At 40.0% G+C, this 72089-nt stretch overlaps 1 protein-coding gene, 2 long non-coding RNA genes and 1 pseudogene across 4 annotated transcripts; 1 reads left to right on the top strand and 3 right to left on the bottom strand.

Annotated features, from left to right (window-relative positions):
- Positions 1-26160: 26160 nt before the first annotated feature.
- LOC114308913 (endoglucanase 10-like) lies at positions 26161-36749 on the top strand (annotated as a pseudogene). Its single transcript, XR_014347545.1, has 4 exons — positions 26161-26515; positions 27245-27528; positions 28105-28118; positions 34344-36749. The product of XR_014347545.1 is annotated as an endoglucanase 10-like (transcript).
- LOC114308881 (uncharacterized) lies at positions 28421-39051 on the bottom strand. Its single transcript, XR_014347546.1, has 10 exons — positions 38882-39051; positions 33970-37058; positions 33700-33756; positions 32786-32863; positions 31652-31847; positions 31131-31273; positions 30991-31038; positions 30798-30867; positions 28836-29071; positions 28421-28711 (listed from the first exon to the last, which is right to left on the bottom strand). It is a non-coding gene; the product is annotated as an uncharacterized LOC114308881 (long non-coding RNA).
- A 4830-nt stretch (positions 39052-43881) lies between these two features.
- LOC114281200 (uncharacterized) lies at positions 43882-44778 on the bottom strand. The gene is made up of 2 exons (XR_003635821.2): positions 44435-44778; positions 43882-44256 (listed from the first exon to the last, which is right to left on the bottom strand). It is a non-coding gene; the product is annotated as an uncharacterized LOC114281200 (long non-coding RNA).
- A 473-nt stretch (positions 44779-45251) lies between these two features.
- LOC114304863 (hyperosmolality-gated Ca2+ permeable channel 2.5-like) lies at positions 45252-67421 on the bottom strand. The gene is made up of 4 exons (XM_082897393.1): positions 67164-67421; positions 46360-46658; positions 45856-46135; positions 45252-45467 (listed from the first exon to the last, which is right to left on the bottom strand). Exons 1-4 carry the CDS (start codon positions 67419-67421, stop codon positions 45402-45404), a joined length of 903 nt encoding a protein of 300 aa, XP_082753519.1. The 3' UTR covers positions 45252-45401.
- Positions 67422-72089: the final 4668 nt, after the last annotated feature.

Genomic DNA, 72089 nt, shown 5'->3' with positions numbered 1-72089 from the left:
TCACATGAAACAGATCTCGAAGATAACCCCTCAACATTGATACGTGGAATACATTGTGCATTTGCTCGAATCTCGGTGGCAAAGTGACTCGATAAGCAACTGGACCTAGCCTTTCGAGGATTTGAAACGGCCCAATGTAATGGGGCAACAATTTACCTTTCTTACCAAATCTTAGTTGGCCTTTCAATGAAATTATACAAATAAACACATTATCACCGACTTCATACTCAAGAGGTCTTCTTCGAACATCTGCATAACTCTTTTGTCAACTCTAGGCCGTTTTGAGCCTTTGTTGAATAATTTTAATCTTCTCAGAAGTGTCTTGCACAATTTCAGGCCCAAGTAAAGCCCTATCTCCGACCTTTGTCCAACAAATTGGCGATCTACACTTTCTACTGTACAAAGCTTCGTATGGTGCCATACCGATGCTGGAGTGGAAGTTGTTATTGTATGCAAACTCTGTTAGTGGCAATTAGTTCTCCCAACTCCCTTGGAAATCTAAAGCACACATTCATAGCATGTCTTCCAAGGTTTGTATGGTCCATTCTGATTGCCTGTCCATTTGTGGATGGAACATGATACTGAATCTCAATTATGTTCCCATAGCTCTTTGTAAACTCTTCTACAACCTAGACACAAATTTCGGATCTCTATCTAAGACAGTGGACATCGGAACTCCGTGTAAATGAACAATCTCATCAACATATATAGTAGCCAGTCTATAAACATCAAATGTAGTTTTAACAGGTAGGAAATGTGCAGACTTAGTCATTCTATCAACTACAACCCAAACAGAATTCATACCTCAAGGAGTTCAAGGTAGACCAACAACAAAGTCCATAGTCACATGCTCCCACTTCCATTCCGGACCGGAATAGGGAGAGGTTGAAGTAGACCGCCCTATTTCTAATGTTCAGCTTTAACTTGCTGACATTGAAGGCACTTGGATACATACTCTACAATTTCTTTCTTCATTTTGGGCCACCAATAGCTTTGCTTCAAATCCCGATACATTTTTTTATTACCCGAATGCATAGCAAATACTGACTTATGAGCTTCATCTAAAATTCTCTTCTTTAGTTTCGGAACATTTGGGACACACATTCGGTTTTGAAATCTCAACACTTCACCTTCGATGCTGAACTTTGCTTTTGGACTTGCCTCAAATTCATTAATCACTTTCTTGAGGGACTCATCCTCTTTTTGCCTTTGCTTAATTTCAGTAATTATTGTTGGTTCAGCTGAAATGGTGGCGATCAACCTGGTTTGTTTGTGTAACACAACTTGAATCTCAATTCTCTCAAAATCTAGCAAAATTTCTTTCTGTTCAGTAAGTAAACATGTTAATTTCCTCGTCAATTTTCTATTTTAGGCATCAGTAATTGCATTGGCTTTCCCGGGGTGATACTGAATCTGAAGATCAGTCTTTTATCAATTCTAGCCATCTTCTCTGTCACATATTTAACTCTTTCTGTGTAAAGAAGTACTTCAGACTTTTGTGATCCGTGTAGACTTCACATTTTGCCCCATACAAATAATGCCGCCAGATTTTTAAAGCAAATACAACTGCAGCCAATTCTAAGTCATGTGTTGGGTAGTTCTTTTCATGTGGCCTCAACTGTTGAGAGGCATAAGCAATTACTTGCCCATTCTGCATTAACACACAACCCAGACCCTTATAAGATGCATCACTGAAAATTACAAAGTTTTCCGTACCTATGGGTAATGTCAACACTGGTGCAGTGGTCAGTCTCGTTTTCAGTTCATGAAAGGCTGATTCTCTTTCGTCATTCCATTTAAACGGTTTCCCCTTGTGTATCCGTTGGGTAAGAGGCACAGCTATTTTCAAAAAGTTTTTTACAAACCTTCTGTAGTACCCAGCTAAGCCCATGAAACTGTGGACTTCTGTTACATTCGTCGGTGTAAGCCAATTCACAATTGCCTCTATCTTCTGTGGGTCCACTGAAATCTCCTTCTTGTTGATACAATGTCCTAAGAAAATAACTTCGTCCAACCAAAATTCATATTTCTTTAGTTTGGAAAATAATTTCTTTTCTCTAAGTGTTTGCAAGACGGTTCTCAAGTGGTGCTCATGTTCAAGTTTATTCTTTGAATATATCAAGATATTATCAATAAAAACCACAACAAAATCATCAAGGTAAGTCTTAAAATTTTGGTTCATTAGGTCCATAAATGCTGCAGAAGCATTAGTCACTCCAAATGGCATAACAAGAAATTCATAATGACCATACCTCGTTCTAAATGCGATTTTCTCAACATCTTCTGCCTTTACCTTCAACTGGTGATACCCGGATCTCAAATCAATTTGGGAAAACACTTGTGATCCCTGCAACTAGTCAAACAAGTCATCAATACGAGGTAAGGGATATTTATTCTTTATTGTCACCTTGTTCAATTCTCGATAGTCAATACACAAGCATAAGGTTTCGTCTTTCTTTTTCTCAAATAACATCGTTGCACCCCATGGTGAAGTACTAGGTCGAATAAACCTTTTGTCAAGTAGGTCTTGCAATTGTTCTTTCAATTCTTTCATTTCAGTAATAGCCATTCTGTAGGGAGTTTTGGAAATTGGTTGAGTGCCTGGCACAACTTCAATAGTAAACTCTATCTCCATGTCTACTAATTTCCCTAGCAATTCATTTGGAAACACATCTGGAAATTCGCTAACAATAGGGATACTACTCAATTCAACATTCACAATTTGTTCAGATAGCACACAACACAAGTAACCCTGGCACCCTTTCCTGATCAATTCACATGCTTTCATTGCCAATATCAAGTAAGGTGGAGGCACTACCGCATTTCCCACAAACACAATTTCTTCATGTTCCAGTGGTTTAAATACTACCCGTTTCGTTACACAATCAATGGTGGCACAATATTTAGTTAACCAATCCATGCCCAGAATTACATCAAAATGTCTAAAGTCCAAGGGTAATAAATCTACATACAGAATAGCATTCCCAATACGCATGTCACAAAATCGATATACAAATGTACACAACACAGATTCCCCAGATGGAGCAGATACACATAGCAAATATGGCAACGATTCTACAAGTCTACTCAGTCTAGATACAAATGCACAAGTTACGAAAGAGTGTGTTGATCCGGAGTCAATTAACACAAATGTATCCTGGTTGCATATAGAGATAGTACCTAAGACAACGGCTTCGGCGGTTCATGTATCGCCAAGAACAAGTGCAAAAACTCTCCTTTGCCTCATGGTATCTTCGGTGGTAGTAGGCCTCGTAGTATTTCCCAGTTTTGGGATTGATGTCGTTGAGCTAGCAGCTAACTTTCCACTGTTCTGATTATAATCTTTGGCCATATGCCTTGCTTTACCACATTTAAAGCAGGCTCCTGACACACGGTGACAAACTCCACAATGCCTTTTAGTACAAATATTGCACATTGGAGATGTATCTCGAGAAGAATTCGAAGTACTTGAGGAGCCCGTATTTTGCTTGTTTGAAAATTTCTTCTTCGAAAAGAAGCCTTGTCTTTTACTACCCTTCCAGTCAGTTGTTGATTTGGCCTGTATGCTATGTTACCTTCTGATATTATGGCCTGGTCCAGCACCCCAATATAGGTTTCCAGCTTGAGAACATTAACCTTCTCTAAGATATCATCTCGAAGCCCTCCTTCAAAATACCTCACTTTCTTGTAGTTGGTATCGACCACATGTGGTGCAAATCTGGCAAACTCAGTGAACTTGGCCTCATACTCAGCTACTACCATGCTGTTTTGTTTAAGTTCCATGAACTCCGACACCTTTCTGTTACAGACACATTATGGAAAATATTTGTCGTAGAAAATCTCCAAAAATCGTGCCCAACCAATATCCTTGTTGCTCTCACGCATTAACATCCACCATTTTCTTGCCTCATCTTCAAGAGTAAAAGTGGCTAGAAGTACCTTTTGTGTTTCTAAATAAGGAAACACTTCAAACAGTTTCTCTATGCCGAGGACCCATGCTTCAACCTTTAACGGATCCAATCCCCCATGAAACTGTGGCGGTTTCATTTTCTTAAACTCTTTGGTGAGAGCTATTATTCAGTCATCATTCTGAAGGTCTTGAACAGGTGGTACTGGAGGAGGAGGCGGAAGATGTGGTTGTTGCCACTATTGTTGCCACTGTTGTTGTTGGCTCAATGTTTTTGCCATTTCCTAAATCAATCTTTCCATCCTATCCATTCTGGTAGTAGAAGACTCCTCTATTTCATCACCTCTTGTTCTCACCGTCTGATTAGACTTGCATTATTCTTTATACAAAAAGGTTCACAAGTATGCATATACCAAAGAGCATACATATTCAAAATAATTCGCAATGCAAGTAAATCAAAACATATAGCACATAATCATTCATCTTGAAGCATTTAAGCATGTTCTTGATGCTTTCAAATTCATACTTATCGCATGAATGCATCCTAGATCTTTTCTAGATGCTTATTGCTCATTTGGATAAGTGTATGAGTTATTGACTCGTGCTCTGATACCACTCTGTCATGACCCGAACCCGCCCCTATGGGTTAAGGTCATAATCGGCCAGTAATCAAGAGATTACCTATGGCCTCAAACCTGATTAAAACATATTTCAACAAAGTTAAGGGGCCAAAATGGAAGCAAACTTAAAAATTTTGTCCATAGAGCTGTGCTTACATGGCACATCATAACATTTCACATATGTATATTAATAACCCACACAAAAAGAAAGACCATATATGATTTTGTCCATATAGGAACATTCTAGTCATAGTCAGCCAAACCAAAAGCTTATATACAAAGGTGGTGCAACATGTTCACCAAGATAACAAAAGAGTAAACCAAAAGAAACAAAGCAGTGTCTCGTGCGTGAGACATTCGGGCTGACTCCACAAAACTTGACTCCTCTCATGTCTTTCACTAGGACTAGGTTTGGACATCTCTTTGCTCACCTACACACACATAAATAAGAGTAAGAGATAGCCTAGTGAATAATATCAAAATAAAGGAGTACATAACTGAAATTTATAGCAATCATATCATACGACCTTAGGCCCATTCATAATTCGATCTAATATATCAAACGGCCTCAGGCCCAAATATATCAAACAGCCTCAGGCCCATTCCATTCTTATCAACCGGCCTTTGGCTCATTCATTCATATCAAACGGTCTCTGACCCAATCGTTCATGTCAAATGGCCTTTGGCCAAATCATTCATGTCAAACGGCCTCTGGTCCAATCATTCATATGAAACGGGCTCTGGCCCATTCATATATGTCAAATGGTCTTGGGCCCAATCATCTATATTAAATGGCCTCTGGCTCATTCATTCATGTCAAATGGCCTTTGGCCTAATCATTTATGTCAAACGGCCTTTGGCCCATTCATTCATTTCCATACTCGTATCCATGTGCGTGTCATACTCATGATAGTAATCATATTCGTATTCAATTAGTCTTGTGTAAAAGACTGTCATTCAAACTATTTGTGGCTTGCTTTTTTCGAACCCCCTTTCGGAAGCTCGAAAGAAGCCCTACAGTTCGGACTCTCGCGGTTCTGAATCTAATCTCACAAAGTGAAATGTGAAACTGATAAACACCAAAGAGTCCAATTCCAGAAAATCTTTTTGGAAAATCAATTTTAAATCAAATAATGCCAAAATTGGACTGTTTTGCCAGATACAGAGTAACCACCTAAATATTTTATTTTTGGAGAAATTTCAGAAACCCTGACTCGTGCCAAAGGCCACGTGTCCGTCATCACCAAAGTTGCCTCAGCTCGGGACTTAGGTATAAGAGGGGAAGGTCATGAATTGAGCACCCCCGCTCACCCGATCAAAGATCGGCCTCTACTAATCATGATATGATTTTTTTATATACATTATGTGCTCTTATTCCAGTTATTAGCTAACATTACTATGTGATGCGCACAAGCAATTATAGACAAGTTTGCTCAATTTGGAATAATTCAACTCATGTTTGTTTGTGAAAATGGTTTGAATTTTCCACCTCAAATGGGCTTAAAGATTGCGATTTTTCCACCAAACATAGTGAGCTTAAAACATGATTTGCCACTTAACAAAGTGGGCTTAAAACGCACATTTGTTGAATCATTCCAATTCAAACAACTAGCCTTCATCCACAGGTATTCAAGCAGTTTAGCATTTAAGCACATAGCCTCATGACAAGCATGCTAAACATGGCATCATTTACAATCATGCTATGCTAAAGCATAAAAATTCGCCTAGTACTCCAAGCTAGGAAAACATGAGTTAGTGAAATATGCATGATCCTAACTATACAAGATGTCTAATGCAACACATGCAATATGCAATTAATAGGCTCGACTACTAATATGGCATATGGATCAATTTGATAACTTGTGATTAAACACGTATTCAAATAAGATATTGAAATGGCAATGTAGTTTGAATGATGCGCCGAGCCTCGGTGCATGCAAGACAAGATGAATGGATACAAGCATAAGGCATGCTAATCGAAATATGCTCCTAATCTAACCATTGAAAGCGGTTAAATAAAAGGGAGAAAGACGTGGGGTTAGAAGACATACACACACGCACGCACACTTATTACAACATTACGCCCTTACAAAGGAGGGTCTGAATGAATAAGCTAACTAACTAGCTATGCTAATTAAGCTAACTAATTATTACAAACTGAATTAATTAACTACTCTAACTAATTAATTATTACAAACCGAAAACGAATAACTAGTCAAACTAACTAATTATTTATAACACTTAATTAGCCATAACTAATTAATTATAACACATATCTAAGCTAGATATTTAAGCGATAAGTAAACTTAAAATGCAAGGGAGGCTGATGCACGTGCTCAGTTTCCACCCGAAAAGCCGTTGTTCTGCTACTACTACAAGCCTCTGTTTGCACATATGATCACTTACAAAGCTGTCTACTTCCAGAACACCTCTGTTTCATCTTACCAACACATTGTGCAAAAATCACTGACGGCCTACAAGAGGGACAAGGGGCCGGTTGGCTACCAATGGTGGCCGGTCGGCTTCCATTAGTGGTCGGTCGGCCACTGGTGGTGGCTGTCGGCCACTGCTGGTTTACACTTCCATGCTGCAACAGAGAGCAAAACAGTTTATTCTCACAAGTTGTTTGTATTGTTTACCCTCCTTATCATCACACAAGCTCAAAGGAGAGAAACTCTTGACCCTCAAACCATCAATCAAGCAATTTCCATGCATGATGGCTAAGGGACCAAGTTTGTACAAGTTCAATAAATGCACAAATAAGACCAAAATGACCACCACCCTATCATGCATGATCAAGGGCAATGGTGACCTAGGAAAATGACACATTTCATCACTTTGAGTATGAAATGTTCCATTTTCCTTGTGTTCAAATTAACATCAGATTTGAACACAAGCAATGCAACACAAAGAATGCTTATCTTACACACTTTTACTTTCCAATTTTATTTACTCATTTTAATTACCAAACCATTCATTAACCAATTGTCCATTGGTGAGTGTCCTCTAATGGAAAGAGGGCTCAAACCACAAGTTTCTTTGGGCACGAAAGAGGCATTACACTGTTGGTAATGAACCCCTTAAGGGATTAAACCATTTGGTGTAGCACTTCCATTTCACACTTAGGCAAACAAGTGGTTTGAAACCACTTTCAAAGCAAAACCAAAAAGTGAAGAAATGAGGGAGATTGCAGAGATTATAGGTGCTGAAAATGAGTGATAAAAACACTAAAACATGCAACCAACTCACACCAATGCTAGTTAAAGCCTTATAACACTAAGCTAGTGAAGGAATTAACACAACAACCATGCCATACAAGGCTCAAATGAATTAACCAACCAAAAATAGAGGCAAAACAGCCCTAAATATAGTCTAAAACATGCTGGACTTGAGCCACAAAAAAGCTAAAACAATAAGCTAATAAATGAGGCTAACTAGGCATGCAAACAAGACACAAGGAGGGGAGGCTAACCCCTCCAATTTTTGAATTCAAAATAACGTTTTTGCCACTGAAAAACCTCTGAAATTCAGTGGTTAAAAGGCCCAAAAAGGTTGGTTTGAAAGTGATGAAAAATGGTACAAAAGCTTTACAAGCAAAGAAGCAAGAAGGGTGAACCACCCCTTAATTGAAAATAGCCACAAAAACAGAGTTTTTTACAGTTCAAAATCAGCCCAAAAATAGTTTGAAAAGATGGCAAAACAAGTGTACAAACACAAGCTTAAAGGACAAGTGTTATACCTCTTGAAGCAAGGACAATTCTAGGCACAAATGAGGCACTAAATCAAGCGAAGACCACCTTCTAGAGCTCCAAGAGGGTCCCAAGTAACCTCAGCCCAAAGATAAGCAACTTTGGTTAAGGGTTGATAGGCAAACTAGAAGTATATCTCTACTTGTATGCACAAAAGTTCAAGAGAGAGAGAAATCTAAATTGAGAGAATTGTAGAGAGAGAGGCTCCCAAAATTTTTTCAACCTTGAAAACAATTTAGAAGGTCCTCTATATATAGAAAAATGAGAGCTCAAGTCAAAAATATCAAAGAAGGGACAGCTGGAGCAGTGTGGAACAACTGGAGGAAAATATCTGCAGAAAAAAACGGCCTTTTCGACACCAGTGGCCAACCGGCAATCAGTGGTGGCCGACGGCCACCACTGATGGCCAAAAAAACTCACCTCTAGTCAACACATGGCTGACAAAGCCCATTCATGGCCGGAAAACTCCACCAGTGGCTGGCCAGAAAAACCTGCTCTCTAGGTCCAACTTCAAATGGGCATATCTCCTTCGTCTGGACTCCGTTGCAGTTCATTCTTAAGTCTGAATTGAAACACTGGAAGTAATCTTTCCAATGGTGGCAGCGTCACATCAAAATTCCAACTGTACAAGAAGATATTATTATTTTAGTGAAGACTGCTCAGTTTCGGTCCTAACCGGATTCATGCCTAACTTCTCCTCAGGTAGTTTTCTTCCCTCTCCTCCAATTTTCTTCAACTCCAAACCTCTAAACAAGATGTTTTAAAGATTTTTTTCAAAGAGTTCACATCTCTTTCTTTTATTTCCACTTTTTCCTTGCTCGGTTTACCAAAAAGCGCAATATTTAACGAAATGAGAGCTTCGGAACATCGTAGAAACTTTTTCAAAAATATTTTGAAAGAGAGAGTTTTAAGGTCTAAAAATCATTTTGGTCAAAATATTTTTGGTCCAAAATGAGGTGTAAGGTTGGGATTTGGAGCTCTCCTTGCCGAAGAAATTGAACCTTTGCATAACATAACTTTCATCACTAAATAATCAATCAATGGCGCCCAAGTCTGAAGGGCGGTCAAAAATGGGGTGTCTACACTATTCATCCATAATTCAAATTATTAACCCATAAGGCTCACATAGAAGTAACGTTGTGAAAAATAACGTACTTTAACATATCTTTATTAAGACATTACTCACATTGATTTGCCGGATGATTTGCCCTTCTGCTTGACCCTACTCATTCCGTAAACATAATGGGTCACAAGCGATTCAATCTGTTCTTAATTCATATATCCTTCTTAGGCTTCTTCCTTATCTTTTTAATTTCTGAAACAGGGCTCTCCACTGGAGCGGACCCCTTTAGTCTGCAAAAGTACTGGTTATCTCATTTTTGCGCTCGAGCGTGACTTTGGACACTCGAGCAGAGAGTCAGACATGTGACTGGACGCTCGAGCATAACTACTCTCGCTTGATCGGATATCAATGTCTAAAAAACTTCTGGGAGCTAACATTTTACGCTCGAGCGGCGCCTTCCCCGCTCAAGCGGACTCGACAAATTCTAGAATTTCCATAACTGAATTTGAAGCTCAATCTTGATGTTCAAAGGTCCAAAACTCATGTTTTTTATACAAAGGCACGGAAAGACATTGTACAACATAAGAATATAGGTAATTTGAAACCAATTGTCTAAAATTATGGTACATCTCTCAAATCATTTCAAATTCTTCTTGTCAATTTCTAAACTCAAATAGTTAAGCTCCTTATTTACATGAATCTTGCATGCATGTGAAATATTGACTTTAATTCCATTTCAAATGGTACAAATGCTGCTCAAAATCATGAAGCTACACAAAATTATGCATGCATGTGAAATTTGGTTCTCAATTCATCATGTTCAACATGATTCATGCTTGAATATGTAAAATCATCACAATTTTATACATGCATGTGCATATAGACTTCAAATTCATCATGATCAACTCAAATCTTGCTTGAATTCACTCAATTGCCAACTAAAACTTATGAGTTAAGGTCAATTACTCACCTAAGAGTTCAAATCTTCCAAATTCTAGCTAGCTCTTGAGCCTAGCCTTCCAAATCCCCAAGGTTTGAGACAATTTCACAAATTTTCTTCTTCCTCTCTCTCTAGAACCGGCCCCTCTCTCTCTCTCTCTCTCTAGAGTGTGATTTCAGCCAAGATGAGCTCAAAGGAAGGAATTGAGTGCATATAGGCCTATTTATAGGCTTGGCTAATCAAATTGATTAAGGCTCAGTAATAGTGCTCTAATTTAATCATTCTGAATCTAATTATTTTGATCCGAATCAGTTTTTCAATTAAATTTCACCGTAGACTCTAAGAATTATGCCAATCACAATGGTGTAGTCAATTTCAGTTTCTGTGGCCGATAAGGCCTTTAATTTTCAGTTTACAACAACAAATTGAACAGATTTTCCTACGGTGAATAGATATAAAGCCAAAACCACATATAATCATATAAATAGCACTTAAAATCATATTAAACACATAATCATAATTAATTAACTTAACACAAGATGGGGTTATCACAACTTCTTTCCTATCTTTTCTTACTATTTTTGGGCTATTTTTCAACTATTTTTATGGGCTGAAACTTGTGGTTAAAAGCTATCCAAGGTAGAGGGTGGACCACCTTTCGTTGTACCTTGTATTTCAAGCTTTTGACCTTGTGTTTCCCATCTCTTCATCAATTTTTTTGAGCTTTTTACCACTAAGTTTCAAAGTTTTTCTGAGGCTAAAAATGTGGTTTTGAAGTCCCAAAAATGGAGGGGTTAGCCTTCCCTCCTTGTGCTTGTTTACTAGTTTCATGTCCTTGTTATTTTAGCTAATTTTTTCAAGCTTTTCTCTTAAAATTTCAGTGTTTTTTTTTTGTGGACTATTTTAAGACTGCTTTAGGTTGTCCATTTCATGTATGCTTTGTACAGTATGTTTATAGTGTAATAGTCCTCATAGGTTTGGTGTTTTAGGCATTAGACACTAACCTATTTGAGTTGATAGCATTTGTTTCAAGCTTTTCATACTTTTGTTCACCTCTAATCACCTTTGCATTCTCTCTTTTTTCTTAGCTTTTTTTTTTATTGATTTGAGAGTTATTTCAAATAAGTGTTGTTTAAGTTTGAGAAAGAGAAATATGTGCTTAATGGTTTAATCTCTTCAGAGGTTCATTACCAAAGGCATGACCTCTCTCTCATGCCCAAAACAACCCTTTGTTTGACGCTTCTCTCCATTAGTGGACTTAATCTTCATTATTGGACTAAAATGACTAATCAATGGAAAGGTAATTAAAAGAGGTAATAAAATTAGACTAAGAGGTAACAAGATAATAAAATGGTTTGGGGTTCAATTGGACGTTAATTGAACCCATTGAGTTTTGAGCCATTTCATACTCTCTTGTGATGATAATGGTTCAAAATTTCAAGTCAACCACTTCCCTTGATCAATTTCATGATAAGGAGAGGTTTTTGTTGGTTATTTAGCTTCATTTATTAAGCTTTTGTCCCTTGATACATAAATCATCACACAACGAATTTGTGTTGATTGATGGTTTGTGAATCAAGCCTACCTCTCATTTGATCTGTTTAATGATAAGGAGAGGCAAGATAGACAAACATCCCCTCAGAATACTCTGTTTGTGCTCTATTTCATGTTTGTTGTAGTAGGGCAGTACCAAATATTAGTGGCTGGCCGGCCACATTACTATACGGCTGACCACTTCTTCTGGCTAGCCGGCCACCTTTTTTAGCTAGGTAGTGTCCTTTTTCTTGCAGAACAGAGCAAAGGCTGAGATGAAAAATTGTGCAATTTTCTGATTGCAAAACAACATCATTTTGGCAGCCAAACATGGGCATTTTTTGGGTGGCAAATCCGCATTTCATGCATGAGCAATTCCTCCTCGTGGCTCGTTAATTAGTATCTTGTAATTAATTAAGTGTAATTCCTTCGAACTTGTAATAGCTTAGTTAATTAATTATGTGTTGTAATTAATTAATTGGTTCTAACTTGTAAATAATTTGCTAGAATAGTTGATTCATTTATTTTGGTATTATAATAGTTAGTTAATTCAAAGTCATTAGCTAGGACATTTATTCAGACCCTCCTGCGCGAGGGAAAAATGTGTAATAATGTGTATGTCTTCCAATCCCCATCTCTTTCTCCCTTTTATTTACTTGCTTATGATGGATAGAATAGAACATCATGTTTCTTTTAGCATTTTCCATGATTTGCATCCATTTGTCTCGCATGCATAGGGTTCAGCTCATCATCCTAACTCACATTGTTATTTATTACTCCTTTGAAACGTGTTTAAACTGCATGCTATCAAATTGATTCACATGCCATATTAGTAGCCGAGCCTATTTAATTACATGTTGCATGTGTTGCATTAGTTAGGATCATGCATTTTTTCAAACTATTTTCTCTCTTTTGGCTCACCTCTGGCATTAGGGTAAGCATTTTTGTGCTTTAGCATATCGTATGTGTGATTGTTGCCATGACAAGCATGTTTTCCATAAGGCTTAGTGCTTACATGATACACCTATTTGGATGCCTGTGGATGAAGGCTAATTGCTTAACTTGGGATAGTTTGATCAAATGTATATATGAGGTCACTTTAGTGGTACATATTCAAAACAAATTCCACACAAACACAAAATCAAAGTGTTCCAAATTTTACAAATTAGTCTATACTTGTGTGCAACACATAGTAAGTTAGCATAATAATCGGAGAAAGAGCATATAATGTAAATAAGAATCACATCATGATTAGTAGAGGCCGATCTTTGATCGGGTGAGTGGGGTGCTCAATTCATGACCTTCCCCTCTAATACCTAAGTTCCTGAGCTAAGATACTTTTGGTGATGACGGATAACTAACCTTTGGCACAAGTCATGAGTTTCCTAAATTTCGTAAAAATATTTAGGTGACGACTCTGTAATCTGGCAATATAGTCCATTTTTGGCATTTTTTTTCAAAATCGATTTTCCAAAAGATTTGTTGGATTTGGACTCATTTGTGTTTATCTATTTCACATTGCACTTGTGAAATTAGATTCAAAACCACGTGAGTCTGAACTGTAGGGCTATTCGTATAAGAGAGAAGCACGAAAAGCACGCTACAGTTTCTGGCAACTCTGCTGGGAAAAGTAGAGAACTTGACTTGAAATTCATGATGTGAGTTTTTTACCTACATATATATGTTCTTTGCATTGTATCTGCATCGATGTTTTAAGTCACTGTGTTTTCCATCTGTTATTCTTGGACGGTTTGCCGGAGGCTTGCCTAAAAGCTTGCCAAAAGGTTGACCGGTCGTGGGCTCCACCATGTTGGAAACACAACCATTGGATCTGGACTACCGCTGTACCGCTTGATCCTCCTTTCACTTTTCGGTGTTAGGTGTGAGAGGTATATTAGGTAGTCTTGTTGAGGTACCCTCTTTGACCATTTGGCCTAGCTACATATAGTAAAGCCATAGTGACTGTTCCAAACTAGGACAGGATACTCACCCTTGTGTAGGATTGCGTAAAACTGCTTGATTGAAGTAATGAAACCGTAGTTCATGAAAAAACTAGGGCGTGGCTACCCTAGCCCCTCATAAGGGTGTTTTTGGCTCTCTTTTAACTGGTATGTCCTTTACAGTGAAACTGTACAAGGATGTGCATAATAGTGGTACAGTTGGTATCTGATTTGGGGTAGGATTCAGTGTAAAGTACAATTCTACAGCTTTGATCACGTTTGTGTTGATAACATCTCAACTGAGATGCCATGCGGTTTTTGATTACTGCTCTTTTGCTTTATTTCTTTTTCTAGGTAGTTTAAACCATAGCTTCAGAACGTTCAGATATCCCCCAAGTGCTCTGAACCAGCATCAGAAGACTTTGCAAAGTCAGGGATCTTGTTTGGGGATAGCCCGTGTTTACCTCACTATCACCGGTTACAAGACGAATGAGGATCAAACAACATTCACCAGTGCTGTTCTTACAACAATCACCTCTCAACTCACTTGTCTTCAGTCCAATATGGGAACGGTCATTTATTTCCAGTCCAGCCCAAGAACAGTCACCTATTTCGATGACACAGTATCCCCTGGGCAATGTGGAGGAATTAATACAACATCTGCAACAGATAGTTGAAACACTATAGCATGATGCGGCCCGTCAGGCCGAGGTTACGACCAGTCAGGCCGAGGTTATAACTAGGCTACAGCAACAGCAACCGCAGCTGGCTGTGGCCACTATATCCCATGTACCCACCGCGGCTATCCCTGTGCTCGGTCCCCCTGCTAATACTGCCATTGCTCAAGATCCACAAACCTAGGGTAATCCGATTTTTCCAGTCCCTACAGAACCCATCCTAACACAAGCTTCCAAAGCCCTGGTTAAAACCAACAATTTTGATCCCATACAACATCATTTTCAAACCCCACAATCATTTATTTCTCTTTTACAAAAAACCCCTCTTTCCATTTTACGCCCAAACCCTAGGTTTGTTCACATTACCCCAAATCCCACCATTGTTACACAACGACAAATAACTAAGTTAAAAACCATATTAAAGTGTAGAAAATCCCTACCTTAAGAAGAGAAGATCAAGCAAAACAAGTGGAACCCTCAACAACACTGAAACCAAGTTCCAATCGGATCAAAATGAAGCTCTTAGAATGCTCTAACTTTTTTTGAAAGACACTAGGGTAGAGAACCTAAAGGATCTAAGTCAAAATGTAGAGAGAGAGTGTGTTTTAGAGAGAGAAAGAGTCAAGATCTAGGTTTTTAGATAGTTTTAGAGAGAGAGAAGAATGAAAAAGTGATATAAAATGTCGTTTTCGCGATATGATATACGCACAATCCGCTCGAGTGTCAGACACAAAAATTTGATCCGCTCGAGCGCAAGAAGCCCGCTCGAGTGCAGAATACACACCTCCAGTAGTTTTGCAAACAACAGACAAATCGCTCCAGCGCAAGAAAGGCTGCTCAAGCGCCAGCCCGCTCGAGCGTAGGAAACGCTGCTCGGGTATGGAAAACACCCCTCCAGTACCTTTGCAGACATGCAATGTATTGAGAGTTTGCAAATCTCACTTGAGCGCAAAAAGGGCTACTTGAGCGGAGGACCAAAATTCTGGATAGCACAAGGTTTGAAAACCAAGCAACCAAACTATTCCAAACACTCTCAAAATACCCAAATAACCAAATTTAAGGAGGAATAAAGAGGAAAAGACAATGAGCAACATTCAGAAACCATAAACCCTAGTCCGGACTACCACAAGTGTCGGGTCAAAACTGGGATCGTTATAACCTTCTTGTCTTAAAGAATTTCGTCCTCGAAATTTCAAATTAAGCTCTAAAATACAATTAAAACTAATTACGACAACGATAATCATTCAATTCCATCACCATGACCTATTCACCGATCATCCATTCCTAGTTACAAGTTAAACAATATCTCAATACTGAATATACAATTCATACTTTCCCAAATCATGTGCAATGTTTAATCAAAATCCAAGTTCTTTTTCTGAAATTTATACGGCATATGCAATGCTCCCAAAAGCAATACAACACACACAATATTTCATATTCTTAAAACATATACAATGCTTCTATTGAACTCATGATTCGAAACTCCCATAACATAAACAATGTTCTCATAATTTAAGACATATACAATTTTATTACATTCATTAACATAATCAAAATCTCAATACATGCTCAGACATCAACAAACAAGTCCAAATATTTCTCTCGAACTTCCAATTCACGCTCCTAAGTCGCTTCCTCGACCCCATGATGTTTCCACAATACTTTTACCAGAGGAATTTTCTTGCCCAATACTCGGTCTCGGGTATCCAAGACTCTCACCAGTCTCTCCTAATACGAGGCATCCTCATCTACTTCTAAGTCGGTCCAATCCAACACGTGCGATGGATCCAGATTATACTTCCGAAGCATGCTAATATAGAACACATCATGGACCCCAAAAAACTGTGGCGGCAATGCCAAACAGTAAGCTACCTCTCCGATCTGCTCAAGGATTTCAAAAGACCCAATAAATCAAGGGGACAACTTCCCACTCTTTCCAAATCTCATCAAACCCCGCCTAGGTGATATCTTCAAAAAGACATGATCTCCCACCTCAAAAGATAAGGGTCTCCTCCTATGGTCGACGTAACTTTTCTGATGACTCTGAGCTGTAACCAACCTCTTACGGATATGTGCCACTTTCTCCGTCGTTTCCTAAACCAACTCCGGTCCCAACAAAGGTGCATCACCCACCTCAGCCCAACACACAAGGGACCTACACAGTCGACCATACAAGGCCTCAAATGGTGCCATGCCAATATTCAATTGGAAGCTATTGTTATAGGCAAACTCCACTAAGGGCAAATGCCTCTCCTACGACCCCTTGAGGTCAAGGACACATCCTCGAAGCATATCCCTCAGGATCTGAATAGTCCGCTTGGACTGTCCGTCAGTCTGAGGGTGAACACTGTGCTAAAAGTTAGTCTAGTGCCCAAGGCACTTTGCAAGTTTTGCAACAATCGAGCTGTGAAACGTGGATCTCTATATGAAACAATCATCACAGGGACCCCATGCAACCTCACTATGTCCCTTATGTACAAGTCGGCAAGATAATTTACCGAGTCACTTACGCACATAGGAATAAAATGCGCCGACTTAGTCAGCCGGTCAACTACCACCCAAATGGCATCACTATCCCGTTGAGTCCTTGGAAGACCCACAACAAAATCCATCGTGACATGCTCCCATTTTCACTCAGTTATAGGCAAGGGTTGCAACAAACCCGCTGGCCTCTGATGTTCAGCCTTCACTTGCTGACAAGTAAGGCACTTCGACCCAAACACTGCCACATCCTTTTTCATACCTCTCCACCAAAACTGGCGACTCAGGTCATGATACATCTTTGTGCCTCTCGGATACACCACATGGCGCGAATGGTGAAACTCTCAGAGTACTTCCTCTCAACAAGACTCCGGCATGACAAGACGGTCACGATATCTAACACTCAAGTCAGGATACACGCTTAAGCCCCGTTCTAATTTCCCATTGGAGATCTTCTCCCGGAGGGTTTCTACTTCAAGGTCACCCTTCTGTGCCTCTATCACTCGGTTCACAAGTGTAGGTTGGGCAACTACCATAAACAAAGCTGTAGATTCAATGGACTCGCTAAGATGCAAGTCAAACTCTCCAAGAGCAACCAACATTTCCCACTCCCGAATGGCAATACAAGCCACGCTACTAACAGATTTTTTACTTAAGGCATCGGCCACAACATTTGCCTTCCCTGGGTGATAGTGCAACTCGAAATCATAATCTTCTATGAACTCCATCCACCTCCTGCGCCTCAAATTCAAGTCTTTCTGTGTAAACATATACTTTAGGCTCTTGTGATCGGAGAACACCTCAAATTTCTCACCATACAGATAGTGCCTCCAAATTTTCAAGTCGAATATCACTGCTGCTAACTCTAGATCATGAGTAGGGTAGTTCCTCTCATGTGTCTTCAACTTCCGTGAGCCATAAGCTACTACTCTCCCCTCTTGCATCAAAACACAACCTAAACCTTCCCGTGAAGCGTCACAATAAATTGAATAACCCAAACCCCTCTCCAGAATGACCAAGATTGGAGCAGTGGTAGGTCTAACCTTAAGTTCTTGGAATGACTTTTCATAGGTTTCATTCCACACAAACTTAACTCCCTTCCTCGTCAGTCTAGTTAACAATGAAGCTAATCTAGAGAAATCCTTCACAACTCTCCAATAATTCTCGGCCAACCTCAGGAAACTACGGATCTCAAAAGCATTCTTAGGTTGTGCCCAATCTTGCACTGCATCTATCTTGGATGAATCAACAGTCACCCCTTCCCCGGATACCATATGGCCTAAAAACTTAACCTCTTTCAGCCAGAACTCACACTTTCCAAACTTAGCATACAGTTTGTGAGCTCTAAGTAATTCAAGCACTGCTCGCAAATGTTCCTCGTGTTCCTCCTCAGAGGGTGAATAAATCAAAAGGTCGTCCATAAAGACGACCACAAAATGATCTAGGAACTCATAGAAGATCTGATTCATCAAATCCATAAACACCATTGGAGCATTGGTTAGCCCAAAAGGCATCACTGGAAACTCATAATGGCCATACCGCGTACAGAATGTTGTCTTTGGGATATCCTCCTCCCTTACCTTCAACTGGTGATAACCCGATCTCAGGTCTAGCTTAGAGAAGCAACAAGAATCCTTCAACTGATCAAACATATCATCTATAAAAGGCATTAGGTACTTGTTCTTAACAGTTACCCTATTCAAGTTCCTATAATCGATACATAGTCGTAACGCTCCATCTTTCTTTTTAGCAAAGAGTGCTGATGCTCCCCAAGGTGAAGTACTAGGGTGGATAAAACCCTTATCTAACAGTTCTTAGAGTTGAATCTTCAGCTCACTCAACTCAGCAGGTGCAAACCTATATGGTGCCGCAGAAATCGATGTCGTGATAGGCACTAAATCAATAGATAATTCGATCTCTAGGTGAGGTGATAAACTAATAAGGTCCTCGGGAAAGACATTCGGGTCTTCACAAACCACCCTTGGCAAATCGACCCGTACTTCATCACACTCACTACTCAAGAAGCTAGCAAGAAGAAAACTGAATTCACTCTGCCCACGCGAATCATATACCGGTGATAAGACTCCATCCACCTGGTCCCCCAAGAAATAAAAGCAATCACCGCTTAAGGTACATACAGTAACCCTCTGACGGTAGCTATCTATAACAGCCTGGTATGACGACAACCAGTCCATACCCAAAAAAAATCAAAACTAGACATGTTAATCAATACAAATGCAAATGGAAGTCGACGACCGGCAACCTCTATGCCACAACCCCGTTTCAGAATAACGTCACCTCCAATAGGTGACTCTACACAAATAGGAGATGCTAACTGGGACAACTCCAACCCCAAAACCGTTGTAAATGCAGACGAGATAAAAGAATGGGATGCACCCGTATTAATCAACACATTAGCAACTGAATTGCAAAACAAAAAGGTACATCTCACTATAGACGGAGCCGGTACAAGATCTGGCGCGGTAACAGCATACACACGTCCTGTTGGCCTCTGGTCTACTTGCTCACACCTCAGAGCATAATCCTGTTGCACGGATTGAGCCAAAGAGGCTCCCTGAGTGGCCCTCAAGGCCTATACTGACTGTGTTGGCTGGTAACTCTGTGTCTGCCTCAAACCAGACACACTAGATGTCCTACCCAACTATGGGGGAAACCTCTTCAGGTGCCCCGCTTGCCGACACTGAAAACAAGTGGGCGGTTGCTTTCTCCCTTGACTCTGGCCCTAAAAACGAGCCGAAGACGGTGCAGACCGCTACCCTCCTCCTCTCTGTTGGCAAGCTGGAGACTTGTGGCCCAACTGTCCACATTTGAAACAAGTCACATCCTTCTAACCATCTCTCTCAGAACCCGAACTCGACACTCGAAAAGTGGACCTCGATTGAGCTCCTTGGGGCGGCTGAGGGTTGGAACTCCTTTGCCTTTTACCGTCCCCTAACTGTCTTGACTCCTCCTGGAGCCCCTCATCCTCTCATCCCCTGCCTACATGATAGTCTTAAGATGGGCTGTTGCCTCTACAAGGCGCCCATAATCTCTAATCATGGACCCGCCCACTCTGAATATGAGCCTAGTTCTTAACCGCTTCTCGAACTCTAGACAACGACGCTCTTTAGTAGCCGCAAGTTCTAGTGCAAACCTCGACAAGCTAGTGAATGTAGCCTCGAACTCAGCACTGGTGTGTTCAATTGCACCAACTTGGAAAACTGGTCTCTCAATTTCTCCCTAACAGTGGGAGGTAAAAACTTGTCATGGAATGTGACGCCCCTTATTTTATTACTCGGATAACAATACCAATATTCATTAATTAAGTCTATTTACAAATGATAATTCATCATTGATCAAGTGATGAATAAATAAATATACATGTTCCCTCTCATTATACAACAGTGTCATTTACATACAAATAAAAGAAATGTCCTGAGGCTTACAATAAATAAGAAGGCGTTGCCCTTTACAAAGCATAAAACTCAGCCAAAGAAACAATTAAAAAGCACTACGGCTCATCACCACTTTATAACCATGTCAAGATATAACTTGTTGTTTGATCCTCAGGTCCGAAAGCATTCCATGTACATATGTACAGGTAGGAAGTGAGCAAACCACTAACTCACCAAACAATCTCATATTACAACGTTAGAACATATGCTGGTCCAGCCATACAGTGATACCAAACAGATATATATAAAGTCATACCATGCCATAACCTTATGACTTTATTACCTGATTCCTTAAATTCAAGTTTAATTAATTAACCACACTTGTTAACTTAAATAAATTAACATACTTCAATATCAACAAGATATTCTTTTCAAAACCAATGCGAGCCACCGTTCGAATTCGAGGTTGATCCTACCGCGCTCAAAGTCAAGAAATTAGAGAAGCTATTCAAAAAAGCACAAAGAATCAACTCAATTCCAGACATAGAGGATGGGTACAGTGAGTCTGCGGTTACATTACCAGAGCAGTTTAAGATGCCACACATTGATCACTTTGATGGTTTCGGGGACCCGATGGTTCACTTACGGCTATTTTCAGATATCTTACAGCCATAGGTTTGACTAGATTGCAGAAGCTATCTCTCTTTGGTCGCACTATGTCGGGTATAGTGGCCATCTGGTACACTAAGTTGGAAGATTCAGTAAAGCAGAACTGGGATGAGTTAGCCGAGTCCTTCATTACTCAGTACTCTTACAACACGCAAATTGAGGTCACAACTTGTGATCTCGAGGCGACGCGTCAAGAGCCAAAGGAAGGTTTCTCCGAGTTTGCGACAAGATGGAGGGCTAAAGCATCAATGATGACCATTCGACCTTCAGAGAAAGATTAAATTATAATGGTTGTCCGGAATCTGCATGGCAAGTTGTTGCAAAAAATGATTGTTCTCCTTCTATTTACATTTAAAGAACTTCACGAGATGGGAGTTCAAATCGAGGATGCTATGAAGTAGGGGATTATTACAGCTGATAAGGAGCTGGCTAAGAGGCTGTTTGTTCGCAGTTCCAATGCTTCCAATGGTAGCTCAGCTGCGAGGCCATCGGACATAAGTGTTGTCACCACAACAAAAACTGCTGACCCCTTCGCCAACATAAGCCCACAAACATCATCCAACCCTACCCGACCTCAGGGTTGGACTTTTAACCAACTATACATAACCCTCTCCAAAGCCATGCAGGTGCTGGTCCAGAAAAGGGCACCTAAAACCCTTAGAACCTCTCCTACTTCCTGACCCTCTTCCACCCAAGCATAACCCCACAAAATACTGTGCTTTTCACCAGCAGTATGGTCATGACACCGACAAATGCTTCCACTTGCATCATGACATTCAGGATCTCATTGACAACAAGGTTATCACTCCACCGTAGAAACCAAATGTAACCACAAATCCGCTACCAGCCCATAATCAAGTCCTCCCACCTCGAAACCTTCACTTTATCCATACACTGGCCACCTCTTATGAACCCAGCGTATATATTAACCCTTCCCATCTACCAAAACCGATGTTGTTCATTTATGAGGGCACAGATTTGTGCATGATGGACACATCTAATCCACAACCTAAGCCCCACAATGTGGTGACAATACTGCTGTAAAGGAAGTTTTGGCCTCGGAGGGAGGTACTGGTCCGTCATTAGAGTGTCTCAGGGACCTATCTGAGAGGGCATATGATCCGAGTTGCTATATCGTGCCAAACATTCAAACCAGGCCCGAAGTGGTACTGCCCACCTCGATGGATATTAATGTGGTTAGGTAGGATATCCCGAGCCAAGGGTTGGACGACCTTGCATATCTTGAAGAACATCTAAACAACCTGTAGTTCTTCAATGAGCATGATCAAGGAGATGTACAAATCGGGTGGTTTGACCTGAACGGATCAACTGATAATACCGAATGACAGAGTGATGAGCCAAACAAGGAAGAAGAAACTCAGATCAAACCAAAGGGAAAGGAAGCAGAGGTAGTTGCAGTGATCGGGAAGGTTGATGAGAATGGAAAATTGCTAGAGGGCACATGTGCGAGAAATCTAACCCAAGAAATGGGTGTTGTGAAAGTCAAAGATACTGAGCAGGAAGCTACACTGATGCAGTTTGAGAGAGAAAAAATTGAAGACAACCTGAAAACTGCAACCGTGTGTCGCCCCGAATGGGACATTTATACTGTGAAGATGATTCATATGGAGCCAGATAATTGTTTATCGGCAGCCGATGGCGAGTGATGGGATGACAGTGATCTACATCTGGCCCATACCGATGAAGATTGAGGGGATTGCATCCCAGATAATGCATGGTATGCTGAGGAGATAGACCATTTTATCGGAAATGGACGGTACTTTAAGCCACCACACCTGGATCAAGCAGAGCAACCAGGAAAGGATAAGGAGGTCAAGAAACGGAAGGAGAAGCAACTGGAAAAGGAGCTAGTTCTGAAGCAGCTCAAGAAAATTCAAGCCGATATCTCTATCTAGGGGCTCCTTATGGCTTCACGGGTGCATCGACAGGCAGTATTTCCGGCAATAGATAAGGCTAAATTGTCCATTGATACTACGCCCGAGCAATTTGTGGGTCTAGTCTTCTTGAGTGGTGCCAAGCCAATGCTCACTTTCTTTGACAAAGAGTTACTGCTTGAAGGTCTAGGTGAGCCCGTCTGAGCAAGAGATTGAATTCTACATACTAGATATGCCGGCTACCTTTAACCTGCTGTTAGGGAGGCCTTGGTTACATAACGTGAAGGCTATCACCTCCACCTTTCATCAGATGTTGAAGTATCCTCATGAGGGAGGAGTAGCAATCGTTTTTGGGAATTCATGCATCCATCCACCTCCAGAGGTGACTATGCCAGTACTAGAGATCAATCATGGCGAGGAGGATGCATTCCTCTGGGGATTCACTCTGGTTAAAGCTCGAGTAGTGCAAACAATTCTGGCCTCGGACGAAGGCATGTATGTCAGTGCCCAATCCATCTACTTCATGAACAAACTGCGGCACATTCCGGGATTGGGGCTTGGACAGAGTGGGCAAAATGGTGTTACAGCACTGACAGAGGTGCCACACAAACTGCATGCCTTTGGATTGGGTTATGTACCCACCAAAGAGGGCTGGATAAGAAAAGGGAAGAAATGAAGGACAGAGCCAAGGCCAAGAGAGCTGGGAAGCATTATGAGCTCGTCCGCAGGCTAATCCAGGGGACGTTGAATGGCTGTTTTGTTTGAGAGTGAGAGGATTTCCCTTTTTGTGGCTTTCTTGAGCCTTGGGTAAATTCCTCGAAAAAGTGTGTCCCCGAATTTGAGATCTTCTTTGATCTTAAGTTGCAGGACAGTGATGAGGAAATGGCTAAATAAAGCATCAAAGCTAGCCAGAGCACGGAAGATGACTCAGACAACAGCGAGCCTAAAGTAGGGGCAGCACTGGCCAATCTTCTAATAGATCTCGCAACTAACCTGTGGAACTTGGGGGATAACTTTATTGTCTCCATGATCGGGGAAGAACTGGGTGTGGACCTAATCGGTGGTATTTTGGATGCATCGAGCACACCATGTCTTACTTGGCAACTAGAGAAAGGCTATCTCTCCAGTTCTAAATCGAGTGACGAGCTAGAATCTGATTCCACCAAGTTTGTGGAGTTAGAATTAGATTCAAATCAGTCTAAGGAGTCTGAGTCTGGCATTCCTGGGAGTGGTAACCCGGATGCCAAGGTCCTGTTGAGGTCCTCTTTTTCTTTCTTTTTTGAGTCGATTGTAACCGAAGAGCCGGAACTTATGAATGAAAATGCTACAGATTTTGTGTATTTCTCTATGCTGGTGATTTATTGCATTGACCAAAATTTTTAGAATTTTAATGAAAACAAAGAGGAAGAAATTCCTCTGGGTTTGAAAAGCTTGATTAATCAAGAGGAGGAGAGGCGTGCTAAGCCCTATATTGATTAAATCATTGCCATTAATATGGGTATTAAGAAGGATCCGCGATTTGTCCAGATCGGGTCCACGTTGTATTTAGAGGAATGCAAGCATTTAATTGCTTTATTAAAAGATTTCAAAGATGTTTTCGTGTGGTCTTATGAAGACATAATGTAGGACTCAATTCATTGATCTAGATGCTTCTTAACACATAAGCACTCATATGATAAATGACATTAAAGTGAAGATAATTTGTTTTGAAATGGAGACTTCTGGAAGTCCATGTAATTGGAAAATCATATTGGCAAGTGAAGACTACATCTCCAAAGAAATATTGTGTGCGACCTAACATAGGCATCATCAAACCAAAGTCAAAATGTGATTTCATGGGTATATGCATACACACTCCATTTTCTTTCTTTTTCAGAATTTTATTTTTGTGTTTCTGTTACACATGAAATTGTGAATAGAACCACCTTTTTGCTTAAGTTAAATACTTTTCCCGAGGCTTTGTTATGTAAAGTCATCATTAATGTGTTTCTAGAACACAGAAATCCATACTCAAATTAAGAATTTTGATTATGTAAAAGAGAACACAAAATCAACATGCAACTGATGGAAACTCTAGCTTCTCTCATCTATCAAACTCAACTAAAGTGAAAGAAATATTTAATGATATCAAACCCACACTGTTTTTGATAAACATATAAACAACAAGCATGCACTAATTAATCTTCCATTACTAACCAATATAAAAGAATATAGAAAATAAACTTACAATTGTAGAAAGCGTATAACTGAACCAGGTGCAACCCATAACAAATACTGAAAAATTGACACAATCAAGTAAAATATTTAAACATATATCAAAAAGAAGAATAAAAGCTACATCTTCCAAAAACCATTACAGAGAGTTTCTAGAACAAAATTAAGGATGAACTTACCCCCATGATTTTAAACAAAATATATACATTTGTTGTTTACAAAATATATACATTTGTTGTTTACAAAAAATAATAATAATAATCACAAGTAAAAGCACAATCGGTACCTCTTGAAGGGAGAAAGAGGGAGAGAGACATTTATAATCGGTACCTCTTGAAATAAATCCTTCAAAAATCCCAAACATTGGACTCATAATTGCAATACACACTCCATCAACCCACAAACCATTGAAACATCAATCAGTAAAAAAAAAAAAAAAAAACCCTAACCATCACATGTATATCAATGGAGAAGAGAAGAAAAGATAATTCTTTTACAAAATCAGGTATTATCGTAGTTGGTTGTCAATCTGATGTTCTCGTTAGCCAAGATTTCTCGCCATTTCCTTGCCGCCACAGATGTGTTTGTCCCGCTATTTCCTTGTTGCCAAACACACACACACACACATATATATAGGCAACAATTGAGGGCAATAGTGTATTCCAATCTCTTAGCCAGGAGATTGATTTTTCAATCCCAGCACATCTGAGGAAAAGATAATCTGGCTAGGGTGTAGGAGTAATACTCCAGGTGGAGTGGCAGTCCCACTCAATAAGAAAGCAAACAAACATGTTATTGTGAACCCCACTTCACTACTACTCCAATCCTACACTCTAATCAGCGAAACAAACGTGGCCTTAGTTCCTATCTACGGAGCTTCTAGTAGTCAGTGAAGATGAATGAGTACATCTCTCTCCTCTCAGTTTGTCTCCGCAGAAAACAGAGTTCATCATCATCTTCTTCTTCTTTGATCAGTTCCGATCTTCATCGCATTGTTCAGATCCAACTCTTCAATTCCATTCTCATTCTTTCTTGATTCAAATCACTGCTCTTTTTCTGCTATATTGCCCTATTAAGCCCCAAAACCCTGTTTCATTTCGATAAAATAGTAAAACATTGCTTTTGCAACTTGCTCTGTTGCTCTGGTTATTGAAAATTTGATCTGGGTTTGAGTTAGATCTTGAATTTTCACATTCTTTGTTGGTGAAATCAAATGGGGGAGCGTTCCAAGTCGAAAGGACTATGCGGGTGGTTCCTTGTCTTAGTTTTAGTGGCTTGCATTGTGATTGCAGTTGTTCTTACCGTGAAAAGAAGACTAACAAACACTCTCTGCCTCAGTTGGGTCCTGTTCCTGGGCCTCATGGTGTTGTTGATAGGAAATACGGCAATGCTCTCAATCTTGTAATGCAGTTCTTTGATGTCCAAAAATGTAATTTTTCTCATCCTCTTCTTCTCTCTCCACTATTTGTTCTGTTTCATAGATTCTACAATGTGGGTTTTGTTCCATTCCAGATCTAAATTCTGTACCTCAAATTTTTTTTTTTTTTTGATTTTTTTGGGTAAAATAGTTTCAAATTGTTTTGCCTTTGAACTCTTTATTAGAATATTGTAGACAGATTTTATGGATTTCAGCTTCTCTTTGTGTGGTTTTTTTGTTGTAATGTCTGTAGATACATCAATGTAGGTGTATAGTTCATAACTTGCCTTTTGGTTATTAATTAGCTATTCATGGTGATGACTCTATTTTTGTGTCATTTGATGCTTTTCTTAGTATTTATCTGTATCTACCAAGAGCCACACTAACTGACCTGGAATGAGTACTTGTTTAAGACTTTTTAAGTTAATATGAAGATGGTAGTTATTTATTTATTTATACTTAAGATTGGGGAGATGGTTGCCATTTCATTTTAAATGGGATATTTGTATGATGTTTTTTTTTGGTAAGAAAAAAGAACAAACTAAGACACTGCTCCTCAAGGGGAGCCGCAATGAGCTGAATCCCAAATCAGCAAAGGTCTAACCGACCGGGGAGTGTTCTGGACAAATTCTCTTCTATAGATTTTGATTGTGGTTGCAAATGTTATTTTAGACTTCTTGTTTTTTCAATTGTCTTGTATAGATTTTGATTGTGGGTACAAACGCAATTTTGATCTTGTAGCTGGTAAGTTGGTAAATAATAACATATCTTGGAGAGGGGATTCGGCAGTTGATGATGGCAGTGATGCAAAGTTGGATCTTTTAAAAGGAATGTATGACATAGGAGATCATATGAAGTTTGGATTTCCAATGGCTTTTACTGCCACAGTGTTGTCATGGGCAATCCTCGAATATGGGGATCAGATGCAAACAGTTAATCCGTTCAAACCTGCTCAAGAATCACTTAAGTGGATCACGGACTACCTTATTAATGCTCATGCTTCAGACAATGTGCTTTATATTCATGTCTCTCTAATCTTTGATTGCTATAAATTGCTCTTATCTATTTGTGAGCCTGCATGTGCACTTGTTTATGATCATCTTTTGTCCTTCTTCCTTATTACCTGTCACATTGCTACATTTTAAAGCATTTTCATGATTTTTGAAATATCTAGTGCAATATGTTGGCCATGATTAGGTGCAGTCAAGGTCAAATTTATTTGTCTATTTTTGGGAATGGCTATGTCAAATTTTCTGAAATGCTAACACGATAAGTAGTATTTTCATTTTGTTTTTCTTTAGAAGTATATGAAGAATCCTTGAAAGTATCTAGATATGTGTTTTAGCTTCTCTTGTGTCAAAATAGTAATAATTGAAATATGTTATCTTGGACATGAAATACTACAGTTTGAATACTTTTTTTCTTTTTTTGTGTGTGCTACAAATGGGCCATACTTAGTATATCCTGTTTGATAGAGTTTGCACAAGTGAATCAAATGGTCAAACATTGATGCATTTTGATTGTAAGAGTGAGTGCTATTTTTTTTGTTTTTGTTTTGTTTTTTTTTTCTTCTTCTAATCACTGTTTTATTTCTGGAATAGGTGTGTGATCCAGATATCACTACTAAAAAAAACATTTTTTGCGGCCGCTATAAACCGTCGCAAATAATAAAAAACAGTCGCAAAAGACTTTTTGCGACGGCAAAACAATGGTCGCAAATTATTTGTGACCACCTAAACTACTTATGGCGACCGCTATTTTGCCGTTGCAAAAAACAAAGAAAAACACTAATATGATCTTTAGCGACCATCTTGTTACCGTCGCAAAAAATAAAAATAAAAATAAAAATAAAAACAAATAAATAAATAAATAAATAAATAAATAAAAGTGTAGCGTTAAGCACTCTAGGAATAACAATGACAAGAATTCAAACAGTATAGCATTATAGTTTGATTGAACATTCTATTTGAGTCTCAAAATTTGAGTCATATGTAAAAGTTATTACAACTAAAAGCTTGGGAAAAGTTCTTTTATGAAAAAAATACAATTCAGAACTGGACAATCTTCTTATCAATTTTCTTACTCAGGTGTTTCTCCACTCTATCAATGAACTGGCATAACACCTTGTACTCCCCAGTGCAAGAAATGAAAGCAATATGACGAGGGGAAAAGCTCCTTCTCCACAATTGAAAAGGGTAAGCTTTTATACTGCATTGTCACATGATTCCCAACATAAAGAAATCATTTAGGATGTGAGCTTCAAAACAGTGATAAACCCCCACAACTACAGACCATTTGTCCAGAACAAGGTAACCAGAATTATATGGCATACCAAAATTAAGCTCAAGGTAATTTTGAAGTCTCCCTCATTAAGCTCAAGATAACCAGAATTATATGGTATACCAAACTTCTGGATATAATTTTTGACCAAGCCCTGCACACATATCTCCCACAGTTATGCAGAAACTCTGCACGAAGGAAAATCAGAATCTGAAAAAAGATTTCCCGGGGAGAAATGGAATGTCATTCTTCAGTTTCTTCAGTTTTGTCATTTTAGAAGAAGCAATCCTACAAAAATGTAGAGAATACTGTAAAATTTTGAAAAATGATGAGCAAAAATAAGACCAACAACATTGTTCATGCATCTATGGAATAAAAAATTAGAAGTCTGGACAAGAAGATATCTTTGGCACAAAAATGAAATACAGAAGGGAAAGAAAACATACAAATAAAAAATCTTAAACCAACTAACCAAACACAGTCCTTCACACAAATGCTATGAAAAGATTGAATCCGAAGACGGTTCTCTTCATCAATGGGAGAAGCACATTATTCAAACAATCAAGCTCATACACAACACATACTGACCTTTCCTTAATTTGTAACTATTCATAAAAGCAATCAACTTAACCTGTTTTTCAGAAAGTAACAAAATGGCTGGTTCAATCTACAGAAAAATGTTTCTGGTTTTCGCAACAGTTTAGGTATTCGATGAACAAGAGGCTCCTTCAAATCAAACCACGAAAGGAGAAATATTTCAGCCCATTGTCTATATTACTGCTTTAAACACACACCTAAGGCTAACTTAAGATATATAATGTAAGTATCCACCTGGAAGGATCTACCAAAATGCAGCCAAAAATATTAGACACATAATCACATATGTATTGAGGCACCCCTGACTGGGAATGCTCCAAAAGCACCATGCATACCCTTTATGCATATGCATGTTACTTGCTTTCTAGGTAAATGATGAATATGATTTAAAAAAACGGGAAATTCCCAATAAGTTACTTTTTCCATAAAAGTACTATTGAATCCTATTAACATATGATTCAACCCTATCAACACAGTGTTGTTAATATGAGTTGGTGGTTTACTTTTATGGGAAAAGTAGGACTTTTTTGACAGTTTCCATTAAAAAAAAAAAAAAGGAAGATCCTTGTAGTATATATTGCAAAACAAGCAACAAAACCTCACTTTGCTGATTAACAATTACAAACATTTTTTTGTTATTTTTGGGTACAGAGAGGGCTCACATGAGATTGACCCATCTCCCCATGTCCTGCTTTAGCAAGGAGTTAATGGTCTCCAGAAACATCACCGGAAAAAGTTCTAGTTAATCCCAAAACATGTAATAGAATCTCATCTTGCTGACTGACAAGTCAAAACTTTTGAAGGAAAAAAGTTAACAGATACGCCATCTATATAGCAAATAAATTAGTTGAAGACTTAATGACCTAACACTAAGAGATTCGCAAGTGCGAAGCCAGTGCAATGTAATAGTTCAATGATTACGTTATCGAGTCAAAAGGATTTACTAAAAAAGTATAGAGCGCAAAGAAATTGCTAGATTAATACCCTAAATCAAATAAATAGCCAAACCCAACCCAACTAAGCTTTGTGTACCAATCAAGTGGGATCAACTAACCCTCAATTAAATAAATAAATAAAAAGACAACATGCCAAATTGAAGTACCATCCTGATGTGAAAAAGTTCACCCTATCTTAGCTTGAGTGGTATCTCCTGTCACCTCCAAAGCAGGATGGACAGGGTTTAAGTTCCGATAGGACACATGTCTTACTCATTTACTAGATAAATCAGTATATAATCATGCATGCCCTTTATACATATCACTTTGTTCAGATCTTGCCATATTTATTTCTATCCCAAGAAAAAGACCCATTCTCAAAACAGATACAAATTCACTGATACTTGAACAATATAAGGGATCCAAATTGAACAAACAGCACACACACATACATATAACAGAGAGAGATAGAGAGAGATTACCTAGAGATTGGACCTGATAAGAGAGGAAAAGAATGGAATGTACAAGGACAAGGAGAAGAAGATGATGTCTCTGAAGAAAACCCATTTGCAATTGAATCAGATTACAGTCTAAAGAAATATAGTGATATCCTTCAAGAACTTCATACACAACAAATATCATAAATACATGCAGAAATATAGTAGAGTGGCATACCTATTCATTTTCTTTTGAAGCTTGTTGCCCACTAGATGCATCTGACACCTACAATATGTTAGTATAATGTGTTAATAATTTCTATATGTATATATACAAATTGATAAAATGTAAAATTCATTAATTTGTAAGTATTGCACCTCTCTGAAGCTCATACTCCCAGCTACACCCTGTGACTCAAAGAACAAAACACGTGCCGTTAGGTTCTTGATCGTCGTAGTGAACCTAGACTCAACGTCTTGTGTCACACGCTGTGTGATCTCATCAATAAATGAAGGGGCTGCTAATGATTTGTAAAAAAATATCTCAAAATATATCTTATAATAGTATAGATAGATAGGGGTATTTTCTCAAAATATGAGACATAAACACCATGAGAAGCCTTCATTTTATAATTACAGAAAAATTACAGGCCTTTCCGTAGTGTACCATAGATTGATGAGATTCTCTCATCAAATATATTGCTCAAGTCTACATCATATGACAAAGAATCAGGATTCAGCGTAAACACAATAGACTTCAGTATGAATTCTCAAAAAGGAGAACCTAACCAAAAGTTAAGCACAAGTGTGACTGAATTTTAAAATTGGCAATCACTTCAAAAAACCTTATCAAGAGTAAAGGGAATCAATAATTCATGCAAGGAAGAGCAATTACTTACCAGCAAAATTGTTTCATCATCATTAGTATGCATCCACTGAAAGAAAAGTGGAAAAATACGTCTGAAATGAGCTAGCAATACAAGACCCACAACATTGAAAAGTTGCTCATTGTGCTTAAGCCATGCTAGACGGCGCTCCTTATTTCTTGGTTGGCACTCCAAGTGACTCAACATCTCACTTAGCATCCTTTCAATCCTATGTAAAAGTAAAACATAAACCACCATGAAAAATATGCCGAGACTGCAAGACTGATGATACAAGAAAACGGTACTTCCTAAAATAAGTTGACAGTGTAGGTCACCCACAGAAACTACTAATTCATTCCAAGCAATTGTCTACAGTTCCTAAACAATTGATTTAGAGGAAGACTCTTATCAACAAAGTGTATAGAGATGCTGCTTCTTACTGCAGCATATCTGGAGAGGATTGGTCCCAGTCTATAGAACTAACATTTCTTTACTGATGCAACCAGTAAGGAGGCCAGACCATCTGATATGAAACCTTACATGATAAGTAACAAGAATACCACTAGCCCATAACAATCTCATGAGGCCAAATTCCAAAGCCCATTGGGCTCTATCCAGGTTAAAACTCCATCAAGTTTTCCAACATCTCCTAAGGTCTCCTTTTGAGACCTAGTTAGTCACAATTCCATATCTACATCCTTGGTCTCGACTCAAAAATGCATGTATAATCCATCACAACAAAGGCATGGTCACCTATTATTCAAGTTTAATTCTGTAAAGCTTTTTCACCATGGAGTACAATTTACAAAGAACAATAATGCAGGGTGAATTACATATCACAACACTAATCTAAGTCATCCTTTCACATAAGACTAATATAAGTAATAGAAAAGGTATATACCATGAGCTGCGAGGATTACTCGGCTGTATACAAGCCAGTCAAATTGGACACTAGAACCACTTTACACATCAAATGTTAGTCAAACATATCTTTGATCTCAAACCAAAGTGATTCTGTGGTCAAATCATGGCATGTGCCATTAAAGGTTTGGTTTCTTGTGCCATATGCCATGATTTGTAATGTTGTATCCATAATCCCAACAAAGACTAACCCAGAATGTGTCAAATGTTAAATTGTTAATATAAACTTTGGAACTATTACTTAACTGAAATAATCATGTCTGCTCGGCTCACTGGAACCCCGTTCACTTGCCTTAAAATCGATGAGCCACGGATGCATAATGCCTACATGATAACTGCAAGTCATTAAAAGTGAATAATGAAAACTGAATACTAGGATACTAACAGCCATCCACAGTGCGCAATTTGTTTGGCTTAAAAATACAGAAGTTTCTTTGTGCTGTCCTGAAATGATCTAAACACATGGCTACTAGCATTTGAAATTGACACACACTAAAAAGGTTGACCCAAAAAATTGGCTTGAAAAATTAATTCCCTGAAAGTACTATAAGAATATCGATCAACATAAAAGAAAACTTGATCACTTCATCAATTCTTTCAAATGGAAAAATCCTGCTCTGCCTGGACCAAGTACTACAAAAGATATCAGCTACAGCAAGCATATTACATTTATATTACAGTTTACACAACTGAATCAAGCTAAATCTCACTACCGTGATGCCATGCTCAACAGGAATTCCTAATTCAAAGCAGAGGCCTTCAGGTTAGCAGCCAGCCACAATAGATTTTTTGTATATACTTGTATAGCAGTTGAATTTTTTTTAGTAAAAAAAAAAATAGTATAGATGGGGACAGATCTGACCTCTGTAGATCACAAAATTTTCAACAACAAAAAACTACTAAACAATGTTGAGGCAATGATCTAATTTTGAATGTGAGGAAACCATAAATTCAAATTAGAATTCCAGAATTTGATCCACAAACAATGAATACAAGCAGACAATGAAATTCAAATCTAGGTTGCAACACTAGAGAAATTAATTCTAAATGTAGAAAAAAAACATTTCAGATTTAAACTCTCTGGATCATAATTCGGATTTGAAATTTATATATAGGTTGCTATGATCATCTGTAAATGAAAATCAAAAGCTGAACTGTACCAGTAGAAGCGAGTCCTGCTCGGTAATCTCCGATTGCTTCACTTTCTGTACAACAACCTGATCGATCGAGAAGATTGCAGTGAGATTAGTGGATAAGCAACAAGTTAACAAAAAAGGCGTGAAGATGAACAAGAAGTGAATGCTTCGAAGAGATTTCTCTGATCTCACAGAGAAACTGAGACAAGAGAGAGAGAGAGCAATTCAGAGCACACTTGATTTCTCGGATCATTACAGAGAAAGTTGAATCGATGAAGATGTGTTTAGGGTTACCGATTATGAAATCTTCAACAGTTGTGGACTTGAGAAAGTTGAATCGATCGACAGATTCGAGCGAGAGATTCGAGCGACAAATTCGAGCAAGAGAGGCAGTGAGATTTGAGCGAGAGTCAAGCGAGAGACAGATTTTGAGAGGGAGAGAAAGAGAGAGCTCAGATTTGGGAAAAAAAGGGGGCGGATTGAGAGGGAGAGAAAGAGAGTCAAGTTTTATAAGATGTTGATGGTAAAATAAGATTTTGATGTCCCAAAATGATTGGCTCAGGAAATGAGAGGGTAAAATAAGATTTTGATGTCAAAAACGATTTTTTGCGACCGTTAAATAATCAGTCGCAAAAAATTGGATGCAAAAAGTCATATTTCTAGTAGTGTATAGACAATAAATGTTAGGATAGGCCTGAGGTCATGACTAAAAAAAGTCCACTGACACAGGTCAACTCCACATATTCAAGCTCACTTCTTACGTATGCACAACAATTGTTTAGTTTTGCCGACAATTGTAGAGGTTCTTATAGTGACAGCATTCCCCAAGTCTAGAACTATTACAATTCAACAGGTTACGGAGATAATCTTTTGTGGGTGGCTAGGTCGCTCTATCATGCTACAGGGGATCAATCATATTTTAATTATGTGACTGGGCCAAATGGAAAAGCTTTTGCTGATTGGGGAAATCTAACCTGGTTTAGTTGGGATAACAAGCTTGCAGGAACTCAGGTATATTTCAATTTCCTATGAGATAGATTTTAGGCCATGTTTGTTTGGGCGGACTAGATTGGGTGGAATTAGCATTCCTAGGACTAGTCCTAGGATTATTATTCTTTTTGCATTGCGTATCATATCCTATGTTTGGATTGGCCTAGAATTATGAGGAGGGATCAACAAAAGCCTATCAATTTTGTTATTTAGCCAATTAGTCTGAACCTCTTCTTAGTCCCCTATGCAACCAAACCCCAATTTTCTTAGACAAACACTTTGGAACGATTCAACAAATGTATGTTTTAAGCCCACTTTGTTGTGGCAAATCTTGTTTTAAGCCCACTATGTTTGGTGGCAAAATCCGCATCTTTAAGCCCACTTGAGGGTGGCAACTTCAAACCATTTTTGAAAACAAAACACGAGTTGAATTGTTCCAAGTCTTGCGACTAGTCTATACTTGTTTGTGTGCGTCACATAGTAAGGCTAGTTTAATAATCGGAATAAGAACACATAAGGTTTATAAAAGAATATATCATGATTAGTAGAGGCCGATCATTGATCAAACGAGCGGGGGTGCTCAATTCATGACCTTCCCCCTTCGTACCTAAGTTCTCGAGCCGAGGCAACTTTGGTGATGACGAACACGTGGCCTTTGGCATGAGTCAGGGTTTCCTAAATTTTCCCAAAAACAAAATATTTAGGTGGCGACTATGTAATCTGGTAAAGCAGTCCAATTTTGGCATTATTTGATTTAAAATTGATTTTCCAAAAAGATTTGCCGGATTGGACTCTTTGGTGTTTATCAGTTTCACATTGCACTTGTGAGACTAGATTCAGAACTGCGGGAGTCCGAACTGTGAGGCCTTTCTTTCAACCCTTTCCAAAAGGCCGGGTGCAGAAAAAGGCAAGTCCACAATAGCAATCCTCACCTCCAAGGGACTTTACTGCTACACGGTAATGCTCTTTAGATTGAAGAATGCAAGAGCAACGTACCAAAGATTGGTTACCAGGATGTTCAAGCACCTAATTGGGAAGACAGTGGAAGTCTATATAGACAATATGGTTGTCAAGAGTAAGGAACCTAGAGATCACTTAGCTGACCTAAAAGAAGTTTTTGACATATTGAAGGCATACCAGCTTCGCCTGAATGCCTCGAAGTACGCATTTGGAGTTGGATCTGGTAAGTTCCTGGGGTATTTGGTAACCAGAAGAGGAATTAAAGCATGCCCAGATTAGATCAAGGCCATCCTTGATTTGAAAAGCCTGACAATAGCGAAAAAAGTCCAAATTTTGACTGACAAGGCAGCAGCCCTGGACAGATTCATTAGACGGTATTCAGATAAATGTAAGCCATTTTTTCAGTTGTTAAAGAAGGCCACAGACTTTCTGTGGACAGAAGAATGCGAAGTCACCTTGGCCGACTTGAAGAGGTACCTGACAACTCCGCTAATGTTGTCGAATCCGATACCAGGAGAAGAGTTGTACTTATACTTGGCAGTTTCAGACCATGCTATTAGTGTCATGGTCATCCGAGAAGAGGAATAGGAACAAAATGCAGTGTACTATGTAAGCAAAACACTGGAAAAAGCAGAGACTAGTACCTACCTCTAGAAAAGTTGACGCTGGCTTTGGTAATGGCTTCAAAGAAACTGAACCATTATTTTCAAGCTTACAAAATTGTAGTGCTCTCAAAGCACCCATTGAAGTTTTGTTACAGCAAGGAGATCTAACTAGCAAAGTAGCGCGATGGGCTATAGTTCTAGGTCAGTATGACATAGAATACAAACTAAGGACAGCAATAAAGGGCCAAGTTTTGGCTGACTTCGTGGTAGAATTTACACCAGGCACGATCCCGAGGCTGACATCGTTAGCCTTGGCCTAGGGTGCCCAAGAGAAAAAGAAGAAAACCAATTGGGGCCGCGGAATCCCATGTCGGCAGAACAGAATAAGGGTGAAGTAAAGTTAAAACCTTGCAATATTTACATCGGCGATTCCTTTCGTCTCTTTGTTGATGGAAATTCAAACTGACAATGAATGGAGGCATGAGTGGTTTTGGTATCACCAAACGAATAGATGATACATCAATCCATCCATCTAGGATTCAAAGTCTCAAACAACGAAGCAGAGTATGAAACACTAATTGCAAGACTAATACTAGCAGCAACAATTGAGGTCGAGGAGGTGGGTAGTCTATTGTGACTCATAGCTCATTGTAAATCAAGCGATGGGCGAGTACACAGCCCGAGATGAAAGGATGGTGGCCTATGTCAAGGATGTCATCAAACTATTAGCACAATTCCAAAGCTACCAGTTGCAGAAGGTTAGCTGAGATGACAATAGCCATGTCGACGCCCTGGCAAACCTTGCAAGTGCTTTAAAGGCAAATGAACCTAATTATGGTGGATAATCTGTCAGGTCCAAGTATAAAACCCTTGATAACAAAATATGAAGCAATATGTGTAGAGATAGGTCCAAGTTGGATGAACGACAAAGTCATGTTCCTTAGAGATGGAAAATTGCCAGAAGACAAAAGAGAAGCACACAAGATCAGATTAAAATCAGCTAGATTTTGCCTTTCATCTAAAAGCCAAACAAAATGAAAGTATTTCGGAATGGCTTTTTGATTTTTTTTTTTAATTTAAAAAAAAAAGATAGAAAAAGTGAAGAAAATAAAATAAATCTTGTATTTTTTTTTTCTTTTTTTTTTGTTCGTAACTTTTTAAATATTGATAAAAAAAAATTGATACAAATTTTTTATAAAAAAATTAAAGACAAAAAAATTATTTTAAAAAATAATTCTTTTGGCTGGATGCCGAACTAATGTTATAATTCCTATTATAAAATGATATTTTTCTTATTAAATTATAATATTCTCACTTGATATAACTGCTATATTTAATATTTTCTTCATAATTCGACCCTTGTGAAATACCTATTGAGTTTTGTGTGTGTGTTTTTAAAAATATTTATGTGCGAATATCTGACAATTAGATGATCCTCTTTTATACTTTTATGAAATAACATTGTCATCCAACAACTAATTAATAGTATTCAAAACTAAAAATTTCCATGACACAAACTGTGACAAAAATACAAAAAAGTAAATTACATTGACCTCCCCCAATGTTTATAACAATTGTATATACCTTCCTAAGGTATTTAAAATGCCCCCCTCGGGTTATGGAAAACAATGTCATGTTACTTTTTATATGCAAATTCTATCTAACAAACATCATATATAGGTTTGAATTGATGATTTCATAATTATAGATGTAAGTAGAGGTGTGCGAGGTATGGGTCGGTGCAGTTTAGGAGAAATTGTCATTAGAAATTGTCATTTTTCTTACCAAAAATCAGCTGTTTGGTTGGAAAATAATAGCAGATTTGTTGCCTTGGCAGTTCGGACGGATTGACGGTTTATAAAAAAAATATAATTCAAATTATAAAACTTGAATTAAAGAGTAAAAAGACCTAACTTATAAATTAATTAAAATAGCCAAAATTAAAATATTCATCTAATATAACATTAAACATTAAACAAAATGAAAAATTTACAATGATGATGGGAGTAACATAAATAAAAAATTTACAATGATGATGAGAGTGGATTGTGTTTTTGCACTTTAAGCAGTTGATTTAATTATTTGTCTAACAATAATTGAGATGAGAGTAACAAAGCTAATCCACATAAATTCATATAAATTTATGAGAGTAACATATCTACCTGTGAATCCCAAATAAAAATAAATAAATAAAAAATATCAATATGGGTTTGAAATAAAATAAAAAATTAAAAATTAAAAATTAAACAAAAAGCCACGGAGAGAAGGCACTGAGAGATAGAGAGCATTAAATATGTATTGTTTATTTAAGAGAGAGAGACAGAGAGAGAGAGCACATCAATATTTGTTGATGGAAATGATAGAGAGCTCTAAATATAGAGCTCTAATTTGAGCTCTAATGATGTGTCAAAGTTAAAAAAAAAAAAAACAAACAAACAAAACAAGGCACAAACATCACATCAGGGTGGGACCCACCTTCCTGTTAGAGCTATTAGAGCTCTTATATTAGAGCTCTAAAGCATTTTTGTTTGTTGATTAACAGAGAGAGAGAAAGGAGGTTAGTAGTGCAGAAGAGAGTGAGAGAGATAGAGATAGAGAGAGAGAGAGAGAGAACAGTGAGAGAGATAGAGAGAAAACAAAAAGGCACATACTAATCGGAGAGGAGAAAGCAGCGGCGGTGAGCAGAGAGCAGAGGCGATGCGCAGAGAGTAGTGATGGCGAGTGAAAAGCAGCGACGACGAGTGAAGCGGTGGTGACAGCAAGGCTATAGCAACGCCAATCGCAAGGTAAGGAAGAGGAACAAGACTAGAGCCCTCAGACTAGTGGCAATGATAAATGAGATGAGATGTTTAGGTTTAATTGAGAAATAATTGTGTGTGTGTGTGTATATCTACATTTGGTATGATAGATGTAATCTAATGGGAAGAGGGGTCACTGCTGTGGTTAAGGCACAGCAGTGACTGTTGTATCTTAATATGAGATGTATTATAAATATATTTTTATGATTTAAACTGTTCATTTTATAGGGTTTGTTCAGTACTTCATTCCTACCAACAATCATATTAATCGGATATTAATAAATATATGATCAAATAGTATATTTTTTATGCTATTTCTGAAAAGAAAAACTTATTATTTATTTTTTTGATTATCGATCATATAGTTATTGATATCCGATTAATATGATTTTTGGTAGACATGAAGTACTCAACAAATCCTACAAAATCAACGATTCGGATCATAAAAATATTTTTATAATACATCTCAAATTGAAGTACAACAGTCACTGCTGTGCCTTAACCACAACAGTGACCCCTCTTCCAATCTAATGGTTGAGACGTAACTTGCTGGATCATGTGTATATAGTAGAATTTGTGTAAATTATATAAAAGCGGGGTGGTTACATAGGCGGATTGGTATTTTCCAACTGCCACCCGCGCCGACCTGCCACTGTTGGGCTCTCACCCATTCGCCAAAGCTGGAAAAATGCACGGTTCGAAGTTGTTCGGAGCGATTTGGTGCGGTTTTGGTGATTTTGACAGTATTGTGCACAACCCTAGATGTAAGCATAACATTTTCCCAACACTACGATTTAGCTTTGGATTGCTTGTGAAATACCAAGCTCACTGCGAATCAAAATGAAATATAGAATAAACAAATAGTATCCAAATTGATCCCCAAAAACCATCCAATGTAATCCTTTATCCTGTGACTCTTGCAATTTGCCCTTGAATTCTCTCAATTCGACACGTGTAGACCAATACAGTTGTATAGAAATTGGAAGAGTTCCTAGGAGCAACTCAATAGTGAACACCTCTCTCCTTGGTGGTAAACCATACAAGTCCTTTGGAAACACGTATATAAAATAGAAAGGGAAAAAAAATGATATTGATTTCTTTCCTATCTTGTTTGGTTAAGTTATAGAAAAAAAATGAAATGAAATGATATAAAGTTATGTTATCAAATTAACATTTTTTTTAAGAACTGTTAAAATATTTATTTATTCTATATCTAAACAAGTAGTTTTGGTATTATAACAAAATAATATTTAATGATTTCATTACTCCACTTTTGAAAAGATTGAAAAGAGAAAGTATGAAAGAAATGTATGGGTGGTGCTACATGCATCAATTAATGTACACACTAGTGTTATGCCATTATTACTGACCCCACCTATTAAAAAAATTATAAATATCCAAAACCTTTAAAATTATACCACATCATCTGTTAGTATATTAGTTAGTACATTAATTGGTACATATAGCATTATTCTTATTTTCTCTCATATTTAGTAGGTGGATTTGGTCAAAGCTCCCCTCATAATAAAACTTTAATGCATTAAAACAAACAAAAAAAGTTTTCCTTGAAAAGTTCAACACAAATTAACATTATTAATATATTAAACTTTAAAATAATATAACTTTTGATGTAAATGTCGATTTTAATAAAATTAGTATTTTTAGAATTCTCTTATCAAGATCTATTAAATAAGATCCACGTTGACTATGAAATTCTTAAAAAATTAATATAAACAGTAACATGTTACTCTGTTTGACACTAACATATTACTCTGATTTATAGTAACATGTTATTCTGCCAATATTATCCAAGAAAAATATATAATTTTTTTTTTTACTTTGTCCTTACTCAATTATGTGTTTTCTCCTTAAGCAATTTATAAAACAAAATAAATTGAGCTGTCTTTCTCACGAAATAAAGGTCCAATGGGGAAATTTTAACTAAATTTCCCTATTTAGTAATCCAAACAAGAAATTGAAAGGTGTTAAAAATAAATAAATAAAGATATTGAAAATCATTTCCTCCATTTCTTTTCTTCTCTCTCAAATCATTCGAACCAACAAAGTGTAAGATAGTGTTTGGTAAAATTTTAAAATTATGATTTAAAAATAAAGTTATATTTTAAATTTGTGAGTTCTGGAATTATGATTTGAATTTTAAAATGACATGAAATGAGAAAAAATATTTAGTTATGAGTTTTAAAAATAGTTTTCAAAACTTAATTGAAATAACCAAACATACAATTCAAAACTCTATTGATAATTCTATTTAAAACTCATAACCAAACTCTTTTTGAAATTCAATTAAAAAAAAGAATTAGTTATTTTGTTCTAAAAAAATAATTTTTATATTTAAAAAATAACAAAAACAAATATAATAATTTTTACAAATAATTTTTTTTTCCAAATATTTTATTTCAAAAACAAATATAATATTTTTGGTCTAAAAAAAAAATACTATTCCGGTCAACCGGCTTGTCGACGACTGAGTAGACTAAAAATTCAAAAATTTTCTACTTCACCAAACATGTTTTCAAAATGTATTTTGAAATTGATTTGAAATCATGATTTGAAAACTCAAACCAAATATAGCACTAGAAGGTAATAGTAGAATTAATTTTACAAAGCTGTACCAAACATAGCCTAAATTTTTTTTTGTAACATTATCAGATTTACCTTCAACATCATATGATAAAAATCTAAATTGTGTCATAATTACATATTATCATGCTCACATGGACAAAAAAGTAGACGCCCAAGCAACCCAATGTCTACCACAGAGACCACTATATAAAATTTTATGGCCCAGACTTCTCTCTAGTCCAAAATCAAACTAAAGCGTGTTATTGATTTTCATGGGCCAACCACAGAGTCCACGTCCCAACTAGAGAGAAGCATTGTCCTATTTTATCCCACAACCCCCATTAGCAAATAGCCTAGAATAAGATACAACCCATCCAGATATCATAATATAAAATCACTTGCATAATTAATTTCAAAAGACAAGGCACATAGCAAATAACCCAGAATCTGTTGTGCTCCTTTTTCCTTTGCTATAGGCCACCAGACATGAAAAGCTCCAACCACCTGCAACACATGAAGAAAAATTCTTTAAGTGCACTATATTAGACACAACTGTCTCAAAATTAAGTGCATGCATACCACTAAGACTCCATATGGATTATGGATTTAGGTATGAATTTGGAAAGGGATAAAATGGGTGAAATGTAAATGAAATATAGAATTATGTCTAGTTTCCTTTTCAAATTCCTATCCAAATGCGTCATCCAAGCACAACCTAACTGTGCAAGTCTCACCCCATGTAAGAGAATTATGTCCAGTTATGTGATTGGATTCTATTCATGTAGAAGAACTGGGAAAAGAATTTACCATTCAACAAGACACGAGTACCAGTCATCACTAATATATGTGACATCAGTAGATGCACTGTGCACTAATATTATTATATTTATTTTGGAAAGGTTGTTTTACATTCTCATCATCCAGTCCTATTAAGCATCACTGCCAGCACATGCACATTTGCGGACATGCACACAAGAGTGTTCTATATTCAGTTTTTTATACAAGTAAAAAAATAATTGCAGATAAGAAACTCTTGTACTCAACCTCCACTTACCCTTTTCATTGTGAGTAAAGGTTTCAAGTTTAAATACTAATTAGGTCAGATGGAACATACCAACGAGATCTATCAAAAGCATATCCCAATTAGAGAAACATGTGCTACATAATCCAAGAAATGTCCACATTTAACCATAATATCTTAAATAAAAAATGAAAAAAATAATGTCACCATTGGCATGATTCATTACTACTTTTTCTAAACATTAAAATCAAATAAAAAAATTTCTTTACTTTCCATTACAACCTTCAACATTTTGATGGTTTTAAAATTAACATTATGTGCATTTCATATATGCACATCTTTGTGTGGATAAACAAAGTCAAAGCAAGCAGCTGAAGAAATCAAATATGGACCCGTACTGATCGCATCACCCCAGTAATGGCTATGGTGGCCAAATTTCGGTACAAAAAGTAGAATACAATCTATTGTGTCAACAACGTAATTGGTAGAAGACATAAAAGGTGGAGCCCATTAAACCAATGCATTGACAACACAACAATTGGTATCCAAATCTGGTCAAAACATAGCATTATCACTACTGGAAATTGGAGTTTTAGAGGCGTTTAAAAAACGCCGCTATAGGTCTCAAAAACGCCGTTAAATCCTTTTGCGACGTTTAACACCAAACGTTGAAGATGCGGCCGTCGCTATAACTCTATGGCGCTTTAGAAACGCCGCAAAAACGCCGCTAAAAGTTCTTCTAACGGTAACATGACGTCACCATGCTATTTAGCGACGCTTTTAAAACGCCGCCGTATCTCTCTTTCCAAAACTCCAACCGTTGATATGCTATTTAGCGACGTTTTTAGAAACGCCGTGATAGCCCTTCCTTCTTTTTTTTTTTTTTTTAAATTCTGCTAATTTTATGTTATTGAACTAAAAAAAACACCTATAAAAAAATTGAAAAATAGCGATAAATTTTTCATAGTCAGCCATATTCGATATAAGCACAGGCCCATAAGAACCAAATTGGAGATGGAAACAACCAAAGTGTCTATTTGCCACTGGCTAACAATACCAAACCAGTGGCTCAAAACCCATCTTTAAGAAAGCATTAGTGTCTACAGGTCTGTCTATGGTTCTATCCACTTCCACTACAAAAACATTATAGACTGTATGCTCTTCTTGAAGTCATAAAGAGTTGTAGTTCACAACTGAGATAAGTCAACTGCTCAGGATACATACTATTCCTGCAAAAACAGATCAAACCAATTTCAATTATAGAGATCATATGTAACATATCTAAAGTTGTTATAGAAAATAGATTTAACAAAAGTCAACCCTTCTTGATTCAACACAATTCTTCAACCCAACAAATCAAATTTAGTTGGTGAATGAAGCAACTTGTGATTCTACTATATTTTAGGTAAATAACTGAAGCATCAAGATTTTTTTTTTAATATTTCTCGTAAAAAAAAATCCATTAATATACAGCAGCCTCTGGGCCTTGAGTTGAGGACAAATCAATGGTGACCACAGTTCAATTTTCATGTGGGATGATTGAAATCCTGTATTGTGGTTTGGGTTCTTGACCAAACCCCATCTGAACAATGCTTTGCAGATCATCTTCACACAATGTTGGAAACTGAGGATTTCAAGTTGAGAAAAGCATAATTAGATGATGAAAATCTCTTTCCAAATTTTTATTTTATTTTTGGGTATTTCCAACTTTTCGTTGTTTTCCTTACTGAAACACGAAAAATGAAAATGGAGAAAACAAAGACAACACCAAATTCTTCAGGAATGGGCCAGCATTTGAATACCTGTGGAAGACCTTGGCCGAATTCATCGATCATAGGTAATTGCATGCCGTTGTTTTGGCATAATGTGGTGCTTGTATGGTCCCCATTGGAAAGATTAGTATGTACTGGTGGAAATTCCTGGGTCTGTTGTCCAAAGAAAGCAGAAGCAGAGGAATCTAATGGGTATGTTCGATGAGGGAAAGAGCCATTAGGCTGAAATACCTTGAATTTACAACCAATTTTAGAAAAAAAAAAAAAAAACATCACAATAGATAAAAGAAATTGATTTTACAACAAGTTTCTATACTGACACCTTTTGACAAGAGACCATCCATGTTAAATTCCAACCTTGGATTCACAGAAACTAACTTCATTGACAGAAACTACAAAACACAAAATGAATACACAATACCCATTAAGTCATAAAACTCAATTATGCAATCAAAATGAAACCCCATGGTATAGAACAAGTCCTAATTTACCTTGTTGCAGTGATTGCACATAGTTTATAATTTCATCAAGCATAATTGCTTTTCCATTCATCTACAAGTACAATGGAAATTTTTTTTTTTAAAGAAACAATTAGAAGACCAATGATACCTTGGAAAGCTTCATTTTTTGCATACTTTTCTTTTAAACTGTCTACAAACGTGTGAATGGGGCGCCATCCACTAGGATCTACCTCTGTATTCACGTTCTCTGTTCGTTTTTGGACATCCTTCAAACTATTGCAACAGTGATGGAGCATTAGCATTTGCCTTCCAAACGTATATGTTAGAGAACTTACAGAAGAAAAAGTCAAAAAGATTCACTCTTACATTTCAAGGATATCAGGTGTAGGAAGTTTGGAAATGAAATAGACCACAGCCCCATCCAAAAAAGATAGCTGCTTTGGAGCATCAACAAAAGCATACTCAATACCATCCTTGACAATTTTCAACATGTCTGATCTATGCTTGTCAAGATGCCCTTATGAGTGATATATGAATCAATATGTCTCCAGGGAAAATCCTGCCAGCCCATTTGTCAAGATGTATGTCATAAAGAAGTCTGCCTGAAAGAAAAAAACAAAAAGCAATGGGATCAATACGCCATTGCCTGGATCATCTTTATGAGTGATAAGAGTTAATGCAAGGACATAATTGATTCTGTAAGTTTAGAGATAAAGAAAACAATTGCATCACGCTCCCTTGATCTTACAATGTTGCATAATACAACCTTAGATAGAAAACAACCCAAATCTAAGAATAGATAGAATAAAAATATGGAAATATACATCTTCACAGTTTCATATGCTTTCCACATTGCTTTCACCCTTCTCATATCACATTAGCCAAACCCTAAAACAGAATATTATACAAAACATGAAGAAAAAAAAATAAAAAAAGGAATATACAGTTACATAATATATCCAGTGAATCAATAAGGATCAGTACACTTACTTGGGCCGAGACAGCACTTGCAAGATGGCTAGGAAAATCCCTAGGATGAGTAACAGATTTTCCAATTTGATCAAGTAAAGACCCTGATAACAAGGTTAAGAAGAATACATTTCCCAACAGAAAATAGAAGACCATGTTGCAAGCTTTTATCTCCTTTTTACTCCTCGATACATAACCTTCCAGTTTAGCCATTCCAAGCATGGCAAACGGAATGACATATATAAATCCACTAAGGATGGCAGTTGGAAGATACCCTGTAATGACAGGTCCTAAGCAGGGTCTATAGGATAGATATCATCTCAGTAAAAAAAGTGATCGACATAAAGACGTGTACGAATCAATTGTACCAGACAGATAAGAATAGTGTCTGAATCTAAGTAGGAAAATAAATGTAAGCAAGTAATTAGCCACCACTTTATATGCATGAATAAGCTGTTTATTCTATAGCATTGATTTTTGATAAATGTTATGACAGAAAAATACATTAAAGAATAGTATTCTTACATCAAATGTACAGCCATGGCTGGAGGAAACCATGTCTTTAATCTTTCATATTTTGCTATTCCTTGAACTGCAGTCACTGGGATGGCAAAAAATAGTGTAAGAAGTGATGCTGCAACAAAAACTCCAATTTTATACAGTGGCAAATGCCTATATGGGATTGACAAATTTCTCCATAGTATATCCCTTGGTTCTGGAGCCATTTCAGTGATCCATATAAGTGGATTTGAGTGCTGTTGAGATTGGGCAGCTAGAGTAGCACCCCATCGATTTCTGAATGTAACAAAAGCAACAGGCAACTCCTGCGAAAATGATAGCACACCATATCAATTTATGTCCAAACTTTCAACAAAAAGAAGTAGAATGGGTAGTCACTACAAAATTAGATAGGGTTGTGTCTAGAAAGATGATCAAAAGTAAAAACGAATTTTCATATTTATGTTGCTCAAGAGTATCTGTAGACACCCCATTTTTGACCGTCCTCAAGACTTGGACGTCACCGTTTGAACACTCGGTGATTATCCATGTTTGTGTTCGTTTGGAGTTCCCGGAGGTCTCGGCTCGCGCGCCCCGCCTCAGGATCCCCGAACTCGACCGTTTAGTGTCTGGTTTTGCACCAAACACTTGCATCTTGCCTTTGAGAGGCAGGGTGGGGCTTGTAGACCATCCCCACCCATCACCGGCAGTGGCTAGATGCCACCGGCTGGTTTTTGCTGCCACCGGCAATGTAGTTTGCCGGTCGGCACTATTTGTTGCCGGTCAGCACTTTTTTGTGCCGGTCGGCACTTTGTTTGGCCAAGATGGCATTTTTTGCCGGCCGATTGCTGTTCATCTGCTTTTGCAGATATTTTTGGACAGCTGTATAACTTTTGCTCCCCTCCATACACGTGTATGGAGGGATCTCCCTCTTGCAAAGCTTGTCTTGTAAGCTTTACAAGAGGCTTATAGAGAGGAGCTCTCTCTAAGGCAAAAGGAGAGAGGCTTAGACATTTTTGAGAGAGAAAAGACAGAGGAGAGCTCTGGTTTTCTAGGGTTAGGGTTAGACATACACAATCTATCTCTCTTTCCCTCCCATTTTGCACACTAGGTGTTTTGTGCCTTACTATTGCACACAAACACCTAGTGTTTCACCTTCCTCTTGAGATTAGAGTTCTAAGGGGTTGTTCTTGAGTTTCTTGACTGATTTGGAGCCAAAGGAGGCCATTGGAGCATCCTTGTTGAAGAGGACTACAAGGGTAAGAAACTTACACCTTTATTCCCCATTCTTGCATCAATTTTATACCTATCTTAGAGCTGTTTTTGTGATTATTGTATAACATAAAAAAGTTCTATTTTTAAGCCCTCTTTATTGTTTATTAAGAGTGTTTTGTTGTTTGAGGGGTGTTGACCACCCTTAGGCCTCAAAAGGCCTCATTTTGAGCCATTTTGTGCTAGCTCCGGGATTTTGGTGTTGAGGTCTCTTCACCACTGAAATCTTGAGGGATTTCAGTGGTGAAGATGATGCTTTGAAGTCCCAAGAAGGAGAGGGCCACCCCCTCTCCTTGTTGTCCTTGAAAAGGGCACATTTTGGCCTTCCTAAGGAAGCCTATGCTTGAGTGTGTGTTGAGCATGTTTGGTTTGTTTTTCATGCTTATATATCCATGATATAACATGATTTAAAGTTGGTTTTGGAACCTTATGCATGTTTAGCATAGTTGCCTTGTAATGCCATGTTTGTGCCTTAACATGATCTAGGTTGTTAGCCTTTGTTGGAGCATGTTTTAGGCTTGCATTTGTGAAGATTATGTGCTTATTTTGCCATGCTTTAGCTCTGTCCATAGTCGTTTGGGCCGATCTTTGCATGCATTATATGGCTCTTTTGCATTTGGGCTTGTTGGCCTTGAGTATGTGCATGTGTAGCATGCCATCTTTGCATTGTTTTGGTGATTTGGGATCATTCTATATGTCATTTCAGTCCCATTTCCATGCTTGTTTGATTGCCTTGCATGCCTCTTTAATGCTTTGAAAGCATATGTTGCAATGCTCCATGTTTTGGTGCCTTTGCATGCCTTTGTCTTTGAGCCATCTAGACGCCATCTAAGTGGTCTTTTGGGCCTCATGTTATGAGCTAAAAACCTGTTTTAGGTTGTTCAATGCATGCCATGTTTGTTATGATAAACATGCTTCAAAGCTTCATAACTTGCTTCAAGTGCTTAGACCATGCTTACATGCATTTGCTTGTCTTGCTTAATATGATTTGACATCATTTTATGACATGATTTCAATGCTTAGGTTGCATGCTAGTTGCTCTCGTTTGTCCCTTTTAAGTGTGCTTGAGGGTTGTTTAAATTGTGCCCAAGTGTAGGCCTTCCATCATGTGTATGTGTGCATGTGTTTTTGGCTTCTTGTTTTGGTCATTATGGCCACTGTTTTAGGCCTTATTAGAGCTGCCTAATTCATGTATAAGTCCATCTTGCCATCCATTTGCATTGCCCTATGTATGCTTGCATGATTGCATAAGTGCATTGCCATGTCATGTTGCATTCCTAGCTTGTATGCCTAGGTTGCATTGCATTTTGCATGCATGCCTTGTTCCTTGAATTGGTGATAGGAATTGGGCCTGATTTGTCTGATTGGTTTGCATGCATTTGAAATCAAAGTTGCATACTTGGTTCCTTGGGCCATCATGCATGGAAATGCGTGATTGGTGGTCCGAGAACCGAGGCACATGTCCCTTTGAGTCATTACAATGATAAGAGACATGGTTGGTGCATACATGCCTTGAAATATGCTGCCATGCCTTGTTTTGCCCTCTGTTGCTGTGAGTTGCAGGTTCTGCAGGAATACTCTGCCGACCGGCAGTGTAATGTGCCGACCGGCACTATTTTCTCTGCCGACAGCTTCAACTTTGTGCCGATGGTCATACTACATTGCCGGTGGAAGTTTCATTCAGCCGGTGATGATCCCCTCTGTCCAAGGATGTAGTCCTGAGGCTTTGACAGCCTCCAGAGGAGGAAAGGAAGGAAAACAGAGGCAGCTTGCGCATGGTGGCGCGTCTCCCGAGATGCTTTCCTGCTTTAATTAATTTAATTTAATTTGTTAATTAAATTAGTTAATTTGTAATATTAATTAGCTTGCGTAGTTAGTTAATTTGTAATATTTATTCGGTCCCTCCGAGCGAGGGCAAATCTGTAATAAGTGTGTGTGGGTGTGTGAATGTCTTCCAATCCCCACTTCTTTCTTCCCTTTTACTTACCTGCTTTGATGGTTAGTATTAGGTCACGTCTAATTTAGCATACCTTATGCTATGCATGTGTGCATCCATGCATTTGTATTACATGCATTAGGCTCGGTACATCACGCTAATTGCATCAATACTTCAATTTTCAAACTGAATACGTGATAATCGTGCATTTTCACATGACATGTTTAGGATAGCCGAGCCTATTCTAGCAACATTTTGTATGCGATGCATTAGGCACTTCACATGGACTTGGATCATGCATGTTTGCTAACAAGTTCTTTGTTTTGGCACGGAGTACTATGTAAGTATTTCTGCTTTAGCATATCGCACGAGTGTGAATGTTGCCATAACAGCATGCTTAACATGTGGCTAGATGCTTATGTGTTAAACTGTTTCAAATGCCTGTGGGTGAAGGTTGGATTGTTTGAGTTGGAAAAACTCGTTGAAATCCATATTTTAGCCTACTTGCGAGTAGCAAATTCCAAAGCATTTTTAAACCGAACGGATATGCAATGTTTATTTCCAAATTAGGCAATCTAGTCTATACTTGTTTGCTGCGCGCATAACATAGTAATTCTAGGCTAATAATTGGAATAAGAACACATAAAGTTTTCAAAAATGGATATCACGGTTAGTAGAGGCCGGTCTCCGGACCGGGCGAAAGGGGGTGCTCATAGCTGACCTTCCCCGATCGTACCCAAGCTCCCGAGCCGAGACAACTCCGGTGATGACGGACATGTGGCCTTCGGCACCGAGTCAGGGTTTCCTAAATTCTCCCATTTTAAAATATTTAGGTGGCGACTCTGTATCTGGCAAAGCAGTCCATGTTTGGCACTACTTTTTCAAAAATCTGTTTCTCAAAACGATTTGCCAGATTTGGACTCTTTGGTTCAGATTAAGAACCGTGACACAAATCGAGTCCGAACTGTAGCACGAGGCCCACGCGGGCGCTGTTACAGTTTCTGGCGACTCTGCTGGGGATTTTAGAGAGCTTGACTCGAACTCGTGATATCCTGTTTTGATCTCATTTATGTGTTTCTTTGCATTGCATGTGCATTGGTGCGCCTAGGAACACAGTGTTTGCCATCTGCCATTCCTGAACGGTTTGCCGGAGGCTTGTCTTGTCAAGGCATGTCCATAAGGCTGACCGGCTATGGGCTCTGACAGTATGGGAACACAAACCCCGGTTTTACCGGGGCACCCTTTTTGACCATTCGACCTAGTGCATATTCGGAATCCGTAGTGACCATTCCAAACTAGGACAGGTTGCTTACCCGATGTTAGGTTGTTTGAAAACCGCTGTGTGCGTAGTGAAACCCTAGCTCCTGACAAAATAGGACAGGGAAACCCTACCCCAACATAGGGGTGTTTTGTTCTCTTTCACTTGCTATGTGCTTTTAGAGTGTTGCTCTACAGGAACGCACATGTCAGTTTGCAAGTCAGAGTATCTAACCTGGGGACACCAGTACCAGAATATCAGTTGTGAGAATCAGTTATCCGCGGGTATCGGTTCAGTTTTCGGGAACAGTAATTTCTGGGAACAGTGATCAGTAGAAGGGAACAGTTGTTTAGCTACACCCGTGTTTGATCAGTTTGGGCTGAAATGCTGTCTGTTTTTCCTTTCAATTCAGAGAGTTGCAGAGTTGAAACAGAATAGCCAGTGTCCCCCTTTGCTGAGGCAAGATTTATGGCGGCACAAAGTTCAGAAGAAATTGTGGTTATGGCAGCTGCATCGGAGCAGGGGACCGCTCCGCAGAGTGAGGCCAATATCAGTATGTCATACCCGCCCAGGTCGCCCGTTGTGCACCCGGTTTGGGCTCCCCAGTTATACCAGGCTCGTGAGCCCACCACCTTCGAATTGATGGGGATGATAGGCGATCTCCAAAGGTCTGTGGCAGACCTCGCCTATGGATTGTCGGCTTCACCGCCAGCGGCGCCGTACGCCGGGAATTTTGTACCACAGGAGCCCCCGCTACTGGGGCGGATTGTGATAGAGCTCAGCCAACCAGAGGTGGCTTCCAGCTATAGCCACGACATGTCAGCACCAACCCAGACCTTCGATCAGGCTGAGGCCAAAGGAAAGGACAAGGCAAAGGTAGACGCCGACCCCATTGAACAACTGCTGTGGGCAGTCGAGGCTTTGAAGGCCAGAGGGATGAACAAACAACAAACATCTGCAATAGTGACCAAAGCTGTAGATGACGCTTTCCCCGCTCCAATCAAGGGCAGTTCAAGCCAGACAGAAAACCGGGATGGGCCCCATCATGACCAGACAATTCCTGTTGTTCCCAACCCTGCACCGGGAAAGGTTCAAAAAGCCAAGGCAGCGCCAGCCGATCCTTTCGCCAGCGCATCTGGCAAGAATCCTCAAACTGCAAAGTACCTGCCCCGAGGGCGCAGGGTCTTTCACGACCTCCACATGCCTTTGTCTAGGGCATTGCTAATATTGGCGAAGAATGGGCATCTTAAGCCTTTGGAGCCCCGGCCGCTCCCGAAGAATCTCCCCGCCACTCATGATGCTACCTTGTACTGCGCGTACCATCAACAATCCGGTCACAGTACCGATGGATGTTCCCGCCTTCGTCATGAAGTGCAGGATTTGATCGATAACAAGGTTATCCTACCACCCACCTCAGGCAAGCCCGTTACCACCCAGTTGCTGGATTTCGAGGGCTCAGATACTGCGAGTATGTAAAGTGAACCGCCTGCGGGCAACTTTTGGTATATTTTTCGATGAAGCGTTTGGCACGCATTTTTGAGCATCGGTGAAACCGAGTTTTGTAAATCCTGGCTTGGATATCGAGTCAGTCTTTTGTTCTGAGTCTGTCTCTTTGTTTTGAGTCAGTCTTTTTTGCTTAAAGGTCTGTCTTGTTGTATCGAGTCAGTCCCCGTTGTATATAATAACAGGTGATTCTGGGGTTGTTGCCTCGAACACCGTTTTGTTTTGTAATTATTTGTTTTTGTTTTGAGTCTGTTTCTGCCGAGGGGCCAGTTGCACCAACAAAGCCGATTGAAACAGCTGTTGCTATCTCAACCTTCATGCTTGCTTTCAGCATAAGTGCCAGAGAATTTGATTGGGCTGACAGTACATCTCGCCTGCTCTCCTGCGCGCCAAACTCATAGCATTAACCTAAGTTTTTCAAAAAAAAAACTTTTAAACACTGCGGTGATGAAAACGAAGGGGAAGGAATTCCTCGGGTTTTGCAAAATTTTGATCATTTTGAGAGAAAGAGAGGCGTGCTAAGCCTTTTTATGAATGAAATCATGCTTGTCGGCGTGAGTACTGAGAAGGACCCTGGCCTGATCCAGATTGGTTCCACACTATCTCCGGCGCGAGCGATTTGTCGCTTTCTTAAAAACTTTCAAAAGCAAATGTTTTACGCAGCCCTGCGAAGACCTGTGTGGAATCGCTCTTGAGATTGCGCAGCCTAGGATCGCTCTCAGCCTCAAGATTCAACCTATTTGTTTTCCGAGTCTGAACCCGTTCAGAATGTTCAGAAAGCTCAACGGGCAAACGCCATGAAAGGCCCGTGTGGCCAGTTTTGAGGTAGCCTTCTATCAAGAAGCATCAAGGCCGAATCAGAAGGAGTAGATCTCGCCGGAAGAAGCTCGTAGAGTAACCCTGATGGATTCTCCGCAAATCAGTGCAACAGCCGTTCTCTTAGACACGGAGAGGCTTCCAGTTCAGGAACCATTTGGCATGGACTTGCTACACTTTTACCCTTTGAGAGGCTCGCTGGGTCGAAAACCCAGAAGGGCGACCCAGGCAAAAGTTAGAGCAAGAGAAAAATACAAAAAAAGCAAAAATACAAAAAAGAAGAAAAGAAAAGAAAAGACAAAAGATACCAAAAAGAAAAGAAAAAGAAAAATGCAAAAGAAATGAAGAAGAAATAGAAATGAAAAGAAGCTCGCAAGGTCGAAAACCCGCATTGGGCGCCTTGGCAAAAATAAGAGCCAAACAAAGTGAAGGTTAAAATACCCGAGTGGACCTTAACCGGAACTACGTAAGGCTTGATTCCCATGTTTGGGATACGTAGGCAACTTCATCATGAAGTCCAACCCCCAACGCTTTCATAAGCGTCTCAGTCCATGCAATGGTTTCGATTTCATCCCAAAGTCCAGTGGCCAACACCCTTCAAGGTGACTGTGTCCATATATGTGTTATGACCGTCTTCGTCATCGCTGTGTCCAAGAGATCGACCACCGCCAATGAAGACTGTCTGCGGATTGCTGCGGCACCATCCCAAACAAGGGGCAACTTTCCGTTGCCACAAGCCGTCGTGAGACGCCACTCAAACTAGGGGCAACTTTCCGTTGCCTCCCATCCCCTTCAAACCAGGGGCAATTTTCCATTGCCTCCGATCCGAGGTTGCGCATCTCGAAGAGCAAGTTCCATGCTTGTCGAGCATCAGCTGTTTGAAAAATAGTTTTTGAAAATTTTTACTGAGGTTGACTATTTTCTCGAAAACTATTTCATTTTCCAAAACCGGACCATTGTCTTGGATCCAAAAGGAAAACTTTCAGTGCTTGCAGCTTGACTTGCATGCCTTTCAAATCAAAAATCGAACGAGTACGTTAATTCGACTCTCATTTTGATCAAAACTGTTTTAGTAGAAAGCAAAAACGAAAAAATGGTTAAAATGATGAACTAGGGGCACAGTTGAGTCAGGCGTTCTGTCTTTCCCCCGTCATCAACGTACTTGCCAGAAGAGCACTCTGCTTGCCGGAAGAATAGCCGTGAGCTAACGATGTTGAACATGAACCCACACCTTTCCATTTATCCATCAGTCACCCCGGGGAGGGATGAAAAATGAGAGATTGAAGAATAGAGAGGTGTAAGTTGAGAGAAAAGTGAGGAAAAGGGTTTTCAGAGAAAATCCGAGCTTGAGAGCCGAGTGATGTGAGAATCACAAATAAGAAGGGGTGGGAAACAACACCCAGATTGAACTGGCTCCTCGCGGTCCGAGGTCCCCCATCTTCGTTTACGCGTCTGTGTGTCGTGTCTCTTTCATTTGACGGTCTCGTCTTTTGTTTTGAGTCTCTCCCAAGCGTGTCTCGTTGTGTTTAGGTCGTGTACCTTTATATTTAAGTCCTCCCCGCTGTGTTCAGTGGTAGGCTCGATATCCCGGTTTGAAAAACCCTCATTCGATTTCAAAAATCGCTTATGCTCAGAATGCTGTGCCATTCTCTACATTTGAACGCATTTCGACTCCAACCGGTTCCATCTTTGAGGTCCGTCCTGTTAAGACTGGGCTGTTTGTTTGAGAATTCGCCGTGTGCAGAATGAATCGAATGCTGTGTTATTGGGCTGTATACAGATTAATCCCCAACAGAGTAAGGGCCGTGTGTCAAGAATCAGGCAGTGGGTTGCTTGGGTTATTTTGTTGTTGGCTGCTTAAGTCATCTGATTATTACAGTGCAAATGTTTAATTTTCAGACAACCAATCAATTCCATTTACATTGAGGTGTAACATGATGAGATGCGATGCAATGCATGAGATGTGTAAATGTAAACACTTTTTCAGATAAAAAGTCTATTTCATTTCACTATCTTTTCAAATGTACAAGCTTTGGAAACAAAACCTGCCTGCGGCAGTACAAGGTAATCTATCTACCAACAAAAAGAAAAGTACAAAGAAAGAAAGAAAAGATAGCAAAAATCTGCATCTGTGTCCAGCGACTCCAAGGGCTGTCAGTCCGTCCTGGTCCTCTTCCTGGACGAAGGTCCAGGGGCATCATCAGCGTCGTCGTCAGAGCCCGAGCTAGAATCGCCTCCGGTCTCCTCCTCCGATGACCCTGTCTCCGCCTCTGACTCCTCGTCGTCGTCATCGTCCGGGACTGGAGCTCGCGAGCTACTCCCGACGTGAGTCCGCCCTCCCCTGGTACGGGGAAATATCCTGCCCTCCTCATCTCTCCCCCGAGTAGGGACAGCAGGTCTAGCTGGAGCACCTCCTGCCATGGGAATCTGGAAAGGAGGCTGAAAAAGTGCACAAAAGTGAAATGCATCAGTACACTGTGAACAGTTTAAAGGTGCAGAATGCAGCGTATGAGTACAGTGTATGAATGCCGTGAGCAGTTTAACAGTGCAGAATGCAGTATATGAGTACAGTGTATGCATGCCGTGAGCAGTTTATCAGTACAGAGTTTAGTGCAGAATGCAGTGTATGCAGTGTTCAGATACTGTGAGATCAGTGTATCAGGTGTTGTGCCGTGAATCAGATTATGCGAAGCAGTGTATGAATGGTTTGAGGCCAGTGTCAGAAGGACATACCGGTATGCTGTAGACAGCCAGGAGGTCAAATGTCCGCTGGAGCATCCCCATCATCGAGGCATTCATCGCCAACGACTGACGGGTGTACTCAGAAAAAGCCTGCGAAGTATCAGATGCATTAGTATTCTGTGGAATATCAAGTAAACTGAAATGAAATGACTGTACGAAGTGCAGTGATACATACCGGTGGTAAGTCGGGGACGTCGATGAGCTCATGACCAGCCGGTGGAGGGGCGAAGGGGATCTGATAGGTCGACCCACCCTGCCCCTGGAAAGTCAGTACAGCGGGTAGGGCAGGCCAGCCAGCTCCCCGTCCTCCCCGCACTCCGCCCCTGCCACGGACCCGGGCCCTCCTCGAAGATCCAGCCCCTGCTCCCGCTCTGGCCCCAGCCGCCGATGCCACAGGCCTGGCCCCCTCTGCTCGACGGCCGCTCAAGGGGCGCATCAGGTACGTCCGCACGTACTCCCGATAGTCGCCGGTGCCTCGGAAGCCGGCCTCCTCCCAGCCGATGGAGTAATCATCCAGCTGCTCAGGGGTCAGCCCCTCGGTCTCCCTCATCTCTGCAGGAGGGTGGGCCGGGACTATCTGCTCAGGTAACCCGCGGGTCTGGCGTAGAAAACGCTCCCCCAGGTACCAAGCCCGACAGACCGGGCCCTCTAGCAAGATCCGGAAACGCGAGGTCTCCTCAGCACCAGGGAACCGACCCCGCATCGCCGACGGCAAAGAAGCCCATGGCTGCCAAGTGATCTGAAAATGGCAGACAGTTTGTTATCTACTGTTATTGAAATATGCAGTGGGAAAGCGAAGCCTAAATGAACTGAAAGTAAAGCATACCTCCGTGGGGGTGATGGTGTCGAAATATCGGCGGAAGAAGCCGAACGTCTCCCGTGGTCGCCGGGTGCATCCCCCGTCAAAGCGACTCGAAAAGGGAACAGCCGGAGGAGGCTCCGCAACTGGCACGGGTGCAAGCCTAGGGAAGTAGGCGTAAACCCACAACTGCAAAACAGATGTCAGTATGACCATCAGATAAAGCAGGATATACAGAATGAAGCAGAAATGGCAGAGCCGTGTGTTGTGCAGTGTATTGTGTGCAGTGTACAGTGTGAGCAGTGTACAGTCAGTGTAAAGCAGAATGTATGTGTGTGCCGTGTGTACAGTATACAGCAAGTGTAAAGCAGACCGCAGTGTGTGCAGTGTACAGAGTACAGAAAGTACGAGACAGAAATGAAAAAGTGGAGAAGAAATGTACCTCCCAAGCCCGCCAGTAACCTCCAAGCAGCTGGCCGCTGCCGCGAGAAGCCGAGCTCATATATCCGTACAGGGTGGCCAGAGCAGCGCCGCCCCAATCGAAGTGCAGAATATCTCGGACGTCCACCAGTGCGCTGAGAAGGCAGAGAGGCACGGTGTTCGCCCGGTCGGCGAAGATAGTAGTCCCGAAAAGGAACATGAGGAAGCCCCGAGCATACCTCTCCACGTCCTCCTCGGTCATCTGAGTCTCCTCCCCCAATGCGGGCAGGACCCTGAACTGTGCCTCGAACCAGGAATAGCGGACGAAGCCTGGGCGAGCTAGCGGCGGGGCCTCCCCCAGTAGATGAACCTGAGCGGCGGTCCACTCATCCATCGCTATGTCGAAGGGGATCGGATCACCCCCTACCCCGATGCCTGTGAGCATCGAGAAGTCATGAGGGGTCATCGTCATATCCCCTGTAGCAGAGAAGTGGAAAGAATCGGTGGTGTCCCACCACCTCTCCGCAAAGCGGCGAGAAGAGGTCTGCAAGTGGAGAGCCTGGAGAGTCCTCGGCAGAAGGTGCCGAAGCCCGCTCGGTCCACGATGCGTCGGACCGCATCAGGGAGCTCGTCATACCACTCCCGTGCACCAGTATTCCCATACCCGCGAATGGTATGGGAATCCTCCTGCAAACAGAAAACAACAATTGCAGGACAACATTCAAAATGCAGTTTTGAAAAGATAGATATGGCATGTATGCAAGTTTGTCAGATTCAGGCAGATACCGGGTGCCGGTGTGCTTACAGTAAAATACGTGTGCTGTGTCAGCGTGTTTGAGTGTTTCAGAACAGATATGGCATGTATGCAAGTTTGACAGATTCAGACAAATACTGGGTGCCAGTGTGTATGCAGTAGAATACAGTGTGTGCCGTGTGTTTGAGTGATTCAGGGCTAATGCAGTGTGTGTGCATGTGTCAGTCTCGAGCAGATATCAGTTGTATGTATGTTTACAGTCAACTATGGTCTACGGCATATCAGATTTCAGCAATTAAAGAATACAGCTAACTATGGCAGTTTTGTATCCTACATTGCAGAAAGTAAAGCAGAAGATGAAGAGTTACCTCGGGAGTGCCGAATGAAAGGTGGGAGGTAGGCTCGCGTAGTAGTAGCTCAGGGGCCGCGTACCTCTCAAAGCTCCGGAACTGACGCAGGCCGTCTGGGGGCAGAACGTGGATCGCCGGCCGGTAGGTCGCCGGGTCGAACGGGCGCTCGCTCAGTGGTAAGAGCTCGACCCCGGGGTCCATCTCGTGGTCCGGGGGAGTCCCGCCACGTGGAATGTCGTCCGCCATGTAGAGAGTGGTGTGAAAATGGCCGGAAAAGGAAAACCGAGCCGGAATGCGAAGAGTCAACCGAAAAGTCAACTCCTGAGAGGGTCGAAAATGGCCGGGAAGGCCGGAATGTGAAGAGGCACGGAAATGAAGAGGAAAGTGAGGGGAACAAACCCCGAGAAGGCGAGAACGCCGAACGAGGCACCGAAACGAAAATGTGATCGGTGGAAAATGTCCGAAACGCGAAGAGGATCGCGAATCCGACGACGAAACGAGCGTAGAACGCGAAGAAATGGACAAAAAATAAGAGAGAAGCACTCTAGAGAGAGAGGGCAAGAATTTTCGGCGGTGGAAAAGTGAAGAATAGGGTTTTGAAACCCTATTTTATAACACTCGAGGTGAAAAGACAGAACTGCCCCGATTCAGCAACTGTTTGCCGGTCGGCAATGTTTTGTGCCGGCCGGCACTTTTTTGTGCCGATAGAATTGTTTTTGTGCCGATGGCCAGCCGGTGGCCTCCCCTTTCGGCCGGTGGGGTTCCCACAGCCTTGTTTAGGCCATTTGAGTTGTTTTGGGTCTTCATAGCTGAAGAAAGTGCAAGAAAGTGCATCTCCGACGCTCAACCGGCCTCCGTTTTGACCGCAGACCGTGTCTCCAGTGCGTGGCGCTCAAATTCGTGCAAGGTGTATCCTTTTTGCATCCTTTTTGAATTCAAAAGTTGCCCCATGTGTGTTGCACAAGTTCATCACACTACTTCGGTGCATTACATCGCGCTGTCACGCGTCACACATTTGCATTGTTATGCACGTGTTATATGCGTTGCAACACGCACCCCTTTGCATTGTCGTGCACATCTCTCATGCATCATTGCATTTCCATTCCATGCATTGTTATGCATTCCGGAATACGTGCGTTGTTGCGCATTTAAGCCCATTTACACTCCGTGTGGCATGCATGTCACACTCGGCATTGCACTTGTTAGTGCATTGCATTTGTTCGCGCTGTTCTGCGCATCGCACTGTTTTGTGCATTGCATTGTTCGCGCTGTTCTGCGCATCGCACTGTTTTGTGCATTGCATTGTTCGCGCTGTTCTGCGCATTGCACTGTTTTGTGCATTGTATTGTTCGCGCTGTTCTGCGCATCGCACTGTTTTGTGCATTGCATTGTTCGCGCTGTTCTGCGCATTGCACTGTTTTGTGCATTTCAAACCTCGCGCTGTTCTGCGCATTGCACTGTTTTGTGCATTTCAAACCTCGCGCTGTTCTGCGCATCGCACTGTTTTGTGCATTTCAAAATTGTTCGCGCTGTTTTGCGCATCTCATTGCATTTTGCATGCATTCCATCGCACTGTCCTGTGCACTCGCGTTGCCTAACGCATTGCGCTATTTTGCGCATCATGCCGTCGTGCAATACCACCGTGGTCTGGCGAGACCTTAAACACGCACGGTCTGGCGAGACCTTAAACACGCACGGTCTAGGAGACCTTAAGTCCTTTGGAGGTGCGAAACCTTCAGCGCATTGTCACGCGTCTTGTAAATACCCCTGGTCTGGCGAGACCTTAAACGCGCGTGGTCTGGCGAGACCTTAAACACGTACGGTCTAGGAGACCTTAAATCCTTGGAAGGTGCAAAACCTTTATTGCATTGGTGTGCACACTATTGCTTTGTACATATCTTAAGCCGCGTGTTGTCGCGCATTTCATGCAACATGTATCACTTGCATCATTTGCATTTCAAAAAAAACAAACAAAAAACATGCATTGTCATGCATACATTTTGCATTCCGGTCTAGGAGACCCTAAATCCTCTGAAGGTGCAATTCCTTTGGTGTTTGTCGTGCCCGAACGACTTTCGGTGGTCTGGTAAAGCCACCTGCCTATGCTTGCGATGAGTTCCTAGAAGACCAACTGGGACGGTGGAAACTAGAGTTCGAACGGCTTATGCCTAGAACGCAAAGGTTCGGGAGTTCCGAGACTAAAGTCTGGTTTAAATACCCAGAGGTTTACCCTCGGCTTGAAATCTGTATGGAAGCCCCATAGGTTGAGGCGGCATGTCTACGCCTCAGTTCTGGATACTGAACCAACCTAGTATATCACCCTGTTAGTAAGATAGGGAAAGTTGCAATCATAGTCATTGCATATTTGCATTGTCTTGCATTTGCATTGTAGTTTGCATGCATTCATTGCATCACCTTCCGCCTATGGCTTGCGCCTTTCCAGGTTGAGCTTGGTCTGGTATGTGCCCTTACATTTCATGTTAAAACACAGTTCTGTATGTGTATCGCGCCGATTCCACGTTGATATGTTGGTTGAGGGTTGCGGCACCTTTTCTGTGTTACACATGGCTCGTATGTGTGCATGCCTTTCCTAGGCAAGATTTGGTTTGGCTTGCGTGCCATATCCATTGTATCCATATCCATTCCATTGCATATTAGTAGATATTGCATTGTAGATTGCATGCATTCATTGCATCACCTTCCGCCTTTGGCTTGCGCCTTTCCATGTTGAGCTTGGTCTGGTATGTGCCCTTACTTTTCATGTTAAAACACAGTTCTGTATGTGTATCGCGCCGATTCCACGTTGATATGTTGGTTGAGGGTTGCGGCACCTTTTCTGTGTTACACATGGCTTGTATGTATGCATGCCTTTCCTAGGCAAGATTTGGTTTGGCCTGCGTGCCATATTCATGTATTACATTGTAGTGTAATTTTTGCATCCGGCATTAGGATCGTAATCCTTTCTCCAGCGGGTTGTTTCCCCACTTATGTCAATTCCACCCAATGCTTGTGTTTGCGTCTGTCTACAATACTCATAGTTCAATTGACCGTTCTATGGTAGACAGACTTGTTACCTCCATCAATCTATTTGACATAGGTGTGGTTTCGAACCGCTCGTGATTGGATCACGATTCAATTGCTTTGCATGTAGCTTGCATTGTTTCAATACATTGCATCTTCATTTGCATTGTTTATACATTGTTTTGTATATATCGCATATCGTTTTGCATCCACATTTGCATTGTCATGCATGTTGCTAACCATATTGTACCTGTTAAGTTTGTTTTCTTTTTAGGCACGATATTGTATGTACGGTTCATTTGAAGCTGGTGCGACCAGACGAACCGGACAGGTATTGTATCTCCCGAGTGAGACATTTTGAGAATTCCATAATTCTCTTACATCCTTTCTGCATTGTAGTGTAGTTTGGTATGCTAGCTTAAAATTGTCGCATGTTTGCTTCATTACAGCTTTCTTTGCATGATCATAAGTTATGCTCGGCTCCGTGCATTGTCTTGCATTTTGCCCCTGCCTCCGGGCGCATATCTTATTTGTATTGCATGATTGTCTGAGTCTTCGGCCTTGTCAAAAATGGGTCGTCTCTGGGCTTTGACATTCACTTCCGTCATTGTTATGACTTTCGAGTTCTGTCAAAGAGGGGCAACTGTAGACACCCCATTTTTGACCGTCCTCAAGACTTGGACGTCACCGTTTGAACACTCGGTGATTATCCATGTTTGTGTTCGTTTGGAGTTCCCGGAGGTCTCGGCTCGCGCGCCCCGCCTCAGGATCCCCGAACTCGACCGTTTAGTGTCTGGTTTTGCACCAAACACTTGCATCTTGCCTTTGAGAGGCAGGGTGGGGCTTGTAGACCATCCCCACCCATCACCGGCAGTGGCTAGATGCCACCGGCTGGTTTTTGCTGCCACCGGCAATGTAGTTTGCCGGTCGGCACTATTTGTTGCCGGTCAGCACTTTTTTGTGCCGGTCGGCACTTTGTTTGGCCAAGATGGCATTTTTTGCCGGCCGATTGCTGTTCATCTGCTTTTGCAGATATTTTTGGACAGCTGTATAACTTTTGCTCCCCTCCATACACGTGTATGGAGGGATCTCCCTCTTGCAAAGCTTGTCTTGTAAGCTTTACAAGAGGCTTATAGAGAGGAGCTCTCTCTAAGGCAAAAGGAGAGAGGCTTAGACATTTTTGAGAGAGAAAAGACAGAGGAGAGCTCTGGTTTTCTAGGGTTAGGGTTAGACATACACAATCTATCTCTCTTTCCCTCCCATTTTGCACACTAGGTGTTTTGTGCCTTACTATTGCACACAAACACCTAGTGTTTCACCTTCCTCTTGAGATTAGAGTTCTAAGGGGTTGTTCTTGAGTTTCTTGACTGATTTGGAGCCAAAGGAGGCCATTGGAGCATCCTTGTTGAAGAGGACTACAAGGGTAAGAAACTTACACCTTTATTCCCCATTCTTGCATTAATTTTATACCTATCTTAGAGCTGTTTTTGTGATTATTGTATAACATAAAAAAGTTCTATTTTTAAGCCCTCTTTATTGTTTATTAAGAGTGTTTTGTTGTTTGAGGGGTGTTGACCACCCTTAGGCCTCAAAAGGCCTCATTTTGAGCCATTTTGTGCTAGCTCCGGGATTTTGGTGTTGAGGTCTCTTCACCACTGAAATCTTGAGGGATTTCAGTGGTGAAGATGATGCTTTGAAGTCCCAAGAAGGAGAGGGCCACCCCCTCTCCTTGTTGTCCTTGAAAAGGGCACATTTTGGCCTTCCTAAGGAAGCCTATGCTTGAGTGTGTGTTGAGCATGTTTGGTTTGTTTTTCATGCTTATTTATCCATGATATAACATGATTTAAAGTTGGTTTTGGAACCTTATGCATGTTTAGCATAGTTGCCTTGTAATGCCATGTTTGTGCCTTAACATGATCTAGGTTGTTAGCCTTTGTTGGAGCATGTTTTAGGCTTGCATTTGTGAAGATTATGTGCTTATTTTGCCATGCTTTAGCTCTGTCCATAGTCGTTTGGGCCGATCTTTGCATGCATTATATGGCTCTTTTGCATTTGGGCTTGTTGGCCTTGAGTATGTGCATGTGTAGCATGCCATCTTTGCATTGTTTTGGTGATTTGGGATCATTCTATATGTCATTTCAGTCCCATTTCCATGCTTGTTTGATTGCCTTGCATGCCTCTTTAATGCTTTGAAAGCATATGTTGCAATGCTCCATGTTTTGGTGCCTTTGCATGCCTTTGTCTTTGAGCCATCTAGACGCCATCTAAGTGGTCTTTTGGGCCTCATGTTATGAGCTAAAAACCTGTTTTAGGTTGTTCAATGCATGCCATGTTTGTTATGATAAACATGCTTCAAAGCTTCATAACTTGCTTCAAGTGCTTAGACCATGCTTACATGCATTTGCTTGTCTTGCTTAATATGATTTGACATCATTTTATGACATGATTTCAATGCTTAGGTTGCATGCTAGTTGCTCTCGTTTGTCCCTTTTAAGTGTGCTTGAGGGTTGTTTAAATTGTGCCCAAGTGTAGGCCTTCCATCATGTGTATGTGTGCATGTGTTTTTGGCTTCTTGTTTTGGTCATTATGGCCACTGTTTTAGGCCTTATTAGAGCTGCCTAATTCATGTATAAGTCCATCTTGCCATCCATTTGCATTGCCCTATGTATGCTTGCATGATTGCATAAGTGCATTGCCATGTCATGTTGCATTCCTAGCTTGTATGCCTAGGTTGCATTGCATTTTGCATGCATGCCTTGTTCCTTGAATTGGTGATAGGAATTGGGCCTGATTTGTCTGATTGGTTTGCATGCATTTGAAATCAAAGTTGCATACTTGGTTCCTTGGGCCATCATGCATGGAAATGCGTGATTGGTGGTCCGAGAACCGAGGCACATGTCCCTTTGAGTCATTACAATGATAAGAGACATGGTTGGTGCATACATGCCTTGAAATATGCTGCCATGCCTTGTTTTGCCCTCTGTTGCTGTGAGTTGCAGGTTCTGCAGGAATACTCTGCCGACCGGCAGTGTAATGTGCCGACCGGCACTATTTTCTCTGCCGACAGCTTCAACTTTGTGCCGATGGTCATACTACATTGCCGGTGGAAGTTTCATTCAGCCGGTGATGATCCCCTCTGTCCAAGGATGTAGTCCTGAGGCTTTGACAGCCTCCAGAGGAGGAAAGGAAGGAAAACAGAGGCAGCTTGCGCATGGTGGCGCGTCTCCCGAGACGCTTTCCTGCTTTAATTAATTTAATTTAATTTGTTAATTAAATTAGTTAATTTGTTAATTAAATTAGTTAATTTGTAATATTAATTAGCTTGCGTAGTTAGTTAATTTGTAATATTTATTCGGTCCCTCCGAGCGAGGGCAAATCTGTAATAAGTGTGTGTGGGTGTGTGAATGTCTTCCAATCCCCACTTCTTTCTTCCCTTTTACTTACCTGCTTTGATGGTTAGTATTAGGTCACGTCTAATTTAGCATACCTTATGCTATGCATGTGTGCATCCATGCATTTGTATTACATGCATTAGGCTCGGTACATCACGCTAATTGCATCAATACTTCAATTTTCAAACTGAATACGTGATAATCGTGCATTTTCACATGACATGTTTAGGATAGCCGAGCCTATTCTAGCAACATTTTGTATGCGATGCATTAGGCACTTCACATGGACTTGGATCATGCATGTTTGCTAACAAGTTCTTTGTTTTGGCACGGAGTACTATGTAAGTATTTCTGCTTTAGCATATCGCACGAGTGTGAATGTTGCCATAACAGCATGCTTAACATGTGGCTAGATGCTTATGTGTTAAACTGTTTCAAATGCCTGTGGGTGAAGGTTGGATTGTTTGAGTTGGAAAAACTCGTTGAAATCCGTATTTTAGCCTACTTGCGAGTAGCAAATTCCAAAGCATTTTTAAACCGAACGGATGTGCAATGTTTATTTCCAAATTAGGCAATCTAGTCTATACTTGTTTGCTGCGCGCATAACATAGTAATTCTAGGCTAATAATTGGAATAAGAACACATAAAGTTTTCAAAAATGGATATCACGGTTAGTAGAGGCCGGTCTTCGGACCGGGCGAAAGGGGGTGCTCATAGCTGACCTTCCCCGATCGTACCCAAGCTCCCGAGCCGAGACAACTCCGGTGATGACGGACATGTGGCCTTCGGCACCGAGTCAGGGTTTCCTAAATTCTCCCATTTTAAAATATTTAGGTGGCGACTCTGTATCTGGCAAAGCAGTCCATGTTTGGCACTACTTTTTCAAAAATCTGTTTCTCAAAACGATTTGCCAGATTTGGACTCTTTGGTTCAGATTAAGAACCGTGACACAAATCGAGTCCGAACTGTAGCACGAGGCCCACGCGGGCGCTGTTACAGTATCATCTCAACCAGTAATTTCACGTAGTAAATTTAAAAACAGGAAAAGAAAAAATAAGTCATCTTAAACTTTCTTTCCAGCAAAAGCTTAGTTCCGAAAAATATATGTATATACTTTCATGAATTATCATACAGTTTCTCAGATCCTTCATTCAAACTATCACCACCACCACATGCGAAAAACATCCAGCATCCTCTATCAGTGTCAGTTTGCACCAGCACTCTTCCACCATCCTCTATAACTTCTTACCTTGTGTGTTGCTGCCGAAAGTTGCTGGTGCTATTTCTTGGTCTTCAGGTCCATTCACAAGGTAAAAAGTTGGGATTTTTTTTTCTTTTTTTTTTTTAGTTTGTGTTCACGTGGCCAACAAAGGACTTTGGGTGCAATCTGGTGTAGCACAATCGTGAAATCAATGGTTCGTATCTTTCTGTTACATTGGCTTATGTGTAACAGAAAAATTCGAGGCGAGGGTAGTCTTCAAGGTTTTCGAGCATTGCAATTTCGTTGGTACCGTCAAAATTTTCATATTCCAAATGGTTTAAAGGGATTCAACAGAATTTTCATAGTGAATGAACATAATTCTTTCCAACTTCACCATTCAAGATTTGGTGTATTAAAGATATGATGATATTGCATCACATATATCCCCTCTTGCTGTGTGACATCATGGAGGATCTCAGCAGGATGATCTTGAGCTATGAAATATGACTTAAACCAATAGGCTAAACATATTCTTTTTCCAATATACATTTATCATGGTATACGAGATGCTGGAAATAAAGAAAGAAGCTATACTGAATGATGAGAGATTTAACATAAATGAACACTGACTTAACAAACATCCGAAGTCTAATCTAAACCTCAACTATTTTAGCATAATCTTGTGCTACATTAAAAATAAAGCCAATGATAATACTAAAGTATCTCATCTTCTATAAGACAAAGATTTGACCTAAACTAACCAACAGGACAAGTTCTCACATGCAAACACTGCACAAAGGAACACAGAGAGATGGATTCACACTGAAGCAGACGGATCATATTCAAAGTGATGAAGTAGAACCATCTAGAGAAAAAAAATCCTTTCACTTCCAATGCTGAACATTACACAGTGACATGACTATCTCCTTATATTTTGGTGGAAGTCTGCTGGTAGCTTCTTGTAACCAACAACCATGAGAAGCTAAATTAACAATGTGAAGACACTATCATTCCAGCTTCCAGTTCAAGTACCCCCCACAAGGAAAACAAAAAAAAAATGGCTTCACATTGTTAATTTAGTTTCTCATGGTTGCTGATTACAAGAAGCTACCAGCGGACTTCCACCAAAAAAAAAGAAAAAAATAAAGTTAAGGAAAAACAAGTTAAGAAAAAACAAAAACACATACATATAATCTTCCAATTAATTTCAAATAAGATAAAAGAATGTAAAAGCTTTCTGATTAAAAGCTAATGAAAAAGAGGAATGTATTTTTAGAATATCAATGTACAATTAGCGAAATGGTCTCATTGATTGCGCTACCAGTCTACACACAGCTTTAAGGAATCATTGCCAGCGAAAATCTTACCTTTTCTTCAAGCATCTTTTTGCACTGTATGTGGCGTATCTTATGACAAAGTTCTTCAAGCCTTTCCCCATACCGTGTTATTTTTCCATCTTGTTGAAATGCATCAGAAAGTGAGTATTCTCTATTATGTTTCTTAGTCAAGGAATGGTGTGTCAAGTCCTCAATCTTGCTTGCAATGTGTTTTGCCTCTTTCTGCACGTAATCATGTCTGTAAGTACTAAGTAGTTTGTGACAAATGCCTAGAGGGAATGAAGACATAATGGATTCAGATTTTTTACATGGCTTTGTTGTTCATAAAAACTCTGTACTTTTTTCAGGGACCACAAGGACATGTAAAACATCCAATGATCTAAATGTAACATGAACAACAAAGTCACCCCATACTTTACAATATACATAGGTATTTCTTTCTCAAAATATAATCAAAGTCACTCTTATCTTCATACCAATGCACCAACAATGAGTAATGTTACGAGAAATCATTCAAGTTGTAATGCAAAGAATTGGACCATTACCCAGTACATTACTGGCTGTACTTGTGATTTACTTTATTCATTATAGTAAGATGATTTCAAGGACAAGATAGAATGAACTAGGCCCTATATAACCAAAGGCAATCTTCTTAATGTTCGCAAAGCCTTAGATATAACTCCCAAAGACAACAAACGCTAGTAACATTTAAAATCATTCACAGTGGTGAAGCTGAACTCAAAACATAAAATTATCAAAGGAGATGGGAAACATTGGTTTCCATGAAAAAGATCAATGTATTGTTAAAAGGACCCAGAAAATCTTGAGAGAGAATTGTCTGAGCCACGATAAAGCTGGGGAGTTCCGAAAAGAGGTCAATACTCTCTCACCCCAGGGAAAGCAAATTATGTAATACAGTACAAAATAATAATAATAATAATAATAATAATAATAATAATAATAATAATAATAATAATAATAATAATAATAATAATAATAATGTGGAAGCCAGAGTTGTAAGTATGTACTCATTATGTTAGTAACCAAAAACTGACAAGTAAAGTTCATATGCACAAAAAATAAAAAAATAAAAAAATCAATATATCTGAAAATCTGACAAGTGAAGTTCATATGCTATTCTGCAACTGAAAATAAGGAAATTTCTCAACTTCCATGATAAAATTGGACAAGCTTTAAGATCCTTAGTAGAGTATTCAAATAAGACAACAAAGTCCAAAAACAAAAAGAAAAAAACAAAAAAGAGTCATACTGAGTTAATCAAGATACTAGAGCATACAAATAAGACAATCAACTAAATTAATTTTTCTGTTTTGGTTGTATATGCACTAAAATTGAAAGCATCAAAACTGAGCATTTTCAATATTTAACACACCATGAAAACTGATAATTGGACCACACACATGTTGTAGACAACTACTAAACCATGATGAATTCTTTGTATATAAGCATTCTCTGTATATGTAGGCGAGAACCCAAATTAAATTAAGTTATTTGGCATTTGGTAACCAGTAGACTGGTAACCCTTATTATTCCTTGGCCAGCTGGACTATATATACTATCTTCATTATTATTATTATTTTCTCTTGACTAAGAACTAACCAGCAGAAGAAGAATGAGACTAAAAGCAAAGTTGGTCATTAATTTCTTTCATTCTCACCACTTGGAAGCAGCTCAATAGTCTATCAATGAGTAAAAAACTATATTTAGATTTACAAATTTCATTATTAATGAATATCACTACAAGTCTAACTAGTCTGTCATTGCATCCACGAAACAACACTTTGGTACGAAATCCACACAATTTAAGCAAAATAACAAACAGCTACTCACAAACAGAGCACAGAAGAAACATTAATTATATACCCACTAAATCTTCACAAACCAATGGGAAGAAGATGAGCAAAGAGAGATTCACAAACAACTATTCAAAACAGAGCACATAAGAAATATCTAAGAAAGAAACAAGTTTCAAATGTTCCTAAAATTTGAGCTCAACTAACCTCTGATCTCACTGATCGAAGAAGACGAAGAGTTCCAAATCCACAAAGATGAACACCACAACTGGAATCACCGAGCTGAAGAAGGTTTTAAAGGATTCGATCGATTTTTCTAAGATTGTAGAAGGTGGTGCTCACAATCGAGAGAGAGAGAACTTCAAAATCAAAATTGCAATTGCAATCGTAATCGCTCTGAGATGAATCACTAAGAGGAATCACCATGCTGAAGAGGAATCGAGCGAGAGAACTTCGTATTGATTCGATCCTCTGAGACTGAAATTAGGGTTTATAGAGAGAGAGAGAGAGAGAGAGAGAGAGAGAGAGAGAGAGAGAGAGAGTCACATTAGAGTTGTGAGAATAGATCGACTTTGTGTAGGGTTTGGAAATAGGGGTTTGAAGAGAGACAGGGAGTGGGTTTGGAAATAAGGATTTGGAGGCACTTTCAAATGACCTCTATTCAGAAACGAGACCGTGTAGACACCCCATTTTTGACCGTCCTCAAGACTTGGACGTCACCGTTTGAACACTCGGTGATCATCCATGTTTGTGTTCGTTTGGAGTTCCCGGAGGTCTCGGCTCGCGCGCCTTGCCTCAGGATCTCCGAACCCGACTGTTTAGTGTCTGGTTTTGCACCAAACACTTGCATTTTGCCTTGGAGGGGTAGGCAATGCCTTGTGAGGCATCCCCACACACCACCGGCAGTGGCTAGAGGCCACCGGCTGGTTTTTGTTGCCATCGGCAATCTTTATTACCGGTCGGCACTACTTTTTGCTAAAATGGCATCTTTGGCCGGCCGACTACTGTGCATCTACTTGTGCAGATATTTTGTCACAGCTGTCTTGCATTGGCTCCCCTCCATACACGTGTATGGAGGGATCTCCCTCTTTAGAAGCTTGTCTTGTAAGCTTTACAAGACAAGGGGCTCTATAAGAGGAGCCCTTCTCTCCCTTGTTTAGGGTTAGAGACTTTTTACATTTTTGGGGAGAAAAACACAGAGAGAAGCTCTGGTTTTAGGGTTAGGGTTCATACATATCTCCTATCTCTCTTTTTCTCTCTTTGTATTCTAGGTGTTTTAGTCCATACTATTGCACACAAACACCTAGTGTTTCACCTTTCTTTGGCTCCTGAGGTTCTAAGGGGCTGGTTTTGGTGTTTTGGAGTTGGATTCAAGCCAAGGAGGGCTGTTGGAGCACCATTGTTGAAGGGGGCTTCAAGGGTAAGAAACTAATCCTTTTATTCTCTATTTTTGCATTGTATTTTTACTCATCTTCGAACTATTTTTGTGCTTAGTGTATAATACAAAAAAGTTCTGTTTTTTAGCCCTCTTGATTGTTTATTAAGAGTGTTTTGTGGTTTGAGGGTGTTTGACCCCTCTTAGGCCTTGAAAGGCCCCATTTTGAGCCATTTTGAGTGAGTTCCGAGACTTTGGTGTTTGGGCCTCTTCACCACTGAAATCTTGAGGGATTTCAGTGGCGGAGATGGTGCCTTGAAGTCTCCAAAAGGGGAGGGCCACCCCCTCTCCTTGTTGTCCTTGAAATGGACCCTTTTTGGCCTCTTGAGAGAGCATCATGTTAGAGTGTGTATTGATCATGTCTTGGCTGTTTTCCATGCTTATTATGCCATGATATAACCTTGTTGTGTGTTGGTTTTGGTACACCATGCATGCTTGGCATACCTACCTTGTAATGCCACTTTGTTGCCTTAACATGCCTTAGGTTGTTAGCCTTTGCTCTAGCATGTTTTAGGCTTGGTCTTGTGAAGCTTCTATGCTTATTTTTCCATGTTTAAGGTCTGTCCTAGGTTGTTTGGGTCGGCTTTGGTATGCTTAGTATAGCCCCTTTGTATTCCGGCTTGTTGGCCTCAAGTGTGTGAGTGTGTAGCATGCACTACTTGCTTTATTCTAATGGTTTGGCATCATTTATGGCATCATCTCAGTCCCCTTAGCATGCTTGTAAGCTTACCTTGTTTGTCTCTTTGATGCCTTATGAGCATGTGTTGTATGCTCCATGTTTTGACCATTATACATGCCTTTGAACTTGAGCCACTTAGATGCCATCTAGGGAGCCCCTTTGCATGGTTTAGGTCTGCCTTGAACCTATTTTAAGTCTTCTTAGCCTTGTGAAGCTTGGTTGACTTGGTCATGGTTCAAGCCCCTTTGACTTGCTTCAAGTACTTGGGCCATTCATTGCATGCTTAGTCTCTTTTGATTGTTTGGTTTGACACCATTTTAACATGATCTTCAAGGCTTAATTTGCATGCCATATGTCCATGTTTACACCCTCTTGAATGTGTTCGAGAGTTGTCCCATTTGTGCCTAAGTGTTGGACCCTTTAACATGTGCATGTGTGTATGTGTTTAGTCTTTCATTTTGGTCACTTTGGCCACTGTTTTAGGCCAATTTAGAGTTGCCTAAATCATGTACAAGTCCACCTTTTCATCGGTTTGCATCGCCTCATGTTTGCTTGTATGCTTGCATAAGTGTCTCGTTATCCCATGTTGCATCCTTAGCTTGTATGCCTAGGTTGCATTGCATCTTGCATGCATGCCTTATTCCTTGACTTGGTGATAGGAATTGGGACTTGGTTTGTTTGTTTGGTTTGCATTTCATTTGACATGAAAGTTGCACACTTGATTCTTTGGGGCGTCATGCATGGAAATGCGTGATTGGCGGTCCGAGAATCGAGACACATGCCCCTTTGAGTCGCAAACATGATAGGGAACATGATTGGTGCATACATTGCTTGAATTGTATTACCATGCAAGTTCTGTCCTCTGCTGCTGTGAGTTGCAGGTTCTGCAGGCATTCTTTGCCGACCGGCAGTGTACATTGCCGACCGGCATTGAATCATCAGCCGATGAATTCATCTTGTGTCGGTGACCACAATTCACTGCCGGTGGGCATTCTACTCAGCCAATGGTGATTCCCAGTACCCAGAGA

This window comes from Camellia sinensis, chromosome 12 (genome assembly GCF_055761805.1).
Source record: "Camellia sinensis isolate YWXY chromosome 12, ASM5576180v1, whole genome shotgun sequence".
Lineage (NCBI taxonomy): Eukaryota > Viridiplantae > Streptophyta > Magnoliopsida > Ericales > Theaceae > Camellia > Camellia sinensis.
Note: the sequence above shows the minus strand (reverse complement) of the source record. Positions and strands in the feature narration are given on the sequence as shown.

What these genes read in the sequence shown, in the direction of transcription:
- LOC114304863 (XM_082897393.1), bottom strand. Translation starts at nt 67,421, where the DNA reads ATGTCTTCATTCCCTCTAGGCATTTGTCACAAACTACTTAGTACTTAC. An exon ending in AAAAGATGCTTGAAGAAAAG is followed by an intron (nt 46,659 to 67,163) that starts GTAAGATTTTCG and finishes TCATTTTCGCAG; the next exon opens with GAGTTGCCTGTTGCTTTTGT. An exon ending in GCCATGGCTGTACATTTGAT is followed by an intron (nt 46,136 to 46,359) that starts GTAAGAATACTA and finishes TCTATCCTATAG; the next exon opens with ACCCTGCTTAGGACCTGTCA.